Raw genomic sequence first — 72,089 nt, 5'->3', positions numbered from 1 at the left:
CAGATTGGCTTTTTCCTGGGTGTTTGTTGTCAGCTGTCCCAATTGATTTAGCAGGGGTCCAATGTTGCCCTTGTTTTTCTTCCAACTCCCCATGTATCTGAAGAAGGACTTTTTATTGTCCTTGATTCGTGTGGCCAGTTTGAGTTCAGTTGCAGCCTTGGATTTCCTAGTTCAATCCCTACAAGTAGAGACCAGTGCACAATATTCCTCCTTAGGTTTGTTTCCTATCTTCCATCCTTTAGAAGCCTCTTTTTAGACGTAGGAGGTCCATGAGTTCCCTATTGAACCAAGGGGGTTGCTGAGCCCTTTTACCACCTTTCCTATGGCTTGGGATGGATTTCCCTTGTGCATCTAGGATTGCTTAAGGAGCAGCCACTTGTCATGAACTCCCCTCCCTGTCAAATCATGGCCTCTCAAGGCCATGACAACAAGCCTCCTGAGCTTATGAAAGTTGGCTTTCCTAAAGTCAAGGCCTACTGCATTGCTGACTGACTTGCCAGCTTTGCGATGGATAGTGAAAGCAATCAACTCGTGGTCACTGTCACCCAGCTTCCCTTCAATTCTTTGGTCACTGATTAGATCATTCCCTTTGGCCAGTACCAGGGCCAGTGGTGCCTTACCTCTTGTTGGCCCATAAACTTCTTGAGACAGGTAGAGCTCATCCAAGCATGCGAGGAAGGTTTGAGACCACTTGGATTTGGCTGAGTGCTATTCCCATGAGATGTCTGGGTAGTTGAAGTCTCCCATGACAACCATGTAATGAGAGCATGCAGCCTTGGCCAGTTCCCTGATGAATTAATGGTCAAGCTCTAGTTCCTGATTTGGAGGTCTGTAGTAGACTCCTACCATTGTATCCCCATCACCAAGTTCCCCTCGTATTCTAACCCAGAGGGTCTCTAGTTGTCCTCCTTGAGCTACACCCCTGCCCCTTTTTTCAGCGCAATCTCTCCTGTACAGGGTATAGCCATTTATACCTGTAGCCCAGTCATAAGTGGAGTCCCACCAGGTCTCCATTATCCCTATGAGATCATAGTAATTTTTATTTAGCAGAAGGACCAGTTTCTCCTGTTTATTCCCCAAACTCCTGGCATTAGTTTACAGGCAAGTAAGTATGCTGTTGGAGGCTCTAGGCTTCCTTACACTCGTGGAGATGCTCCATTCTTCGGCTGGGGTAGAAGTGTCTTCCCTTGAGCATTCTGACCTTCTGATTTTGCAGTTGATGCTCGGTGAGCTAGCTCTGATGGTTGTCTGCCTATCCCTTGGCAAGCTTAGTTTAAAGCCCAGTCGAGCAGGTCAGCCACTCTGGCTGAGAAGAGCTTCTTCCTAAGTGGAGTGAAACAGAGGCCGTTTCTTCCCAACAGACCACTGCCTCTCTCTCCGAAGTGCAGACTGTGGTCATAGAAGCCAAAGCCTTCACAATGGCACCAGCGCTGCAGTCTTCTGTTCACTACCTCAATTTGTCTCTCCCTCCTCAGCCCATGACCCATAACTGGAAGGATTGAGGGAAAAAACACCTGTGCCCCCAACCTTCTGAGCCCCGCTCCCATAACCCTGTAGTCATTTATGACACGGTTGGGATTGCTCTGAGCTGTGTCATTTGGGCCCACATGAATAAGAAGTATGGGGTAGTGGTTGGAGGGCCAGATAAGTTTTGGGATCCTTGCACCTACATCCTGGATACGGGCCCCTGGGAGGCAGCAGACCTCCTGGGCTAAGGAATTGGGGCAGCAGGTTGCTCCCTCTGTTCCCTTCAGAAGGGAGTCTCCCACAACAACCACTCTGCGTTTCATCTTAGGAATGATCACGTTTCTTCCTCACTTGCAAGAGCTGGCAGCTCTGCAGGATCTACTGGTGGTGTGAGGGGTTTATACCTGTTGCAGAGATCCAGGGGGGTGATGACCCTGGTGCAGCAAGCCTTGGGGCTGGTGACAACCTTTGTTCAATGCCCAGGCTGGACAGTATGGGATTTCCTCTTGTCCTCCCTTGTCCTGGGAGGCGACCTAGCTCTTCCCTCTCCTTTCTTGGGGTGAAGGGCCTGGCAGTAGGAGTCAATCTCCTGTTTGCCATCCCTGATGGCACGCAGCCTCTGCACTATGGTCTGGAGCTCCACTATCTGACATTCCAGAGATTCCAATATGGAGCAAACCTCAGAAGGGTAGATTCATAGATGTTAGGGTCGGAAGGGACCTCAATAGATCATCGAGTCCGACCCCCTGCATAGGGCAGGAAAGAGTGCTGGGTCTAGATGACTCCAGCTAGATACCTATCTAACTTCCTCTTGAAGACCCCCAGGGTAGGGGAGAGCACCACCTCCCTTGGGAGCCCATTCCAGACCTTGGCCACTCGAACTGTGAAGAAGTTCTTCCTAATGTCTAGTCTAAATCTGCTCTCTGCTAGCTTGTGGCCATTATTTCTTGTAACCCCCGGGGGCGCCTTGGTGAATAAAACCTCACCAATTCCTTTCTGTGCCCCCGTGATGAACTTATAGGCAGCCACAAGGTCGCCTCTCAACCTTCTCTTGCGGAGGCTGAAGAGGTCCAGGTGCCCCAGTCTCTCCTCATAGGGCTTGGCCTGCAAGCCCTTAACCATACGAGTGGCCCTTCTCTGGACCCTCTCCAGGTTATCCACATCTCTCTTGAAGTGTGGCGCCCAAAATTGAACGCAGTATTCTAACTGCGGCCTGACCAGCACCTGATAGAGGGGAAGTATCACCTCCTTGGATCTGTTCGTCATGCATCTGCTGATGCACGATAAAGTGCCATTAGCTTTTCTGATGGCTTCGTCACTAGATGGCAGTGCTCCTGATCCCATGTGTCTGGAGTCATGCCAGGCAGCCCCCACAGCTGAGAGCCAGGGGCTCCATCTGAATGGAGGCCAGAACCATGGGTTCCATCTGGGTTGACGTATCAGAGGGGAAGGATCCAGCCTCAGGGGAGAAATTGTGGTGCGACGCATCCTGCCCATCATTGCACAGGTAGTAATCTGGGCTACTGCTGTGCCAACTGTTACCTTCAGGCTCACCGCCTAGAGCCTTGTTCCCTTCTTGCTCACCCTTTTGCACAAACTCCTATGATAACTCGCACACTGGGCCTAGAGCATGCCTGTTTGCACGTTCTGTTCGTGAGGCTCTGGTTGCATAGCTCCCTGGGGGGCTGAGCCAAGTAGGAGCTGGGTGGGGGCATGACCCTCCTTGGCTCCTCTCAGCTGCCCCACAGCTGAACTAACACCCACCCATCGCGGGCCCCACCTACCTCCCAGCTGTGCTGGGGGTCAGGATCAGGGTCTGCTGAGGTCCTTTTGAGGGTCCTGGGGGCTCAACGGGGTTCTGCCTGTGCATCTCACACAGGAGCTGGGTCCAAACTGCAGCTTCTGCCATTGGTGGGCTCTTTTAAACTCTGCACATGTGCAGTAGGGCCTGCAGCTAGCACAGTGCCACTCTCAGGGAGCTGGGGAGTCCCTCCCCCGCCAGAGAAGGGGGCAGGTGAATGCCCCCCACTTCCCATGTCTCACGTGCCAGAGCTTGTGCATGCTGCATGGAGGTGTGGACCTGACAAGAACTGAGCTGTCCAGCCAGACGCAGACCCAGAGCAGGGGCAAGGGAACTATTGGCATAGATGAGTCAATTAAATCCCAGGGTCCTCCCTAGGAATGTTGAATCAGGTCAATAAACTTGGGTGCCCAGAAGGGAGTGGTTTATACATGAGCCGGTTCAGGGATGAAATATTTAGGAACTGATTAATTAATAGGCCAATGGATGTATTAACTGATCAGTGACTGAGTTGAGGAAATGTAAGAAGATTGATTGACAAGGCACTGGGAAATATAAATAATGATACTACATCTCAGAAGGGATGGACTGTAAATATGAATTAATTAATGTACAATGCTTGCTAATAGAGGTTATGTCTGATAGTGGATTGACTATAAATAGGAATTAATTAACGTATAATGCTTGCTAACTAACAGATCTGGAATAAGCCCAGAGTTGAGGATGGCTGAACTCGTTAACAAGTGAGTGAGGGAAAACAAATTAATTGAACCCCTTACAGGACTCAGGGGAAAATCAGGGCCAATTGTGGAAGGACCCAGTGGCAGCAAACTTCCTGGTTAATGAAATAAAGACTAAGTGGGTGAACCCATAGAGAATGAGCCAATAGTGGTTGTTCCTTGCAAGCAAGAGACTAGAATAACTGACCAACAACCAGTCACAATATCACACTCATTGTAAGAGTGAGGCCAAAGAAGACCATGGATCTGTGCTTGCATAGGCCTGGTAAAGGCAGAATGCAAGGGAGGTGGAAACCTGTGAAGAAAACCCAAACTTCTGTCCCTAACACAAAGGATAACTGGAAGATTTCACCTCTCTTTTTTCTCCCTTTTTGCTTTTTCGAACACCAAGGCATTACAGGCGAGCATTAAGGGAAGCAACCCAAAGTGCAGGGGAATAGTGGCTGCTCAGTCACCAGCAATCTTGAAACTTTTACACAAACCATACCTGATGTCCAACTATTCTGTCTACAAATATGACTGGTAACAGATGCCTCAGGGGATGGTGTAAGGCAGGGGTGTCCAACCTTTTTGAACATGGGGCCAGATCATGAACTTTTAATCATCCAGTGGGCCGGCGAGCCATATTCAAAGACCTCACAGCAAGCGGAATCACATCAGGGAGTGATGTCACATGACCTTTGACACCAGTGAAGTTGCAGGAAGTAACAATGAAATGGGCCTGGAAATGTGGTTTAAAATCCAAAATAAAAACAATATAAAAGCAACAATGAAATAATACCAAACACTTGACTAAAATAAACAGTCCCATAATGAAAGAAGCATAATGCAAGTCAACAGATCAAATGTGGAAAAGATATCAGCCAGAGTGAAAACTAATCAAAGGTGGAGGGATGTCTCAGCGGGAGACACCTGCGCAGTGCTTTGCAGCCTCCGCCACTCACTGCCTTGCAAGGGGCAGGCGGGAAGGGAGGGAGGAGGGAGCAGGGGCTCCTCAGTGCATCCGAGAGGCTGTGAGAGAGACTTGTGGCTCAGCTGGGCATGGCCGCAGCTGCAGCCAGGCACAAAGCGAAGCGAGGTGGGGAGAGCTGCTGCCACCTGTGGGAGCCCAAGTCTGGGCTCCTCCTTGTCCTCCCAGCCACAGCCTCCCCGGGATGTGCAGGAAAGGCGCCCTCTGCTCCGCCACTGCCCACCTCGCTGCCCCGGTGGCTGCGTGTGCCCGCACTGCCTCCCGTCCTCAGCAGCACGAGAAGCGGCCCCCTGGGGACTCGGGGCCTTGTGCATGGGCGGCCAGGCCCAGAGAGCCGCAGTGCCCGGGGGGAGACTGGCCGTGGGAGCAGGCACCACCTTGCTGTGGGGCAGGGCAGGGCAGCGGGGCTGGCAAGGAGGCAGGCGCAGGCCGGCAGTGCCAGCAGCCGCTGCTTGGCTTCCCGCATGGGGCTGCTCCGACAGTGCAGGGCATGGGCTCGTGTCGGGGCGGGGAGGTGGGGGCAGGAGCATGGGCACTCCCTGACGCGCATCCTCCCCGCCAGCAACCGGCATGTCCCAGGCCTGTGAGCGGAGCCACTCCTCCACCACCCAGTGGCAAAGTTCTCAGGTGAAGGCTCCGTCCTGCGCCGGCCCTGAGCCCGCGGCCGCCTGGGCGGGCACCAGCTCCTCAGGGCAGGCGGGTGGGCAGGGCTGATCAGCAGCCACAGCAAGCACTGCCCCCATCCGGGGAAGGGTCCAACTACGCGAGGGACCCGGCCAGGCCGCACCACGCTAACACGGTGCATGTGGGAACCTTGTCCCTTCCCCAGCCCTTCAGCAGCCATTAGGAAGCTGCTGAGGGGCTGCAGGAGGGACAAGGGGTTTCCAGTCGCAGCACCGTGGGCCACAGAAAATGCCTTGGCAGGCCACATGGTGGCCCGTGGGCCGTATGTTGGATAAGCCTGGTGTAAGGGGACATACCTGGTGCAGCAGGCATTTTAGACCAAATACTGGTCTTTAGGAGGTAGAGGCAAGGTTAAATCTTATAGCATAAGCGTCAGTGTCCCTTCCAACATTTTCCCCATAAGGAGTTAGGACAATACTGGATTCTCTTTGCAATACAACAGTCCAATTTTATTTTGAGTATTGCTAAGGAGACAGATTGGAACAGAAAGGAGAGGAAAAAGGACTGCACATTCAAAAGTGCATGGAATCTAATGAGAATGTTTCTAAGCAGAAGGGGAGAATGCAAGAGACCCTGTCTGAGTAGAAATACCATCAATAAAAGGACAAGTAGTTTGGTGGTTACATAATCTCCAGGTCACACAAAATGAGGTCCCATCGGTGGATCCCAGGTCTCAGAAAGTGGGGCACAGGAGCAGTGGGGCTACACCCTGGCTCCCAGCCTCCCTACCCCCAATACATGGGCATATCGTGCTGCAGGAGCAGCAGTGGGAGACTTTTTTAAAAGTCCTTCAAGCAAATAAGAATCTTTCCACCCCCTTCCCTTCCCCCTTGTTGTGGGAGGTGGTGCCCTCAGAGGCACCTCCCCTCCCCACCCACTGCTGTCCCTGCCAGGCTAAAGGTGGAAACAGATTTGGCTAGAGACAGCACCAGGGGCAACAGATAGAGTCTCTTCCCCATTCTTGCCCCTGGGCTGGAAGGGAACACAGGGGACCCACCTGCTGCTGCTACTGTCCCTGAATGATCCTGGTGCCCCGAAGAGCTTGGCAGGAGTGGGCAGGAGCGGTTCTTGAGTTTCTCCACCCCAACCTCTGCCTCCTAGACAGAGCCAGGGGAAGGGAGAAGAGATGCCATTGAGCATGGAGGGGAAGGGAAGCGGGTCTAATTTTGCAGCAGAAACATGTGGCAGATCCTTAGTGCTAGAATCTGAATTCCAGGGATCTCCAGACACTTCTACTGGTAGAGAGAGAGGGAGGAGCATTTCATTCCCCATCAGATTTGCAAATCAGATTCTTACTTGCTTTGGAGACTTAAAAAAAAAAGTCCCCAGCAGATGCTTCCCCAGTATAGTCAACTAAAGGGGGGGTGCTGCTATGCCCCCCCTTCATCTGCCCTTATAAATCCCTTACCCAGTACTAAAGGAAAACAAACAGAAAACAAAATCAAAATAGCAATTTAATTACCTGCATATTAACTTGTCAAACAGGACATTGCTTCTCTAAACCTCTCACAGACTTTCAAAACCTTCAGTTAGCATTTCCCAAAGTATAGAACAGTAAGGACAGACCTTTAGCAATTAACCCAGAGTATTAAATCTTTTTTCCCCCTAAGGGTGCATCCAGACAAATGCGCACATGCCTCTTGCAGCATCTCAAACCAGTTTGATACCTGGAAATCCAGGTATCAAAAAAAAAAAAAAAAAAAAAAAAGGGCATGAGGGGAAAAAGCGGGGCAAAGTACGGTCCCAGATCATGCTCTGAAGTAACCCAGAAGCTGATCCTTCAGAGAGATGCACTGGTTTCTGGCTAGAGAGTCTCTATGGTGCTTCTGCTGCCCCAGCATGTGGGGCATGCACCCTTAGCATGCTGGGGCAAGCAGAAGAGTGGGGCAAGGCTATCGTGTGAGCGGAACCCAGGCACTGTCCCAGGTAAGTTGGGGACGTGGTGGGGGGGGAGGTTAGAGTCTTTGGGTAAGTTTGTGGAGACGTCTGAGTGGGGGCTGCCACATGATGGCCCCCCACCCATCCCCCATGGTGCTGGTGGCAGCAACCAGTGCAACCATTGCCCAGCTGCAGGCACAGCCCACAGTAGTGCAGCGCTGCCTGATGCCCGCATCTATACATGCTGAACAGACCTGACCCAGCCCAGAGCAGCCTGCTAGTGCACCACTTTGTACAGGACCAGGAGCTATGTACTAGCAGGCCGGGCTAGGCTGGTCAGGTCTGTTCAGCACGGAGCCTGCATCACACAGAGCCATGCCACTGCTATACCCACTGTGCCGGTAACACGGGCATTGGGTGTGGGGGCAGGCATGTGGTGGCCCCCACTCAAGCCCCTCCACAAATCCACCCACAAAGAGCACATCCCCCCACACCACACACACCTGGCACTAGCAGTCAGCTGGGCCATGTGGGGCGAAAGCACACAGTGGGACCCAATCTGACCCAGCCCAGCATGGTCCACTAATGTGCCTTTGCACAGGACCAGGAAGCATGGCTCTGGGATGCTTGGATCCTGTGCAAAGACATGCACTAGCTGTGCAGGCCAGGCTGGTTTGTGTTGGGCACATTCTCCATGAGGTTCACATGGCAAAGCGCGGTCACAGCACTGTGCTTACAATGGGCCATGGCACATCACCACGTAAGCCTCATGGAAAATGTGCCCAGCCAGCCCAACATGACCCAGCCCGGCCCACGCAGCAAGCATGTGCCATTGCACAGGAGCCACGCCTCCTGGAGCCACGCCTCCTGGTCTGTGCAAAGGTGTGCTAGCAGGCTGTGCCAGGCCAGGTCAGGTCAGGGCCCTTTGTGCACTTTCTTCCCACACAGACCTCCTGCAAACCCCACACCACTCTCACCCAGACCTCACACACCTCTTCTGCAAACCCCACCCCACCCACATATCCCCACACCCACCAACACCTCTTCCCACCCCCACTCCTGCAAACCTCACATCCCCCATCACACACCCAGCATATCCAGCTGCAAGACAGGATGAGACCCGCTAGCAGGAGCTGTGGCTGCGGAGGCAGCTGTCCCCACAAACTGGTTAGTGAAGGGGTTGGAGGAGCTCTAATTTTTCTAGGATAAGGAAGCCAAAAGCAAACATCAAAGCATATAAATATTTAGAATTTATTTTATTATGATGATAGAGACACTGGTAAGCTTCCAAATTGCTTTAAAATTGTAAATATATCAATAAAACGTTGCCCAACCGATCCATCTCTCTCTTACTATATATATATATATATATATATATATATATATAAATTGTGCAAGAATACGGATATTTTGGAGTATTGTAAAGAGTGAATATTTGAGATTTTTTTATCAGAGAATTTGCAGTTTTTAAATGGGGAACATCAGGATTCCTGCTACTGAGGCAAGTGGCAGGACCCAGGCAGAGGAGCCTGCTCAGGGCTAGTACCTGGGGCCAATCTGGAGGGCAAATGAGGTGGCTGACCTCCTGGCCATTTGGGTCCAGGAGGACATACTTTGACAGTTCAAAGCAGGCCACCATGCTGAGAACATCTTCTGGGTGATAGCTACCCAGATGGCAAAGCAGGAGCACACATGGCAGCAGTGCTGCACAAAGGCCAACTGTGCAGCCATAGCTCACTGGCAGCTTGCCCAGAGGTGCAGATGCCTCTGCAGAGGTTGTGTGGTCCCTGTCTGGGTCTGGCATGTGCTGTCCCAGGTGGCAGCAGGTCATATCCAGGCAGCAGCCCCCACTGTGAGACTGCTGCAGTGGGTAGATGATGCAGGGAACTCTAGGTTAGGGCTGCTTCAACAGTCCAGGTAGCACAAGGGGTAGTGTCCCCAGATACCAAATGGCTGGGCCCCAGAAGCTCCTGAGAGCAAGTAGCCCTGAGCTGCTTGCCAGGGCAGCTATTTATACCACTGGGGCCAGCACAGGGCAGGTTTTTATACTGCTGGGGCCAGCTGGCCCCAAGCTCTAGCTCGCCCTGGCTGCAGATCCAGGAGGAACTGGGCAGGGTCATTTTGCCCCACGTGGCACAACTTGCCCCACACCAAAGTGGGTGCCCAGGTACATGCACTGAGGCAAAAATGCCTGGTACAAATTTGTGCCACTCCTATTTGAGCTTCTGCAAGCACACATGCCTGAATGTGTCGACACACCCTAAGAGTTTCTTTTATAGTAGCACAAAGAACCTTCAAAACATGACATCACAGAAACCAGCACACTGGTCTCTACCTAAGTTTGCAGAGAGCCTGAAACAACAGCTCTGAAGTATGAACTTTTATCTCGACAGGATGCTAACTCAACAGGTGGTAGTGAGATACAAGTCAACTTTGTTAGGAATGTTATTGTTAACATACAAAAGAAAGGGGAGAAAATACAGTATCATGAAGATCCTAGAAGTATTTCTCAAGGTGTGTAGTAAGATTGGAAGAGGATGGAGAAAAGTTGCAGGTGGATGCAGTTATTTATTTTTCCTGAAAGGGAATTCCACTTGGAAGTTTGGCAACACCAGCCCAAAAGATTGCTTCCAGGAGGAATTGCCTCAGAGAACAACACAAGGTGAGACCCCATTACTTATCTAGCCCTAAAGTCTACTCAGAAATCAGTTTAAAAAGTCACTCTAATGAATACATCGAGTAATACCAACTACACTATAATTAGGGTCAACACCCTAGGGAAATAAATCATAAAAAGCCCACAAAGGGACGCTGCACTGTAGTAGGAGGGATTTAAAAAAAAAAAGAAGGAACAGGTTAAAGCATCCTTAAAAATGTTAATCTTAACAGGGAGGCTCCCATACAAGGTGATGGAAGGCCTGTGTACCTCTAAACAGGATGAAGGAGGAAGCAGTGTAGGGCAATGTTTTAGGTGGGGATCAACATATCAGAAACCATTGCTTACAGCCCTGGCAGCCACAACTGCAGAACTCTGATCCACCCTAGTAGAGTGGAAAATTAACTGCCACCTCACAGCTTACTGGAAGGATGCTATGGATCATCTTCTTCCATGTGGGTAAGTGTCCTTTTGCCAGCAGGAAAAAAGACAGAGGCATTCTAGCCCCATTTTATCCTGTGATTTCACAGTTAACTGTCTCATGTTACCTTCAGTGAAGGACACAACTTAAAATGGCCATATGGATTTTTTTTCCTCATTTGTTTAAAAAAAACCCAACTCCCTTAGCTGAGTCCTTTTATGCAATCATTTAGATTAGAACAAATGTTTACAGTCCTTGACAACAGAATTTTATAATGAAAAGACTTGACAGACCTTTTGCTATTCATGCTCACGTTAAAAAAAAATGGATAGAGGTTTCCAGTGGAATAATTGTAAGCATGCACATTCAGTGATTAATGAGCTTTTTGAGGAGAGCTAAAACCACTGAATCATAGCATGTGACTTTCCTATCAAGGGCAATAATCAGAGCTTCAGGAATTTGGAGCCCCACATAAAAATAAGGAGCCAAATTCTGCACTGGCGTGCAATTTGAGCGATGCTGCTGACTTCTCTGGAGTTGCAAGGGGCAGGAATCATTGCAAAGTCTGGTCCACAGGACACCATATAACTTTTATCCTCAGAGCCTCACTGCATTGTTAAACAACCCATTGGCCTTCTTACAACTTTTTGACTGAGCCTGCTTAGTTCAAACACTCATATCAACTTCTCTGCGTCTCTGTCACACGCTCTGTGGCAGAGAAAAATTTCTTATGGGATTAAAAAGATTACTTAAATGTTAGTGAGGAATTCTGATGTTGTTAAGGTTCAGATCCTTCTCTGCTTTACACCAGCCAAGTGAAAGGCACCTTTATTTACATCAGCTTTCACTATGGTCTTTTTTGTTTAAACGAGCCCACATTCTGCATTTGCTTAGCTTCACGCTGGACCAGAAAAAGAAATACTAAAACATCACAGGGGAAAGCTATTCTTTAGGTATTTCAAACACAGCTGGAACTATGATCCACTAGATATCATATGAGCAAGTTTGTTTTTATGAGACTCCAGCCCAATTTCCACACCAAAGAGGTTCAGATAAGCTCATACATCTGACTGAACCTCTGAACCTTTTGAAGTTTGTCATTACTATCATTTTGCCAGTATACTGCCGGTTTCTGTCACACTGAATTAACTCTTGCAAAACTACCCATCCCTGATAACCAGCAAGAAAATGATAGGGAATTTGAGTAAAAAATAGGAGCTGAAGTAGTGTTTTCAAAAATTACAGACTGGCAGACAGAGAAGTATGGCTACAGATTCAAGGGCAGTGCTCTCTGAAGTGGGACATTTGGTAAATATGACTGATTCCCCACTCAATCAGTTGAGCTGCAGTGCTGACCCACACACACTAATTATTCTGCAAGCCACCTCATGTGATATGCTATAGCACTTGATCCCTTTGCTTTATACAGTGCAACTAGAATTTCAGGCCTGGATTTTATTCAGGTGGGTTCTATATCTGACACTGTCATCAAGTGCTATTTTTTACCCTTGAGCAGATGTCTGTGCACCTCAGTTCCTCAAAATAATGCTCCCTCCCATCATAGGATTGCTACAAGCCTTTGTTTATTATTATTTATAAAACATTTTGAGGTTCTGTCTGCTAGAAGGGGTTATGCTAATGCAGAATATAATTACTAGTCAGCAATGGCAACATTATTTGAAGAATGAGAGAGTCAATCATTTATTAGTGCTTCCTATTGACATCATTTTCAACTTTCTAAAATTTGGAAAGTGGAGGATGAATAAAATTATCATTATCTCTTCTGTAGCTGCACCATGACTCAGTGGCATAACAGGGCAGCTGGACACCTGAGGCAGCGGCAACACATGGGTTAGCGGTAACTTCCAACAGCCAGCACAGCTATAAAGCTGCAGTAGCAACTGTTATTTTTTCCTCTCCCCTCTCAAGTTGGTGTGTGGGGCTGCTGCAATGACAGACTGAATAGATGCAGTAAAAGAACAGGCATTAGTGAAGACAACATGTTAATGCCATGGATACAGTAGAAGTGGATTTTGTCTGTGAACTGAAGACACTCTTTACACCTCCTTTTTGAAAAATTAAAGTTTGAGACCAGGAACACAACAGTTATTCTTTGCGGTTGATGGTGGTGGTCTACTGCAATTGCAGGTAATCCAGCCTGTCTCCCCACCAGGCATTAGTGATTCTTATGAACAGCCCAGCAATAATATAAGTTCAGTACAACACAGTGACAAATATGCAACCTGCGGAATTAATAAATTAATAAGCCTTGTAACAAGGGACAGCATGATGAAAATCAACTCCACTATAGAAAAACTGCAAGTAAATGCACATAATATATTAATGTATAGAAGTGATAGACAGAAAACTATCAAGTTGCCTTATATATAACAAAGTATGGTTTTTCTTCAAAGGAATATTGGATAGGTTGTTAGTCACAGAACGCTCTGTCAATGCTATCCACTTTGTCAATTAATGCTTGCTTGCTCCCTCTAACCTTCTTTCTGGGAGGTATTGCCGAGATGATTGTGACAAAGCAACTCTGATGTCATCTTGGAGCCTCTGATTCCCTTTGGACCTGCTTTAATTCTGAGTCAATGATCAATAAACACATGGTGATGCGAGCTGCCCAGAATTGGTTTTTATTAGCTTTGTCAGCAGGCTTTGATAGCAGTGACTAACATCCTGTTGACTTGCTTGTGAACCCTGAAAGGCCTGGATGGAGGTGTCTATCATTATCTCTCTTCCTTGTCTTTGAAAATGTCCCAAATAGTTCTGCTGGCAACTTCTTGTCTGAGCAGAGGGCTCTTTCTTAAGGTGCTGCAGTGTCCATGTACTCATTACTCTCATCAATATTCAGAGCAAGCCATCAGGGAAATTAGATGATTTGGTCTGCTGCATCACTAATCTGATCTGTTGACACTTATCTCTCTTGTTCATAATTAGAATTGTTACTATCATTTTGTGTTACGGTGATGTCCAAAATGTGCTAGGCACTGTACGAACAATATGCAGTGTCTGCATCAAGAGATGGCATTTCAGATAAGCCATGCAAAGGGCAGGTTAGGAAAGAGGAATGAAATACCTATGTAGGGCTTGGACAAACAAGCAAATTACAGAAAAGTAAAAGGGATCAGGGACTTGCCAGGTGTCATCCACTCCATGTGTTCTTCCCCTGTAGTACCTTAGCCCTAAATGAAAAGGGGTAAGTTGGGGGTTACAGCAGACCACAAGCTGAATATGAATCAACAGACTGTCACAAAAAAAAAGCCAACAGCATGTTGGGTTTTATTAATTCGAGTGTCACCTGCAAGTCAAAAGTGATTATTCTACTCTATTTAGCACTAGAGAGACTTCACCTGGAGTACTGTGTTCAGTTTTGGGGCACAATTAGAGGCTGGAAAATATGACAGACAGAAAAAGTGGAAAAGCTGGGATCATTTAGTTTGGAGAAGAAAAGACTGAGATGGGATCTGATAAGAGTTTTCGAATACATGAAGGATAGTTATAAAAAGGATAGTGATATACTATTTTCTGTGGCTGCAGGGGATAGGACAAAGGGCAACAGTCTTAAAATGTAATGAGAGAAATTTAGACTGGATAGCAAGAAGAAGTTTCTAGCTATGAGGGTGGTTAATCACTGGAATAGATTACCTAGCAAGAGCGTGCAATCTCCATCCTTGGAAGTTTTTAAGAGCAGGGGAGACAAACACTTGGACGGAAGGATGCTTTTGCCTTGGGCAGGGGGGTGTGAAGTAGAAGACTTCCAGAGACCCCTTTAAGCCCCATGATTAAAGGGCTATTCTATGATTTTAAGTGATCACAGTTCAGCTTCCACTTACTGAAGATTAAGTGTGGCCAAATGCACAATTATAATGGAGCTTCTGATATGTGGTAAGACCCTGTTCCCTTTTAACTTGCCATAATTTATTTGTTTTCCAATACCCTCAGAGTCCCAACTGTTCTGCTCCCTGGCTGTTATTTAACTGGCTAAGTAACTGTGCAAGTTAACGTAAAAGTGTGTATTACTGAGTGACCTGACCCCAGCTCTAAACCTGCCCCTGAAAGTTGGATCTGGATCCACGCTTTGTACCTACAGCCATTCTTGGTTAAAAGCGTGTCCTCACCACTCTGACTGAAGGAACCACAATAAATTGTAAAATTCATGACTTTTAATACATACAGATTTTTGTGAGATCTCTGAAGAGGCCATAGAGGCTGTAAGCCACTATTTCCATAACAAATGCTGTTGCAGGAACTCATTGGTGAGAGGATGATGAATGGTGACACTTCATTTCCTAAAAGCAGGACCGAAGTGCTATAGTGAGACACTGTGTTTACTGTTTACAGCAATTCAAAAATTAGATATGCTTATTTTACAAGCTAAAAAGCTGTGTTTTTTCCTCTTCCTATCAGCTCCACAAGCTCAGTGAATCCACCCAGTTTTGTCCTCTCACCTCATTATCACCATTAGGAGCCTAGCAAGGCAAATTTTGCCGTTGTGTATTCCTATGTAGCCAGCTCATAGATTTCATAGACATTAGGGCTGGAAGGGACCTTGCAAGATCATCAGGTCCAGCCCCCGGCCCAAGGGGCAGGAAATCAGCTGGGGGTCAAATGATCCCAGCAAGACAGGCCTCCAAGTGTTTTTTGAAAGTGTCAGGGGTAGGTGCATGCATCTCATCTGTTAATGCACAAGCCAGAAGAGAATCCAACTCAATTATACCACAGGTGTTCTGGATCTGCAGTCCTAACAAAAAGAAAAAGCAACAAATAGGGTGCTTGGATTACCAAAATCTGCAGAATCTAAGCACAGAGACTGATCCAAAGTCATGACTTTCATATGTTTTCTACCTATTAAATAATAATATATAGGGAATAGTGATTACTTAGTTGCTTTTCCACTAAACTCTGAATTGGCCCATTATGCATCATCACATAAGAACTCCCTCCTTCCTGGCACTGTCCATACAGGATATGCACCACCACTAGCCAATTTCTCCCACAGCTGCTCCTGGCTACTACTGTGCTGTTTTCATGGATGCTCAGCAGAGAAGTTGGACATTTTACAGGGAGAGAAATGAAACAGAATGGCTGCTAGGGAAATGAAGTCCCTTGATCACAAACCAATGCAGAGCTATAGAAATGTAAAATTAGGTTGGGCATCGTGTGTGGGAGCTATAAAAATGGAAATGGCCTTGAAGGGGCCACCTGACTGAAAATTGCTCATGAATCTTGAGGGAACACCTCCATCAGTGACACTGATGATTTCCTCACCTTGTAGAAGAGACCCATCCTCCCTGGAAAGTCAGTAAAAACCCATTTCTGTAAATTGCAACTGGATAGCCTGTCACCTGATGTGACGCGGGGAGCAACAATAGCATTACCTCCGTGCAATCTCAGTGTAGAAAAGTTAATAAAATATATGTCACTAAGAAACCAATTGTACCTGCAGGGTAAGAAAAGGTCACACATGAATGCATGAAAACTGGCCATGCTGTATAAACTGCTGATTGAACGCTACCTTGGCCTTATATATGACCACTTTGAGAGTAAACAGGGCCAAGTACTCAGGGAGTAAGTGTTGTTATTTTTCAAGTTAATAAACTTTGACTAAATTTTCTTTCATTCCTGTTTTCTTAGAACCTACCGACTGCCTGCCTAGCTTTTAAAGTAGGTCAGTTGGTCCCATCTCCTTTACTATGAATTGAAAATATTCAATTTGATAGTTTTTTTTTAAAGGAAGGAAATAATGGCGACTGCTGGGTTGCTTCCCCTTTTCTCTCTCTCTCTCTCCTTTTTGTTTTAAACCTGTGAAATCCCAAAGGAATTTGGCAATCTGTCTGCTGAATTTCAAAACAAATGTTATTCAGCACTGGCAAGGCGGTCAATCTGTTCTGTAAATGTTAGTAAACACAACTACAATGCAATTTGATTTCAGAAAGTGATTTCCTCCAAACCATATAAAATGTTTTACCATATTAAAAATGACAAGACTGTAAACAGTCACATTACAAGGTTGTATATCCCATACACAGAAGAAATATATGCGAATACAGCTTATAATGAAAAAAGATTAAATATTTGTAACACCAACAAGATGAAAAAAAATATTCCATCTATATTCTTACACCAGGGCTCATCAGTTAGTTCCCTTCCTAAGAGCTATTCTTAAAGGAGGAACAGAATAGAAACGCTCAGAGGAAATCCTTGGCAGCCAGCTCTGCCAGGGCACACAGTTCCATCAACATTAACATAATTTGTGAAAATGTCTCGATTTTGCCAGAATTTCTCAAGCATCCAGACATACAAGCCAGTTTCAACCACTTTAAATCTCTTGGACCATTTAAAAAGTATACCTGGATAATCCAGTATTATTTTGAACTAATTCCCTGTGAGGCAGTTCAGCGTTATGTGAGGGTACCAAGTTTTCCATAACTAATGTTTGGTTGATCCACCAGACATCCCAGACTGCACTGCTCGTCAGGTACCCCACTCCCCCAAACTCTCTCTCTCTCTTTAAACTCCCAACTGGCTGCTCTGGTATGCAGCCAGAACTCCACTACCCCGACCTCTATTGCCTGAATTTGACCGCAGTGTCCCTGGATGGGGTCTGAGGGCAGCTCTCTGCCACTTTTCAAGAATGATCTGCCCCACCAGCTGTCCACCACTCCAGCCCCAAATTAGCCTTGGATGCACCAAACCTGGATCAGTTTCCAGGAATTGAAGTCAATTGATGAGTGCCTTGGGTGAAAGGTGTGGCAGTTTTGGAGCACCCCACTCCTGGGGGTCCTAGCAGCCCCCCAGTCTAGACATACACCTAGGCACTTGGAACCAGGTACCACCACACAGATTTTAGTAATGTGTAGGAATGGGTTTACTGACCTCCATGTTAGTGAGAAGGGGGAACAGAACATTGCAATAGAGCTGAGTGCCCACTACCACTGCCTGGTTCAGCAACACTGCAATGCCTGCAGACAACCATTCTACATGGAGCCCTTAGCAATGTACATGAGGACACCTCTGACCTGGGAAAGTTGTGGACTAGTTCCCGATCAGCAACATTCTTGAAACAGTTCAAGTGTTATGTCTGTCCACACCCAGGATGTTCAGCCACAGGGGGTGCAGACAGAAGTGACAATTTTCACCTGATCCAGCCACAGAAAGCAGTCTATAGCCATAACCAAACACAAGTACACAGCTGCAGGCAGCTTAAAAATGGCTGATTGGGTGAAAATCTGAACCCTCATTGCATGAGGGGTCAGATGAAGATGTTTCAAAACAGCATCTTCTCTAACTTGTGTCTGCCTGCCTGCCAGGCTCCAAGCTGTTTAAAGAATGGGAGGTGGGAGAGGAGGGAGTTGGGTCTGGTCTTTTTTCAGCCCCTGCTGGAGGGTGGGGCAGGTGTATTGGAGAGGAGCTCCACTTCACCACTCCACCCTCCAGCACAGGCTCAGGAACCCCTAGAATGAGCTCCCTCTCCTCCCTTTTCCCCCCTCCCATTCTGAAAACAGCAGGGGCTGGCAGGGAGGAGGGGCTGTGGCTAAGGAAACTGGCTGCAGGCTCACAGCCAGCAGCTAGACGCCCCCCTCCCCACTGGAACCAACAGATGAACTTCTGTTTGGTCCGGGGGATCGTTGTAACACATTCCTGCCAAGCATTATCAGTTACAATGGGGAGCTGCACTTCTGTCTGTGCCCAGACTGAACACTCCCCAAGTCTGTGGCAGGTGCCAGCATGGAAACCAGAGTGTCATCCCAATGCTTGAACCACAAAATCATCCTCACTTTCTCCCTCTGAGCCTTTATATTTTTCTATTTGCATTCAAAGCTCTCTGTCTAGGTGGGCCCTACACTGTATATACATACCTTCAAACTATTCTTCTATTTTGCCAAATAGGAAAAAGTCACAAAAGCAATAATTCCTTATATATATTTTGCTCCAACATACAGAATCCTGGTAACTAAACCAATCTTCCTCCATCACCTTATTAAATAAAACATGCTGTTACTGCAGAACCAAACTGAAAGCGTTTTAAAGATCTGAACAGATCTGAGGAGGTAGAAACAGCTTTAATTCAGCAAAAAAAGTAATGCTTACAGATTAATACTGCTTTTAAAGTAAAATAGGTTAAAACAAATAGGCATTTATTCTGATTACTTTTTGTAACTTGAGCAATGAAAGGCAATCATCAACTGGATTTAACTTGAATGAGAAGCAACATGTTCTTGGCTACACCACACACACAGAGTAATATCTTTACAATGTAAGGTTTTTGGTTGTAGCCGTTTTGTTCTAAGGACATAGGCAGGCAAGCTTCTTTGGGTAGATGTGATATCTTTTATTAGACCAACTGAGTACTTGGAAAAAAGTTTTTTGCAAGCTTTCGGGCACAAGTGTAAGACAGTGCAATACCTTTACTGGATCTTGCAGATAGGAACTGTTCAGACATCAGTTGGTGCTACTTCTTTTAGTACGTGTAACGTGATTGGAAGGTCAACCCACTTTTAGCTAGTAGCAAAAAGTAATTTCTTTGATAAAGAAATTAATTTAGCTACCACTGAAAGTTGATTCTTCATTAATCATTCTGAAGCCATGCACTTTCCCGGAATACTCCAGTTGTCATGTGAAAAGGTCTGTTAGATATTTTAAAGTCAAAGTCACTTAAATGGCTTCCACAGAATTAAAAGGACCATTCAGAAAGTCTTCTTCACCAAGTGATACAATCATTTACCATTTAATGAATTGCCAGAAGTGCACATGGCATTTGAGAGACAAATGAAAAGGTGAAATGCTGACCCCATTGAAATCAATAGGAATACTTGCAGAGAGACTTCAGCATGATGGCAATTGCACTCCAGGTCTCTGCCCCAGGAAGGCTATTATATAACATAACACTTACCCACTATTAAATAGGCAGCTGTGTGAAGGTAACTTTCATATCTACTTGAGGTCTTAACTAGCGAGGCCCAGATTTCTGAGATTCTGCATATATATTTACCTGCACACAGCTCATTTGCATTTGGAAACACGTACAGCAAAAGAAAATTGTGATTTTTTATGTGCTATATTGTATGTGCTTAAATGACTTAATTTGTGCACACATTTATCCATGCAATAATGCTCTTGGCATTGGTCTGGCACTGTTCTTTTTACTAATTGGAACCTAGCTCAGAGCAAGAGGATCAGTTTTTTGGACAGTCTCCTCCAGAAGGGATCTTTTGCCAGAATTAAGAAGCCAATGGTTTGTAAAACACAGGGTTTTTTTGTTTTGTTTTGTTTTGTTTTTTTAGAATGGAAAGGATATGGGATACTTTATTTATGGAGGGTGAGGGAGATCTTAGGTATTCAGTTGGTAGAACAGGGTGGTAACCATTGGAACTGATGAAGAATAGATTATTTTTCACAAAGAACATGGCAATTTCCTTTGCCTGATATCAATTTATGCTAACAGTTTCAACTGTGCAGAATTATACATATAACAAAGCTTCATTTCTTAATGTTGTAAGAGGGGAAATAGGAAGAAAAACCAAGTTAAGTACTTGCATTTCCAAAAATGAAATGGGCTTTAAAACAACAACTAGATTCTTTCCTGCTTCAGAATTCAATGTAAGCAGTAGACTTTGGCCACATACAGACATTACATTTTCTCACTCCCCCAGTAGAAACTATGAGTGTTCAAACATTCATTTAATTTCTCCCAGAGGAAACCCAGAAATTCTCCCTTGCAAGAGAAACCCTCTTACAGGAGCAAACATTTGTGTGCTCCCCTCCTGCTCTGGTCTGGGAGGTGAGTGAAAAAGTGGGGCAATGCTCCCCACACTTTCCCAAACCAGACACTGCCCGGTCAAGAGAAGGGTCAGGGAACATTGCACTGTTTGCTCTAGACCCCCAACCTGGGCTGGTCCAGGAAGGGGCTGGAGCAACAGGGAAAAGCCTCCCTACCTTCCTCAAGCGGCTGATCCCTGCTTCCCCAATCTGGGTCCCTGGTCTGAGGAGTGGACAAGGGGTTTGCTGTGCTGCTCATTTATCTTAGCTCCTGGCCACTAGGAGCTGAGAAGAGAAGCAGGTAGGAACTTGGCCCTGCTGCTCTAGTCCCAACCCAGACAGGTCTACAGGAGGGGAGAGGAGGGGAGGGGAGTACCCATTCCCAAATCTGGGTGGTCCCAGTCTGGGGAAAACACAGGGAGTCTTTCCTTGCCACACTATTCTTCCCAAAAATGGGAAAACTGGATTAGCCACTGCTCCCCAAGACCAGGATCACCCAGTCTTTCTAGGAATGAGAGGACTAGATTAGCTGTTGCTTCCCAAGCCTACCCTGGACCAGGATCACCCAGTTTTGGGAAGGCATGAGGAACAGGAGAGAGGTGGTAGGTACAGGCTGACTACCTCCACTGCTCTCTCTCCTGATATCCTTTCTAGGAAATGAACACCTGTTTGTGGCCTTTGTAACCTAACTTCATACAACTGAACTTAGAAAAGTTCAGTTAAACCTTACTGTGTACTATACATGGTATCCTTTGTCATGTTCATCCATCAATTAAACACAACTGCGAAGTGCCAAAGCATGGGATTGCCTTTCCAAAACGTTAAGGACCTCATCTGGGAAGCTGAGTATCCCTGGCCATAATTCAGCCAAAGAATTTACACTAAATGTTAAGCATGAGCTTAAATCCATTCGTATTTGGTGGAGCACTTAAGCACTTGCTTAGCTTTCGTATATGGGATTGCAGTATTCCAGTGCTTCTGGTAAGATTTGACGCTACTCACAGGAGACATTTAGCAGGTGCACAGGTTTGGATGTAGATGTTTTGTTTTCTTCCTCTTGTCTTTGTTTTTGCCAGTAATCACTTTTCTTTTCAACTCACCAGCACCTGCACATCCTCAAGACAAAGCAGTCACTCCTGCAATTAGTCCAGGTTTCTTGGAGAACTCTGGAACACAGACAGCTACCGATGTAAGTCAATGCCTCTAAATAGGATCTCCACAGGTTCCTTCCTGAATAAAAGTTGAAGAGAAAGGAAAAGGAGACAAACAGTTTCAAATTTTAATTAGGTTTTTAATAAAGATTAAAGCAAAACATTAAGAACCTATATAGTCCTTTTGTGCGTGTGTGTACGGGTGTGTGCATGGGTGGGTGTGGGTGGGTGCGTGGGTTAATTGGAGGTTGAGCACAAGGCAGGAGAATTTCATGTTCCACAGGACACTTGGGAAACCAGAACCAATCCATTGTATTGAAAAAGAAATCTGAGAAATAACACAAAAAACCCTAAACATTAATGCTATATTCTATAAGCTCTTCTAATATGGCTCTGCCAGATGATAGATCTGAGATCTAGGGTTTGAGGGTTGTTTGTTTTTTGGTATATCTTTGCTGGGTTTCTAAGTTACATTTATACATCTCTGCAAGCTGTCAAAATCTGTCTCAGGATTTGCCACATACCACATGCAACCACATACCTGCAGTGGCTCATGTTAGAAGCTGAGGGCGCTAGAGCACACCTCCCTGCTTGGCTGGAGCAGACAGCTTGAGCCAAGGCTAGCCCGCCCACCCTGAAAGCAGGGGCTTGCAGGGAAGGTGCAAAGCATCCTGGGATGCTGGGGGACTGTGAATTAACTTGAATCTAGAGGGGATTTGGGACAGCAGTTCAATAAACCAATTTAACCTAAATCAGTTAAGTCTGATACTACATCCATCCAAGTTTATCTTAAACCTGCTTCAGCCATTTTGAAAGTGGTTTATGTGTACTGAATTTCTGTTGTGTTCAGATTTGAACTGGTTTCTGATCACTTATACTGGTTCATATGTAATTTCTGTCCCTAGCCTTAAGGACAGCCTGTTCCATCCCATTACTGGACACTTCAGTTTTTGCTCATTGAAGAAAAGTTCACTCTAGCCAAAGCAGCCCAACTTCACAGAGTATGTATCTTGAGCTAGCTGTCTTCCATGACAGTGTACCTGGGAGAAAGTTGAATCCCATATCAGGGTGATGGGAGGAGTGAGAGCACTTTCTAGATCCAAGAATCACTTCCAGACCAAGCCAAAGGCATCAAAGAGGAGAGGAAGACAGGTATGAAGGAAAAGGATATGAGAAAATATAGCATAAGAGTGCAGTGGGTATGATTATCCTGTGTAGTGACCTAGTGATGCAGTAAAAGACTCTGTTCTCCTCCACACCCCCTTCTTCAGGCAAGGAACTGCATGCAGCAGCATTTGACTTTGCAGCCATGTTTGACTGGTTCTTGAACTGGCCTGTGAAGCAGCTGGTTTGGGAATGGAGCTAGGAACCACTTGTAACTCTGAATGATTTGGATGGATGGTCATCACTGATGAACCTACCTGGGACTTCTGACTCTTTATGTATCAGCCTCTACTACTTGAGCTAAAATAATGGGTTCTGTTAGGTTAAAGATGTAACAGAATCCCTTTTCTACCATGTGAATAAGCTGCCACAAAAGAGGAGTGAAGTACCATGGTTTTTTGATTAGAAAAGAATAGGGTCTAAACCAATGTTGTTAGTGGAACAGCAGCAGAAGGAAGCTAAAGTCTTGCCTAAACCTGAGCCAGACTTAAAAGGAATAAACATCAACTCAGAGAGGTAGATGCAACAGCACAATAGATAGGGTAGAGATGGACCCAATACTGCTCACAACAAAGTCAGTTTAAATATAGAGGCTTCTCCATATTTAAATGGCTTCATCTGGAAGTGATTCTTGGATCTAGAAAGTGCTCTCACTCCTCCCATCATCCCCACATTGCATGTGGTTTCCTGCCTGCAGCTCCTTAACCTATACTGTTTTTCAAAAGAACGCCCTTATAAAATCATAGGAAAACAGGGCTGGATGGAATTTCACAAAGTTATTTAGTTCAGACCCTATTCAAGGAAGAGTCATCCCTAACTTAACCATCCCAGTCAAGTGTCTTACTAACCTGCTCTTGAAAAATTCCGTTGATGGAGATACCACCGCCTCTCTAGGCAACCTGTTCCACTGTTTGACTGCCCTCGTAGTCAGAAAGTTCCTCCTAATCTCCAACCTAAATTTCCTCTTGTGGGTTGAAGCAACTGCTCCTAGTTCTGCACCTTATGGCTACCAAGAATAGAATATTTCTATTTTCTATTATCAAATTCTCCCGCAGTCCTCTTTTCTCCAGACTAAATAAACCTAGTTCTTTCAGCCTTTCCCCCTAAGTCATGTTTTCCAGCCTGCTAATAATTTTTGTTACTTTTTGCTGGACTCTTTCCACTCTGTCGTCTTCCTTGAATTGTGGAACCCAAAACCAGATGCACTACTCCAGATGACACCTTATCAGTGCTGAACAAAGTAGAAGAATCACTCCCCTTGATTTGCAAATGACACTCTGTTGATATAACCCAGCATGTTGTTGGCTTTTTTTAATGTTTTTTGTTTTGGGCTCATATTCAGCTTATGGTCTATTGTGAGCTCCAGGCCCATCTCTGCAGTACTGCAGCCTAGCCACTTTTTCCCCAACCTGTATTTGTGAACACAATTATTATTAGCCTAAGTGCAGGACTTTGCTCTTGTCCTTGTTGAATTTAAACTGATCCACTGTGGACCATTTTTCAGTTTATTCTGGATCCTACCCCCTACTCTCCAGAGAGTATGCAACTCTACCCAACTTGATGTCTTCTTCAAATTTGCAAATCATTAGTGAAGCTGTAAAATAATGCCAAACACAGATCAGGCCCCCTGGGAACTCCAGGATATGGCTATTTGTTGGGCATGATGATCCTATCCATCTTTCATTTAGTCAGTATTTCCTTAGCTTATTAATGAAAATGTTGTGGGAGACAATGTCAAAATCCTTGTTAAAATCAAGGTATTTGACATCCACAGCTCTCCCTCCATCCACAGATCCTGTAATCCTATCATTGAAGAAAATCAGATTGATCAAACATTCATATCTAGTTTCTCTAGGTAAATCCTAATGTATTCTTCCTCTACTCTAGAGTGTTCACCACTTTCCTATCTTTGTTGTCAACTTCAATCTTGTGGCTGACATTATGCATGAAGACTAAACTAAAAAGGCATTAAAATCATAGAATCATAGAAAATTAGGGTTGGAAGAGACCTTTGGAGGTCATCTAGTCCAACCCCTTGCTCAAAGCAGGACCCTCCCCAACTAGATCATCCCAACTAAGGCTTTGTCAAGCTGGGTCTTAAAAACTTCCAAGGATAGAGAATCCACAAACTCTCTGGGTAACCTCTTCCAGTGTTTTACTACCCTCCTAGTGAGAAAGTTGTTCCTAGTATCTAACCTAAACTTCTGTTGCTGCAACTTGAGACCATTGCTCCTTGTTCTGTCATCTGTCACCACTGAGAACAGTCTAGCTCCATCATCTTTTGAACCCCCTTCAGGTAGTTGAAGGCTGATATTAAATCCCCTCTAAGTCTTCTCTTCTGAAAACTAAATAAGCCCAGTTCCCTCAGCCTTTCCTCACATGCCATGTGCCCCATCCCCCTCACCATTTTTGTTGTCCTCTCCTGGACTCTCTCCAATTTGCCCACATCCTTTCTGTAGTGAGGGGCCCAAAACTGAATACAGTACTCCAGATGTGGCATCACCAGTGTTGAATAGAGGAGAATAATCACTTCTCTTGACCTCCTGGCAAACTCCCACCAATGCAGCCCAGTATGCCATTAGTCTTCTTGGCAACAAAAGCACACTGTTGGTTCATATTCAGTTTATTGTCCACTATAACCCCCAGGTCCTTTTCTGCAGAGCTGTTGCCCAGCCAGTCAGCCTCCAGCCTGTACTGGTGCATGAACTGTCCCATCCTAAGTGCAGAACTTTGCATGTGTCCTCGTTGAACCTCCAATTTGTTGAGGTCACTCTGAATCCTAGCCCTACACTCAGCCTTGTCCATGTCACCTGAAACTAGACTGCTTCTATATTCAGTAAAGGACTTGAACTTTCTTTGGGCTTTGATGAATTACAGCAACTCAAATATATTTTCCAAAACTGACAGTGGAATAAATTGGAAGAAACAAAGCAAACCCTCTGTAAGTTTCACTTTCAGCCAATATGGTATAACAGATAGAAACATTCCCTGAACTACTCAACATTTTAAGTAACTTCTCTAAGAACACTGATGGAAAGAGGCAGGAATTTGCATTTATATCTGAGCAGCCACATCATAAATATGTCTGGAAGATTAAAATCATCCAGTCAGGAGACAGAAATGCACTATATATGACCTACGAGACTGAGTTCTGGGTATTAAACATATTTAATGAATTGTTCTGAACTTTTAGCTGAAAATCAAGAGCATCCTTAGAGTACATAACTTTAGTAAAATCTATTATTAAAATATAGGTATGAAAACAGGAACACGTATAGAATTCAATAACAGGTAATTTTCTTTCTTCCTAGAGATGTCCCTGAACCAATCTATAAAATTTTATGACGGGTATAATTCTCTTTGAATTCTAGATAATGATTTTTTTTAAATAAAGAAGTTATCACTTACTATTAAACTTACGGCATTTTTACTGATAAGATTATTCACTACAACTATTCAGAAAATTTAAAACAAAAAATTAATTAGTTACAATCTCTTAGCAGATAACAGGTAAACAAGAAATATGAGTGAACCTAATAAGATAAATTATTCTTTACAACTTGTTCACCCAGCCCTGATTAAATTGCCTGTTACTCTTTTGAGGTTGGATTGACTCTATATGCCAAGACCCACAAAAGAGCTGGTCAGAAAATTTCCGTTCTATGGCGAATTCTGACATCTGAAATCTGTTTCTTGTCTCCAGTCAGAACAAAACATCAAAATTTCCCAGGGAGGGAACATCCTGAAAAGATTTGATTAGGATCCACTGAAAGACTGTTTTGGTAGCATCAAATCAGTTTATTTTGATTAGATGAAAATAGGTTTGTTGCAGAAATGACAAAACATAACAATATAAAATAGTAGCATAACGTGATAGCTACATTTTATACCATGTAAAATACAAACAAAACAAGATGATACGGACTCTCTTCCATCGAGAATTTCATCAACATTGAAATGTTCTTGTGAAATCCTTGGAATTTGTCTACATTGTGTTTTCTGACAGAAAACCATTTTCCTCATATTTTTTCCCCTTTACCAACTCTTCATCATAGCATGAGGTGCAGTTCCCTAGAGGCAGCCACAATCCCTCTTGGGTTCTGAGGCAGCGCCGCACAGGGAATAGCTCCTTTGCTCTTCCTTTTACATGGTCAAATGCCATCTCCCCTTGATCAGGGACACTGGTTCAGTATAACGCATGACCCTCCTGTTTGAGCTCAGAGACTGCAGTGGTGACTAACCTGTGATACAGGCAGATGGGGCAGGACCGTGGTGCTTGTCTGTTCTCTTCCCTTTGCGCATTGTACCTACATGTTTAGGCCCAGACAGAGGCTAGTTCTTTAAAAGCTCAATTGTGCAATTCAGTTAATTATAATAGGTAGAGATAGTTTTTTTCACTGTCTCGACTTTTCCCTTTCAGGAGGAGCGGGGGGTTGACAGCTGATGTGAAATGCGCTCATGTAAATAAATGAGGGTTGCAGCAAACTGAGAAAGGATGTTCAATGGCAACAATAATTCTCAGTTAGGATATCAGGGAAAAATTGCAGTACATTAAGTAACCAATAACACTCAACAGGGTGTGCATTCATCAGTCAAGATGTGTGCAGAGGGAGCATGCAGAGGCATGACGAACAGCCTGCCATGTCAGCCTGTGTAACAATTATTCTAATGTGATGTACCATGCCATTGAGGGGTAACGTGATCTTGTAGAACGAACACTGAGCAAGAGGAAGGAACTTATGAGTTTTCATGCCAGATCTGCTACTGACTCACTTTGGGGCTCTGGGTAATTTGTTTAGCCTCCTTGAGGGGTGAGGGGGCAGACAGGATGAAACCTCGGTCTCCTTTCCCAGGATACAAATGGCACTGACTGGGAGTTAGCTGTACTGCATGGAGATCTAATGTGTGTCACTTCCCCTGTGTGAAATAAGGGTAAGGGATGCTCTGAGGACTTGGCAGCTGTGGGAGCAAAGGGGCATAGAGTGGACCCAATTTCAGAACAGAACTTCCCAAAGGTTTCATGGGGGTGAGCCTGGATGGATGGGACCCAGTGCTGGGGTTCAGACCAGTCTCTACCTTGAACCACCATCTCTCGCCCCAGCTTGTCTAGAAGCACCATGGCCCCATCTCATCACTGTACTCTTGTCAAGAGAGGTCCCCCATGCTGAGGCAGCGCACCCTGGGGGCCTATGTTTAGTCCTTGTGGTGCACAAAGTTTCTGCGCCTTCCCTCACCCCATAATCTGGTCAGAGTCAACAGAGATCAAATTCCTGGGCAGCCCTCACCTTGCTAAGAAGTTTTTTTAAAGAGCAGAAAAAGCAAGAGAAAATAAACAGTTTCAAAGATTTTTTTTTCCATCTCTCAAATTGCATATTTCAGCCCCACATATGTCCTTGTGCTGCTTTGATAAACCAGTGATTAGACTGTTTTATTTGTTTCTTCAGTAGCATTTCTTGGGCTTTTTTAAACAAAAAAATAATTGTTCTTCCTGGAAGGGGGTAAAAATAAGCAAGCAGGACCCCAGGGAATTATGCAAGCAATCTAGAAACAGTGTCTGCCATGTCACAGCTTTGAAACGCTCCAGTTGATTACTCCACAAACCAATAAAGTATATGCACACAATACCCATAACCCACTTGCCTAATGCAGTGAAAACAAAAAAGAAGGGAGCTCCTGGGCTGCTTTTCATTCCTTTGCTGTACACACGTTTCATTGCTGACTGTATGCATGCACAGCACATACACAAAGAATGGCAATTATTACTAACGGTGCCTGCAATCGTCAAAAGCCTACCAGTTCTCTCACTACAAACATGTTAGATTTTTATTTTATTTTATTTTTTTTTTGGGGGGGGGGGGGGCTGAGAAAGGAGAGGACAAACCTGGATTCACAAACCTCTCAGGCTTTTCCTTTCTTTCATTCCTTCTTTGGGGAGGTGATGGGTACTAGATTAGCTACTATTCTATTATACCCAGGAATTTGCCCCCACTGAAATTAGTAGTTATTCTGTACTCTCACAAGTGTCCCTGAGAGCAGAAATGGGCTCTGAGTTTCTAAATCTAATCTGCAGACTTGCTTTTTGCTCAATTCAAACCCCCTTCCCTCCCTAGATTAATTCAATATATTGCTTTTTTATATAATATGTGTTTTGAAGCCTGTGCCTTTCACTAGGGAGGGAAAACAGCAGTATAAATAATGAACTGACATAAGTGGGTCCCTGTCACCAATGACATAAACATAGATAAATATATACATGTGTATATACATACATAGGTTTTGCATACATATTGTAGGGTCAATCTTAAGTTTATGGTGCAAGCTTTACACATACACGTATACACACACACACACACACGCACGCTGTATTAGATCTTTTCTTTCTCCCTCAAGTCTCATGCAGGTCACAAATCCTATAAACACTTGAATGCAAGCTACATTTTCAGCTTCTCAGCAAGCATTTGAATGTGTTCAGGAATAGACACACAGGCCTCTCAGCCCTTAGCTATACTCATCTCCCCCTGGGCACAGCTGAAAGAACAGGCTGATTGGAGCTCCCTGAGATCTTGTGACTGGATGGGAAATGTTATGCTCCTGGCAGAGTCAGCACCTGCAGAGTTGGTACAACCCTCTACCACCTAGTCACTAGTACATAGCTGACATCAGCATCGCTCAAGCCACATCCACAGCAGCCTTATACCGCAGTCCTCTGCTTTCCACCTCTTTGATACCCACTTGGAGGTGTGAAGCACAATTATACTACAGTGGGGTTCAGCCCAGGTGAAAGCTGATTTCCTTCTCTCTATCCTCACACCAGGAAAATGATGCAAAAATGTGTAAAGTATAACGATAAGATAGGGATTCACTTAACATTTTTCAGTGAATTACAGCTGTTGCTCTTTTATTTCTTACAAGATGCCAGTGGCATAAAACAAGCCTCCACAAGTGTACATGTAGCAAAACCCCCGGTTTTTCTTTTTTTTAATTTATTTTAAAATACATTCCCTCTCCTTCCCCAACCATTTCTGACTTTTTTCTCTCCCTCTCTATTCCCTATAGATAAGTATAAGTAACCTAAGATATAGGATAAGCTTTAACATTTTATTTTAGGTAGTAAGTTTTATTTTTGTCTCCCCTCCTTGCAAATAAGTGCCCTGCTATTTTGATATAGATATCCACTGTTTTATAAGTGATAATTATTATGTTTTGTATTGATTTTTTTTACTGCTTTTATATTGTGTGATTACTGTTTTAGGCCTATATATGTAAGTTAGCATAAGTCATGCCAAGTTTCCATCTTGTAATGTCAAGCCTCCATCTTATTCCCATGCCCGGTCGTGTAACCTATGACTCGCACCTACTCCTCCTATGTAACTTGGTTCCTGAATGAATGGGGATGAATGCGGGTGCTTGAGAGACAATGGCAGTAGGTCTAAAAATAGCTCCCTCTGAATGACCGAACCATCAACACCAATACCTGGACCAATGACCCAGCCCTTGGAACCACCCTCAGCATTCAAGAACCAAAAGATGAGGCAACCCACCATTGTGCCAAGGCTGTACATGCTCAGTAAAAACACCTGGAGCCCTCTGGAACAGGACTAACCTTGCCTGGACAGGCCCTCCACACAGGAGATCAGAGGTAGTCTGCCCCATAAAAGGGGTAGTGAAGATTGACTCATAAGCTGATGGAGAATAGGTTTAGGTTGGAGATCAGAAGGCAATATTTTACAGTTAGGGTGCCAAAATCTGGAACCAACTTCCCAGGGAAGTGGTCCTCGCCCCTACCTTGGGCATATTCAAGAGGAGGTTGGACGATCATCTGTCTGGGGTCTTGTGAACCCAGCATTCATTCCTGCCTGTGGCAGGGGGTCAGGCTAGATGATCTGTTCAGGTCCCTCCTGACCTTAGCTACTATGAAACTATGACTCCTTGGGATGCCCTCTCCATCTGGACCAGCATCATGCCACACCACCTATCCACCCAGAGGCCCTGCCAGCGACCCCCACTCTGGACAACACCTGCTGGACAAGGACCCCTTTCCAGCCTGGATAGGTAGCTATCACCCCCCACCCCCTCTTCAACCAAGGACTTGGACTCTGCTTCTCTTCCCTACCTGGACTCCAATTGAGTCTCTTTCTCCTGCTGCCAGTGTGTGTGTGTGTGTGTGTGTGTGTGTGTGTGTGTGTGTGTGTGTGTGTGTGTGTGTGTGTGTGTGAGAGAGAGAGAGAGAGAGAGAGACACAGAGAGAGAGAGAGAGAGAGAGAGAGAGACAGAGAGAGAACCAATAACTTCATGGGGCTGTGTAGTGTGTTGTCTGTTTAATAAAACTGTTATTTGGACTCCTAAGTTGGATGTTGCTTTACTATGGTTTGGCCCTGGTCCAATCTCTGCTCCGCGCCCCTTTAACTTCTGCCTCATTTCTCCCTCTCCTGCTTCTGGCTCACCGCCACCTCTGGCAACTGTCCTGAGCTCCTCTCTGCCTCCAACCCCATTTTTTTGCAACTGTCTTATCCCCACTGCCTTTTCCTTTTCCCCTGAGCAACCAGGTTTCTGCCTCAGTTTCTTTCCTGGCTCTCTCCTCCTTGCCACCACTTATCTCCCCCCAGCTCCCCCAATATCTCAGCTGTCTGCCTCAGTTTCCAGGCCCAAGCTCCCAGGTTTTTGTCTCTCTCTCTTTCCTGGCTGTCTCCTCCTTGCCACCGGGCTTGTTTTTTTCTTTCTTTCCCTTGCACCAATGACCTTGAGTAACCCTGGGGCCACTTGATCTTAAGTAAACCTAAGCCTCAATTCCTAAGCCAGCTTCTCTGTAGTGCACCGGTTCTAATCCTGGTTCTGGCAACTTTCACTCCCTACACTTTAACTCTCTCTCTCTCTCACCTGAACCTTTCCCCAAGTATCCCAGGTACCCCAAGCACACACATACACACTGTACCATCCAAGTTAGGAACTTACCTATGTGTATGTGTAGGCAGGTTGTATGTGTGTGAGCTGGTGAGTGTGTGTGTGTATGTGTATATATCTATATATATATATCTCATTGTGTGCATGATATATGAATTAGTGATCTGTGTATATGTACTGAGTGTGCGGGTATTGACAATTGATTTTTGTCTAATTTTTAGTGTGTAGTGTATATGTGCTTGAATTGGTGATAAGTATGCATGTGCCTAGGTTGGTCTGGATGTGTATGTGCCTGAGCTGGTAGTGTGTGTGTGCATGCACCTAATTGATTTGTGTGTTTGTATATGTGCACTTGTGCCACACCCTCCTGTCTAACAGCGCAATATTAAGATCCTGAGAGTTGGCCTGACCCCACAAGGCAACATACAGAACCCATTCTTATTTGCAGAAGGCTACTCTTTCCAGAGTTAAAGTGAAAAATATACTGTCATTATAAGAGGTGGGGTTTGTTTTTTTGGGTTTTTGTTTTGTTTGCCAGGGGAGGAGTGTGGGTTTTTTGGGGGGGGTTGTTTTTTGGTGTGCTAAACCCAATATAAACAGCCTATAACAACTTTAGCTCTGCAAACACTAAACCAATCTGCCTGACATTTCACAGAGTGGAGCACTCTCAAAGACAGCTGAGAGGAAGAGCCTTTGACTTGGCCTAGCCCTGTCAGGGTCTGCACAGGGAAGGGAAATAGATCCTAGTATGCTTGCCTGAAAGCTACATAAGATCCAGGTATAATCTGACCCTAAACTACCATATTGAGGTCGCCTCTGTATACAGTGTGGGCTCTGCTGAGTCCATAACTGCCACTGGGCATCGTTTAGCTCTTATAAAGTACACATAGCCCAGCTAAAGATAGGTAACAAGGAACAGCTAACTGTGAATTGGACTGAGGTGGGGCTAGGGAGGGGGACACAGCAAGAGGTTTAACCCATTAAGTCAACATGACTGTAAATGCTCATTTAGACCCTCTGTGTACATCTCTGACTTCCTCTAGGCTGGGGTCCAGTTGCAAGCCACTTGCACTTGTGCCCCAGCACAAACCTTTGTGGAGTGAGTGGTAGACTAACATTTAGTTAAGGTGAGTAAATAAGCAATGAAGTCAAGCTACAAAGAGACCATACAAGGCTCTAAACTCTAGGCAAACCTTTAAAGAATGGAAGGGCTGGTTTGGGCTGAACAGAAGAAAGAAAATGATATGGTGGGAAGTGAACTTGTGTCCTAGTTTAGGAGATTCCCACCCTCCCCAAATAAATCCACTTTGCCTGCCTACATTGTAGCATGACCTTCTCTCAACTCCTTCAGCTCCAGATTGGATTGCATTAGCATCCAGATCCAGCCTTTGCAGCTCAGGCCCATCTTTTACTGAGTTTCACGTTTGGCTGGGCTCAGTGGAGGCATGTGATGTCATATAGTGTGATTCTTCACTAATCCTCTGGTATTTTACTTTTCTATGAATTCAAAAGCACTTTATGCCTGGGTTTCAATGCTTGATAGGTTTCTATTAAATATGGTTTTATACTAAATAACAGTACAGTACTTTTTCAAGTCCCTGGTAACTATTAATAAAATCTAAGTCCAGGCCTTAAATGCCACAGATCCATCTCTGATTTTGTAGAATGGTTTCAGAAAATCTCTAGTCTGTTCCCTCCCCAAGGGTTAAGCCAAGATGCAGGCAAAGGAGTGTAAATATAGTTATGCATAATTTCTCCTACTATCCCAGTAAATTCTGCCTGGTAAACTTCCACAACCATTGCATAAGACTGACCATATTCCTGGTGAGTGCAAGAGAGATGATTAAACCCCTTAGTTTCCCTAGAGCTAAATAATAAATTCCTTTCAGGGAAGAGAGGCAGCTTACAAAAATGGCTGCAGTTGAAAAAAAACCTAAATAGAGGTACCATACAGCAGTACGTGGTCTGTACTTCAATTTTCCTGGCAGTGCCACTTAGGAATAGGCTAACCAGTTCAATTAAATTAGAACTAGCCTAAGCCTTTCCCTGCATTGTTCTGGCTACAAAAGCTCTACGAAAGATGAAGCCGTATTAACCACAGCTGCTCCAGACAGTCTCTGGTCCATCTTTGAGCCAAGCTCCCATTGAAGTCAGCAGGAATTTGTACCAGTTGGGACTGCAGAATTTGGCTCTCTGGTGTTTGTTTCCCCAACAACGAGTGCTTGCTAATTGCAACTGTTGAATGTATGAATATTTATTACACCATGGAGTTGGGGAAGCTGCACAGTCTGCAGCTAATGTGCTGAATCAGACAGTAAATCAGACTGATTAAGATACAAGGTTTAGACTTAAGAAAAAGCTAATTGCATGGCCTTGCTTTTGGAGCTGACTCTTAAATCATAGCAATAGCTGTGACACCGCAGGACAGGTAGCAAAATGGCTAGGAAAAAGCAACCCATACCTCTCAGCAATAAAAAAGGGGGTTGAGGTTTTGCTGTGGGACCCTCAACCAACATGACCACTGAGAGCAGAAAGGCTTGGTGATAGGAAGCAGGATAATCTTATTCAAATCTAATTTTCTGAAATCTTGGACAGCTATTGCAATGCTCCAGTCGCTATTCATAGCTTCTCTCTGTGAACAGAAACTCCCCTGTAAAAGATGGGAGTGCTAACAGTTCTGCTTTGGACACATTGAACAAAAGCAAATCGCACCACCCAGTATGCAGCAAGAACAGGTCAAGCATAGGCTTCCAGCCACCAGGTTCTAGATCAGAAAATGGGTTTCCTGCCTTTGCTGTACCATAAGCTAGGAGAAAGCCTGTGGGGAAAGGCCTAATCCTGGATGGAAGGGAGAAATTACCTGCATTGCTCAGAGCTGAGTCTACTGAGTGAAGTAAGGACCTGGAGAGGTCATCAAGCAGCAATGCAAGAGGGTTCATGATAGCACTGACATGAACCTGGATAAGCACAAATATCCTGTAGCCTGATCCCCCTGCATTAGCCTTTGTTCTACAATACTATAATGCCATTGACCTGCACAAAGTTGCACCTGGTAGTGAAAGAGTACAATGAAGGCACAGGTTTATCATAAGAATCTCTGCCATATTCTGTTCTCAATTACACCGTGAAATTCAGTGTGTTATATGCACGTAACTGAGGCAACGTTTGACCCCAATTCTTGGCTTCCCTAATCCAGTAACTTTGGAATAATATATACACTTTAAAACTTCTCTTATCTTAAAGTCAAGAAGCAGCTTCCTTACAAGGATCTATTGGAATCCACTTACTGGAAGTCACATAGGAGAAGAACAGTAGCTTGCAAATGGTTTACTGTGTTTCTACCTCCAAGTATCTGACAACTGAGCTTCATGGTTTCTTGCCTAAATTGCATGACAGGTTTTTTTCCTGGTCTCATTTTCATAAACCACTTGAACATCCAGCCCAAACTCATTTTGCTTTGAAATTCAATTAATGTTTCAGCTACAGGCCTGAATTTCTGCCATTGTTTGCACAAACAAAACTTGGCTCTGACAAAAGGGAAGCTAAGAGATATACAAAGGGAGTGAAAACAAAAGTAGCAAACCCCAAAACACATTTACAACTGATTTCTCTGTGTTTACTCAGCACAGTCAGCTGTCACATTTGCAAAAATGAAAAAGGCAGGTGGCAATGTTTGTTTCTCATACTTTTCTATCACTACCAATACCAAGTGCTGTATAGAGCATCAACAACAGCAGTAGGGTAGATCTGAGACAGAGAGAGATATCTTCATTCTGCCCCCAAGTCCCATGCAAACCTTACATGGGGAAGTTGAGTTCCACCAGCCATGCCATTCTCTGACACATGAACATCAGGTAGCTGGGAAAACGAGCTGAAAATGCTGCAGCTCTGCAGAAAAGAGATAGTGAGCTGATGTGAATGCAGTGCCACAGCCCAAATCCAGTAACCACCACTCAAATAGCAGTATCAGATTAGACTAGACTAAACTAGGCTAGAGCAGATGGATGTGGACCAGACAACTTCTACATTTGAGAGTGTCATGTTCCAAATTAAGTCCATCTTTTCTTTTTTCCAGTTGGCTGAACCCAAACTGCAGATATGACCCTCCTCAACCTCTACAAGGGCTTGCATCACATCTAGTAAATACCACTGCTTCCCTGCTCCCAGTCATACAGCTTCCTCCACCCCCAATGACCCTAATAATCACTACTACCATGCCACTGACTTGCACTGAAGTCACCCTGCGTATCGGCCTAGGGACAGAGTAGAAATTCTGATCCCCAAAAATGAATGGAAGGGAGAATCTGTGACCTCCAGCACTGCTAAGGGCAGACTATTGTTCACAATGAATTTATCCTCATCCCTGAGGAAGGTGATGTGAAAATAGAGCATCAGCAGTTTTCATAACCATGAACATACCAACCTGGGAAGAAAAGCAGCTTAGCAGTCGTCAAAGGGCTGAGGATAGACCTTAATGTAACCAGATTTTCATCCCACATCCACAGAGGCATATGGGCAGTTGAAGCTAAAGCAAGAAAGACAAGGGCACCCAGAGAAAAAGAGTATTTTTCTTATTCTGAACTGTACCAAATAAAAGGCAATTTTGCACAACAATTCAACTCCTTTGCATAAAGGTCTTTCACACCAACTGTATCCCAAATTGCTTTGCAGAGTTAAATATAACAATTATGGAGACCAATAGGCGATTCTGTGAGAAAAAACCATTGTTTTCAAATGTAATTGCTAGCTGTGTCTAGACACTGCAACCAACGCTGTATATTAATCACTGCGATAACACCACCAGAGACACGGAAGACATTAATAAGGAAATGGGAAACATGCATGCAGCCGGGGTTTGAAGTGTTACAGACACAATGAAAGGGACGCAAGGAGGCGGGAACAGCAGGGCAATCACCAACCCCAATCAGACTATGGAAGGACACAGAGGAAGGGATGGATGAGGGGAAGGCGGAGGCAGAGGAGGTTGGAAAGTCAGACTGGGACAAGACCAGGCAGAGATTTAAAAATAAGATTGCAACTTTGATGAAGGGGCATGCAGAGGCATTGTTTAGCAACAGGGGAAGATGTGGCTTCATTTTAAGACTTCATTTTAGTAACCTGCCAATATATCTCCACTCCCTCTAAATCAACACACTTCACAACAAAGCCAGCAGAAGCCAGGAATCCCACACAGGCCTCTCACATCATGTGTTATACCTTATCCAATGCACCAAATGTCCTCATGGAAACAAATGTGGGTAAAACCAAGCCTCCATGACACCTGCAGCAGGAACTCCCACCAAGAAATGATAAGGGACAGAAATGTCCTATCACCAGGGAGAGAATACTTTTTACAGAATGGTCGCTTTGGCTCAGACTTCACTGCCCTTGTTCTATCAATGAGAATATCACAGCCTTTGACTCCACCTCATGGGTGTGGATGCCACATGCATGACCTTCGGCAGCAACGTGACGAGACACAAGATCTTCATAAACTCAAAGTGAAGCAAACTGCCATTGAATGCCAGCAAGGGCCGGATAACTCCCCCTCCTTTATGCCTTTGGAAACCTCTCCCACAGGAGTCCCAAATTGTCAACAGCCAACTGCAGAAGCATCTCAAGCCATAGGGAAATAAGTCTCTTCTGTTCTGGGGCAAAGGCTGGATTTTGAAAATCAGTCCTATACCCCAATTACCACTGGAGCTCAGTAGAGCACAGTTTGGAAACCCTTGTGTATAAACATACAGCCAACCCTTAAACATCTGCTGGTACAGATGTCTTTATGGAGTCCAATTCAGAATGACACAGAATCCCACTAAGAGCCACCTACTTTTAAACAGTGTCATAGCCACTCCAGTTATTCCCTTTCAATAACACAGCCTTATTTTACTGTCATTACCTGTGTTTATAGGCTGATAGAACTTATCTGCATTAATAAGAAGGTATCATCTTAAGCATACAGAAAGAGGAGCTTGCTGCACAGACAGCCCCCATGACAACAGCAGAGATTAACTAGCATCTGAATATTCTTCCTAATGGTCCAAATGGATGTTGGTCCACCAAGAGACACCCCAGTTATATGGAAATCAGCTTGCTGAATGCATGAAATGCCAAAGGACCCACAAAGTAAGTCAGAGCAGAATGAGCCATTAATCACTGTAGTCAGCTACATCCCTTGTACAAGGCTCACTTTGTGAACTTGAAAAATATTACTGTATTAAGAGAAAATATGCCCTTCAAAAGCCTCTTCAGGTGCCCTGCACAGTGACTGAAGCAACTCTTTGGGATGGATTGTTCTCTACCTGAAATTCTTAACAGAAAAATTCTTCAGCTGTGATTCCAGCTCTGGCTGACATTATTAACATGGCTTTCCTCCCTTCCTCATTCCCCCATTTTTGCTCCACTTACCCTTTTCACCCTCTCCATTAACTTCCCCTCTCCTCTCTTTAGAGAAGGCCTCAGGCCAAAAAAGCCAAATGTCCAATCCAAATGGCTTTGAATCAGAGGGAAGGGGAGTTCAGTGGCCCTCCAATCTAAACCTCCTAGCCCTTTCTTCTCTGGTGGATGTTATGTTGATGCTATCCAACTCTCCAACGTCCTTGAGGGTAGTTGAGCTCTGCCCTCTTTACTTCTCTCCCTTCCCCTCCAGACCCTGCCAAAGATAATGGCCCACAGGTGACAGAACCAAGAGTAAAACCCTACAATAGCAAAGAGTGCCACTGCCTCCAGTTAGACCTACATCTTGTCACCTGGAGTCTGGTCAGCTACAAAAGCATCTGCTGCTTAAAGAAAAGAAGGATGTGCTGCAAATGGTAATCACAGACCAAGAAAGCAACAGAGACTCAATTCCCAGCTGGCTGCGAGAGTTGCCATCACTCTCCCTAAGTCAGCAAATTGCTAAGTACACTCATTCCTTAAAACTCAGCATGACCTTGTAAAATTCCATCCTTCTGTCACCATGTGGGCTCCTAGGGCCCCCTCCTGCCTTAGATTTCTGCTTCATCTCTCTCTTCACTTATGTCTTTGTGTTTTGTATATTCCATTTCCTAAGATGCCATGCTTTAAAAAGTGAGTCCTGATGCATATATACAGAAAATTCTACTAAAAGAGTGTCCTGACTATATGGGAATATGCATTCTGAATAATCCAGATGGCTCCAGTGCCACTGCCTAGAACAAGCACTCAACTCCTAAAAATAAATTGCCATTGCTGCAAGATTGACTTCTAACTGAGAAAAGTCTAACAAAATCCCCCTGACTTTGATAAGGGAAGGTACTCTATGGATTCTTGGCATTATCAAGTCTACTGCAATGGTTATAACAGTAAAACGTATGGGACATCAGTGGGGGGGGAAAGAGGGGCAGATACCAAAATACCCGGTCTGGCCAGCACCCAGAATAGCCAAAACAGTACTAGATGATAGTGCTGTGTAAAATTTCAATTGGTGTGTTGTTTAGATGCTGTTTCAACTCGTAATCAGTTTGAAACAGTGAAATCAAAATGAAATGAAAGGCTTTGAAACAGCCTTGAAACAAAACAAGGGCACTCAAAACGTTTCGAAATTTTGAAATGTTTTGAGTTTCGAAGCTGGGCTTGCTTGCAGGAAACAGAAACTAAGGAGAGGGAGGGGGAAGAGGGAGGAAGGACTGCTTTCATATTGACATGTGTAGCTGGCCAGTGACTGTGATCCTTCCCTGAGGTCCCTTCCAATCCCAGTGCTCTGGGGGAGGGACAGAAAAAACAGCATAAAAAGCATTGTTTGAACTGAGCTTTCTCTGTGCCTTGGGGTCAGTTACTGAGCTGTGTCTCCCATCAGCTCAGCAGTGTCAGAGAAAGGCTATCACTTTCTATTTGCTAACCTATTAAGAGGAAGTGGGATCCAATACCTTTTACTTTCCTAATGCCCTTTTATTATTATATTCATTTCTTTCAATTTATTCCTCCCCCAAAATCCTCTTTTTGTTTTTGTTAGTCTATTATGATTCTTTTCCCTCAGAAAAGAAGTCTATGCTTTCTCTCAGTGTGCATTCCATTCACTGTGCAGGGAAGCACAGCATATATTGCATATTATAATATAGAATTTATTCAGGAACACACACATACATTTATATATTTTATTTATTACATAAATACATACATACATTACATACATACATACATACCATTATCTACATATATTACATAAATACAGATTACATTACAAAAGAACACAGATTTTCCAGCACACCAAACACTATGAAACACTACGAAGTGTGCTGGAAAGGCAGCTGGCAAGCCTTCAGGGAGGGGCAGAAGAGAAGGTAGAGGGAGATCTGTAACTCTCCCCCTCCCCCCTCCCAAACTGAGACACAGCCTCTTTCCTACAACTAGCAGGCATGAGGCTTCCAGTTCTACTGGCAGCAAGGAGAGGGGAGCAGTGCCATTACCTGAGTCTGCATCCCCTCCAAGAGCACCAGCCATAACCCTGCCTCCCACCACTACCACTAGCACCATGACAGCAAGCAGCACCAGCGTGACAATCTTCTCCACCCCCATTTCACTTCTCATCCTGAGCCTTCCAGGGCCAGAGGAAGAGCTGGAGCTGGATCCGAGTGCCATAGCAAAGGAAATTTTAGGGAAGGAGGGGGGATCATCTGAGTTCATGATCCACACCCATCAAGTTTCCCCTAGAGTCAGGTCTCCTTCTCCAGAAGGCACTTCAGAGGAGACTGAGGTAGAGGTTGTGGAGGCAAGTGGCTCAGCTGAGTCCACTCCTCCTGTTGCTGTGCCTCTGCCTGCTGAGGAGGGGAAAAAGGCAACATCCGCACATGCACCTGCACCCCAGAAGCAAGGGGATAATGTGGTCTGGGATCATTTTGAGCTGGCAGATGATTCCACATATGCTATCTGTCTGCACTGTCAAGCCAAAACCAGCCAGGGCAAGGGAACGAAACAAATGAGCACCACGGGGATGCTGATGCATCTCCGCAGGCACCATCCCCTTGTCCTTGCTCTTCCTCAGCCTGGCACCAGGGGAAGCATGCCCAAAAAGAAGTCCCCCTCTCCCTTCAAAGGCCCCATCCCCACAAAGCAGAGGCAGGCCACCATGGAGTAGTGGGGGAAAGGTGGACAGAAAGGGGGACTCATTGCAAAGGCAAGTGAGACCACCCAGAGCTTTGGAGAGATGCTTGCTGTGGATGGCCAGCCCTTCTCCTTTGTTCAGTGGCCAGGGTTCAGGTGGCTCATGGTGCTTGTAACCCCATCCTAGCAAGTACCCACACACAACACCTTCAGCAGGACGGTGGTGCCCTCCCTGTATGAGGCATGCAGGGAGTACTTGAGGGAGAAGCTGTGCAAAGCAGGTCTGCAGGTGGCCTTACACTTCACCTGGGACATCTGGAGCAGCTGGGGTGGAGACCATGCATGCCTCTCCTTCACAGGGCACGGGTGTGACCAGTCAAGCCATCGGCTCTCTTTCAAGCCAAGGTGATGGATGAGTCCCACACAGCAATTGAGATTATGGGGGCCATGAACTGCTTGGTGCGGGGGTGGCTCATTGGGCAGGGTGAGCTCACCCACAGGTTCATGGTCACCAACAATGGGGCCAATATGGTCGAGGCGGTCTGTGATGCCAACTTTTTGGCATCCACTGCTCGGCACACAAATTCCACCTTATTGTCAGGGACGCCTTGGAGGGGGACAAGGCTGCCGGTGATGGTGCCAGCACCACCAGCAAGCTCATTTCCAAATGCAGGAAGGTGGCAGGCTACTTCTGCTGGAGCATCAAGGGGAACAAGATGCTGTGGGACAAACAGGCAGAGCTGAACATCCCACAGCACAAAATCACGCAGGATGTGGAGACTCAGTGGAATTCCACATACCTGATGCTCAAAAGGGTGGTGGAGCAACAAAAGGCCATCCGTGAGGTGGCTTTGCTCAGGGAGATTGGGATCAGCAGCCCCCTTAACACAGCTGAGTGGGATACCATCTCCCAGATTTTGGTGGACCTCAAGCCCTTCCTCGAGGCCACTGAGAGCCTCAGCGCTAGCGATACCCTTCTTAGCCAGGTGATCCCTGTAGTGAGGGAACTTCAGAACCAAATGGAGAAGTTCCAGGCATGAACAACATGTGCCCCTGGTGGCTTGGGTGGCACAGTGGTTCTGATGACAGTGGGAGTGCGATGGCAGTAAGCAGGGAGGGGGGTGATCAGCCACCAGGTGATAGCTAACCACCTGCAGACACTGCCAGCAGTGTTGGCAGTGGTGGGGGGAAGGGGTGGCAAGCAGTGACCACCCACAGTCACCGCTGACAGTGTCAGTGGCACATTCTCATAGGGGGTGCACGTGCACCCGCGTGCACACCCTACGCATTACCAGTGGTTCCAGGGGATCAATGTTCCTGGTTTGTAAATTCCCTTTGAGGATCAGGCCTGAGAAATTGGAGACAGGAAACTGTGTGTTCTTGTCTTTGATAGATTTTTGGTGTGCACTCATTCTGGTGCACACTTGTTGCTTGGTGTCTTCTATTTGGTGCCATGATGGAGATATGAAGATATCTCCATACTAGAAATATTGTTGGCTGGTTTTGCATGTCTTGTCATGGCATAGTCTGGATCCATTCAGTGTGTTTTGGGCCGTAGGAAGTTGACTTCTGGTGATGAGGATAGTGAGGTTCAGTGCTTGTTTGAATTTACAAACCACTTTTCACGGACAAGCCTATGAACTGCACTTCATGAACCTACTAGGTACAGAAACTCATGGACTCAATATAGACATTGGAATTAAGACACACTACAACCTGCCAGACATCTGACTCCCCAGCTGCCCCTCCACTTTTCCCTACTACATCCCCCTTCCCTGCCCCCCACCCCAGCCTGTCCTTTACCCCTGACACCTCCATTTCCATTTTCACTGACTGCCTTTCTTGCCTGCCAGCCTCTGGCTTCTTTACTATTCCTTCCATCCAGGAACAGCACACCAACTGCAGGTACTCCCTCAGCCTGACAAAGGGTTTTCAACCCAAAACCTTGCTAAGAGATACTTCTCCAACTATTTAGTTGGCCTAATAAAACATATCAGATTGACCCAAAAAACCTTGCCTCCCATGTCCTTAGACCAACATGACTACAACCTACACCCCTAGCACCTGTCCCCGGTCAGCTGACCAGAAGGATGCAGGGCCCTAGGCTGGGGCTGGTAGTGAGAGATCTCTGGCAGGTGCTGAAGAAGCAGCCCCTGCAGGAAAGGAAAGAAAGGCTCTATGACAGTTTGGCTGCCTGAGATGCTGCTGATGCTACTGTGCTGCTCACATACCTGCTGTTAATTAAAGTGGTGGACTGGGATGAGGCTGTAGGGGAGGAGGCGGCCTCATTAGGGCACACTACCGTGTCATGTAGAGGCCCCAGCGTCAGTGAGGGTGTGCCTTAACACACACAACAAAGTCACACGTCATGAGTTTTGCTTGTCAGCAGCTTGAGGTGCGATTTCCCAGAAACCCCTGCACCTATCTCCTTGAAACTTGGCAGGCTTCATGGCCTCAACAGAGGCTACCATGCATGCTGTTTTCATCCCACTGCATCTTAACACACACACATGACATGAGTTTTGCTTGTCAGCACCTTGAGGTACAGTTTCCCAAAAACCCCTACACCTATCTCCTTGAAACTTGACAGACTTTGTGGCCCCAGCAGGGGCTACTCTCTCTCTGCTGTTTTCATTCAAATCAGGCAAGAAATGACAAAGTTATAGGCATTTTCTTGAGTCCCCCTTATAGTCTATGGGTAAAACGTCAAAACAGCTTTGAAATAGCGAAACAATTTGGACAAAACAAAATGAGACAGTGCTTCGAAACAGCTAAACGAAACACTGTCCCTTTGAAATGGCAAAATGGAAGTCAAAATGGAATGGTGCTGTTTTGCACAGCCCTACTAGAGAAGTAGCTTCAACACACAAAATGCTTAAGTAAGCACCCCCTGTTGGAAGATGTAGAAATTGTCACCACTTTACTCTGTTTCCTGTAAGGAATCTCTGGAACTTGTCTTTGTAAAACAATAGCACTGATCTTCAGTTGATGTAAATCACTCCCTTCGCTTTAAGGGAGCTTTTCTAGTCAATGTCTGCTGAGTAGTTAGAATTTCCCCCTTTTTCACCAAAGAAAAAAGAATCAGGTTGACAGCTTGCCACTTGGAAAAAATGGCAAAGTTCAGAACGCATCTCTGTCAGTATATATATTTATGTTTTTATGCCTTATGTCATGCCTCTCGGTCTATACATCAATTCTCGTTTGCCGTCTTCAGCAATCCTTGCAGTTCATTACTTTCCTAGCCAAATCTTATAAAAAGATTTTTCTCCATGTTTTCTACAGTTAAAAACAATTCTGTAACACATAAGTCTATACTTCCCCCAATAATGCACCAATATCAACAGAGCAATAGAGCTATTTTGGATTACACACACACACACGCACACACACACACACACACACACTCTACAGCAAGGCAAGGTATTCCAGCAATCGGGGAACTACATTCAATTATCTCTATCACTAACACTTCAGGTGACACTGACCAATTCTCTTCACTTCTTGGTGCTCTGAATTTCCCTCCCAACTTTTGCCTATTGAGACTATAAACTTTTCAGGGCCCAGGCTGTCTCATACTCAGTTTACACAGTGCCCAGCTGGTGCTAGTGCAATACGAACATTAACACACTAACATGACTAGCCCAGGACATGCCTACTGATATGATGGTGATTAAAACATATGAAACCCAGATAAATGTAGAAGCAGACTATGCAAGAATTCTCAATACTGTACTAGACTCATGTGTTTTATATTGAAAGACCATGTACATAGTTCCGCTTAAATTCTGCTAGAAACCTCAACAACATTACTGGGTCTATCTATTACAGCTCTTTCATATTTACTGAAAAACATCTATAAATCAAATAAGAATTTCTCAAATGTACATCCTGGTAGTAATTGTATCTTAGAAATATAGTTTAAATGTGCATCACTTATCATGTCCTTTGATTCCATTACTCACCTTCATCAACTGCAGGAGCTGCAGTAATAGCTTCAAGAAAAATACAGAATTGTCCTTCCCAGTAACAGTCATGGAAGGCACCATGTGTCACTGGCTAGGGCTTTCTCCCTGTAGAGAAGAAAAATGCATTTCTGAGTGTTGGTTCTTGAACTTTTCAAGACTGCAAATTTCCCTGTGTTGGTTGCAGGTTAGGCAAGAATGCCACCTGACTTCAGATAGTTATATACTAACAAATTTCACCTTCCTTACATATCCCTCCCTGTTCAGAAAAAAAGAACAGATGAAGGGGACAGAGACAATGCCATTAGATATTATGAGACAAATTCAGTGAACCCCTTACATAAAGCAGGTCCAAAAATGGCAAATAATTCCCATAATAAACATTTCCAAAGAAACAAATTATCACCAGAGTACTGAAAAGATAGCTGGGCCAATTTTATTCATTTTTTTAATGAAAAATTGAAATGGATTTCTACTTTTTCTATGAGGATATTTGGCTACTGAGAAATTTAATTTTTTTATTAAAAAACAGAACATTGCAGAAGAAAAGAAATGTCAAGGACGTTTTTGTTTTGAAATGAAACCATTTGTTGGCAAGAAAAAAACATTTTTCGACCCAAAAAATTTCAACTAGTTCATGTTTAAATCCTACTGCACCCTAACCATTTTAACTATAGATGGAATTAATAAGGTTGACTCTGAAACAGATGGAGGCTGCTGGAAATTTTCAGACTGTATTTTTCAACAATATTAGCCAGGTATAAAACTACCCAGGTTAAAATAAAATGTGATCAACATTCTGAAGTGTGTTGGAATGAAGGCTCCATTTCTCTGTACCTATGCACTTTGTTGGCTTTGGTGAGAAAATATGGCAAATTCCTTGTGAAAAAATGGCCAACTCAATTCTCAAAGGCATATCACTCCTTGAAATTAAAAACCCTTTCAAATAAGGCTGTCCCAATTCTAAGTTAACCTTATCTTTGATACCACCAGCTGCCTTCTTTTTCCAGTGACAACCTGTGTCCCTCTCCCTTAAAGCCAGAGTTTTAAGGTAGCAGACATGTCCCCAATTCAGTGTGAACATTCTACCAAATCTTATGTTTGCTGAGCGCCTGCAGTTCTGTTCACTCACCTGGACAGTGACAGAGTTAAGCAATAACCAGCCAGCTTTCACAAAGCACAGTACACTATACTGTAAAATAATCAAAGAGAAAACATGCAAAACAATGAACAGTCAACACATAGGCTGAATTTTCAGATATTAGCTAGCAACCACACAGGATTCAGATAGATAAAGACAAATTCATCAGTTGTTGGTTCCTTTACATCTCCCCCCAGTACCACATTAACTTCCAGCCCAGTATGCCATTAGTCTTTTCACAACAAAGTCTCATATTCACAACTGTTGGCTCATATTGAGCTTATTGTCCACTGTAACCACCAGGTCCTTTTTTGCAAAGATGCTGCTTAAGCAGTCAGTCCCCACTCTGTACCGGTACCTGAGATTGTTCAGTCCTCAGTGCAGGACTCTGCATTTGTGCTTATTGAATTTCATGACATTTCTTGAGATTTAATCCTCCAATTGGTCTAGGTCACTTTGAACGGTAGCCCTACCCTCCAGCATATTTATTACTCCACCCACCTTGGGGTCACCTGCAAATTTGCTGAAGGTGCAATCCATCTCATCTTCCAGATTGTTGATGCAGATAATGAAAACTGGCCCCAGGACCAATCCCTGGGGCACTGCACTTGGTACCAGCTGACAATTAAACATCGAGCCATTGATTACCACCCTTTGAGTCTGACAATCCAGACAGTTTTCTACCCTCCTTAAAGCCCATTCATCTAACCAGTACTTCTTTATCTGGCTTGCAAGAATGTTGTGAGAGACCATATCAAAAGCCTTGCTAAAAATCAAGGTATACCACATCCACTGGTCTCCCTGTATCTACAAAGTCAGTCATCTCATCCTTGAAGGCAATCAGGTTGGTCAGGCATGACTTCCCTTTGGTAAATCCATGCTGACTATTCCTGATCATTTTCTTCTCCTCCAAGTGATTAGAAATGGATTCCTTGAGGACCTGCTTCATGATCTCACCAGGCTGACCAATCCATAGTTCCCTGGATCCTTCTTCTTCCCTTTCTTAAAGATGGCCACTATATTTGACCTTTCTCTATCGTCTGGGACCTCTTCCAATCGCCACAGTTTTTCAAAGATAATGGTCAGTGGCTTTGCAATCACATCAGCCAACTCCTTCAGCACCCATGGGTGCATTGCATCCATCTCCATGCACTCATACACATTAGGCCTGTTTAAAGCGGCTAGTATTCGCTTCAGATTCGGCTGATTCAGGGGACAGCGATTTGATTTGGTGATTTGAATCACTGCCCTGAATCGATTTGGCCAAATCTGATTCAGAGATTTGGCTGCTGCCAAATCTGTTAATCACCCAGCTCCATCCCCCGCCCACCCTCCTAGCCTGGCAATGGCTGTCCCACCCACCCCAGCTCCCAGCTCTTTGGGGAAAAAAAAGCCCCCATTCACCAGGTGCTGCCAGGCGGGAGATGATCCCTGCTGCCCCCCACTGCCCCACACCACATGGGGGGCTCTGCACAAGCCCCTCCCCCCCACTATCCTCATGGCTGCCTCACCTGCCCCAGCTCCGGCCCCTTAAGAAAAAAATCCCCCAAAACCCTACATTCACCATTCCTGCCTGGCAGGGGGGTGATCCCCACAGTCCCCTGCTGCCCTGTGCTGCATGGGGGGCTCTGCATGAGCCCCCTGAAGCCCCAAGGCCAATGCAGGAGTGGTGAGTCTCAGGGTTTTTCTCATTTGTTTTCTTAAAGGGCTGGAGCTGGGGCAGGTGGGGCAGCCATGGGGGGGCTGGGGTAGTGAGGGGAGGTTGGGGGGCTCATGACAGAGACCCCCACATAGCATAGGGCAGTGGGGGCAGCAAGGATCGGCCCACCTGGCAACACCCAGTGAGTGGGGCTTTGTTTTAAAGCACTGGGAGCTAGGGTGGGCAGGGCAGCCATAGGGGGCTGGGGGAGTGGGTGGGGGTTAGGGGGGCTGGGGGATCAGGCAGGGTCTGGCAGGGGTCCCCCCCATGGTCCCCTCCCCCACCCCCTACTTACTAGCTCCAAGTCTGGCTCCAGCTCCCTGCTACAGGGGAGGGGACTGTCTGAATCGTTGAAGCTCTCCAAATTTTTTCCGAAGATCTGGAAAGCTTTCAATTGATTCAGATGTTTTAATTAGTCCCCTGATTCAGAAATTTGGCCACCAAATCAAGCCGAATCTCCTCCGAATTGAATCAGCACCCGAAGTTTCGCACAGCCCTAATACACATGTCCAGATTTTCTAAATATTCCCTAACCTCTTCTTTTGTTATTGTTTCGTCTCCTCCCCAAACTATGCTCCCAGGTGCAGTAGTTAAATCCCACTGTAATTTACAGACAAGTGAAAGCATAGGATGAGGATAGAAGTGCCTACAGTTTAAGCTACAGAAGCCCATGACTGGGGGAGAAAAAATCATTTCTGGGGCTGTCCACTCCTTTCTGTCTAGCATCCCATTCACCTTCCACTTCATGATTCCATCTTAATCTGCAATATTTGGTGAGAAATATGACTAAATGTCTAACAGCCTGGATACCTAATTATGCTACATTCACTCAATCATGAACGGCGTGTGCCCCCAGTGGCTGGGGAGGCATGGCTGCACTGGCGGTGGCAGGAGCCCAGTGGTGGTGAGTGGGGAGCTCCCGTAGACACTGCTGGCACTGTTGTGGGTGTGTGTGTGGGGGGCGGGGGGAAGAGGGGGGTGGCAAGTGCTGACCATGAGTCAGCGACCACCCAAAAGCACCACCAGCAGTGTTGGCAGTGCCTTTTTGCAGGGGGTGCACGTGCACCCCCTACACATCGTCCCTGCACTCAATGGGCCTTATCTACCAATAGGAAAGAAAGGAAAATGCTGCCTGTAGAAAAAAAGCATATAGATCTCAATCTCATTCCGACTGAAGTGAATGACAAAACTCCTGTTTATTTTAGAAGGAACAGAATAGGCCTCTAAGAGATGGATCAGAAATATACTTTAGAAATCAGCAGAGAAAGAAGTAGGCAAGAAGAAAGGAAAGACAGTCTGCAGATTTTCCTGTCAACCTCAATATCATCAATCATAGGCTGTATACAACATATGAGAGACAGACATTCTCTATATGGCAGTTTGCCCTATGGTTCACCATTCAGTCCAATATTGGCATGGGCTGCTTCAATGGCAGTTGTGTTTAATAAAATGAAATAAAATCAACCTACACAGCAGTTCTTATAGTGTCAGCATCTCACAGAGAAAGCACCGCAAGGAAACTGGCTGCTTTCAAAATTGGAAAGATGCAGATGACAAATAATCCTCTAAGGAGCAAACACTGCAGTGCAAACAAGCCTGAGCACTATGCTGTAAGTGTTTGCAAACAATTTTGCTAGGCAAAGAGTAGACATCTGTGGTGCTCAGTACTATCCACTCTCAAAGTAATATGCAGGACCTAGTCACTTCTGATTCATTCTCTCTCGTCTTTTGCTTTTGAAGCATCTGCTTAGAGTCCTATCAGTTTCAAAAAAGAAATATAATGGGTCAAATTCATTTCCAATGCAAAGCCACTAAAAACAGTGGTGTCATACAAAAGAGGCATGTGATCCAAACTGTGCTTGTTGCAGGAATGAAAGATAACCCAAATGGCATCACATACATAAATAAAAAGGGATATAAGAGGAACACAAAGAAAATGACATTTCCAATATCAGTTCATTTGTACTGAAGCAGAAAAGAATGACATAGCCTTGCTGAGCCTTTAGGAAAGCAAGCAATAGCTTTGACAGCCAACCTGAAAAAGAGTTCATAATGCTACATACGCTATCTAAAACATTCTGACATTTTCTCATGCTCCTGAAATGTCTCTATATTATAGGAAATAAACTACCTGTGAGCTAAAACAACTCATAAAAGTCTAGGAAAATATATTCATTGGGTCTTTTTCAACAAAGTTTGAAGGTCAAGCAACGCAAGCTATTCCCACAACTTTTGAAATTGAAAAAGTTGCCTACAGAGTACTGAAGACCGAAGGGAATGTTAAGCGAAGTACTTTTGACATTTCTAGAACTGCATTTGCTCCTCCAATATCATTTTGCACAGATCCAGTTTGTTTTGTTGATAGTTTTTTAATTTGTATTAAAGAGTTTTAATTAAAAGGAAAAAAAATGTTTGCAACATTGTCACCACAGCCTCCAGCAGGCTTCTTCGAAGAAAAACATCTGACAGAGAACACTTTGTAGAATACCTAATGTTCCCAGACTCAATACATGCCCTACATATGATCTCTGCTGGTTCCTAATATGTACCAAGCCCTGATCCTCAAAGCACAATGCACAGGAGGAATTTACATGTGAATCAAACACATTGAACCCAATGGGATTGATTACTCACCTGCTAAAAGACCAGAAGCATAATGATTGACAGTGAATGTTTAAATGTAAATATTTTTCTGAGTTACCAGTTGTTTTAGTCAAGCTCTGGGAAAGTGTAAGGAGATGCTCAGCCTGAAACTCAGCTGCAGGCAGTAGGAGTTAAGAGTCTGTCTGGCTGGAAGACTGGCAGCGGTGCACATGATGAATGAATTAGGGTAGAGCCACAAAGAAGCTTCCAAGCTCCATGAGCAGAGTGCAAAGGAGAGAGAGAGAGAGAGAGGGAAGGCTGTGGTGCGGAAGGAAAAGCATATAGCATGGTTTACCTTCTCAGGGTCTGAGAAAAGACCACAGGCTTTGGTTGATCTGTTTATCTATTTGTTGTTTTGCATAGTTGTTAGCTTTATTGGTTCTGTTGTTTCTTTGGAGACAAGTTTGCCCCATGGAAAATACACTGGCTAGAAATGCATAATACAAGTCAACTGGCATTGAGAAGGAAGCTGGGTGAGTGACCTATTTGCAGTATTCAATTCCATTGGAATAAACCTGGCACATGGACCTGATTACTACAATTACGGCAAATCCCTTTTTATTTTCTAACCTGTTCAAAAGGGGAAAAAAAGTTCAAGAAATTTGAGTTGATTTCCTCATCTGGCCCAGGCAGATGCATTTACACAGCTGTGGCAGGAGGTGGAAGAGAAATCAGGAAAACAACAATAGAAGGTTTCCTTCCTGCCATTGTTATTTTGTGTACAGCAGCCACTGATGATGGTAGCAGCAATTGCTCAATTTGAGGATGTTCTCTACCATGTCTCATTGATGGGTCTTGAGGTGACTTAAGAGTCCTATCCTTGAGCCACATACTCATCCGCAGAAGTTTCCAGTCTTTCCACAGGGAAGAGTAGGCCATAGGCCAGGGATTTCTCTCCTTTTCCTTCCTCTGCTCTCTCTTTTCTGCTTTGAGGGCAAGACACCTTACCTCAAAATGGGCTTCTACTTGTTTGAGGTTGCAGTGCCATTGGAGTTGGTTGACAGACAGCTCTTGATGTTGGCATCTGTTTTCCTTGTCACAGTGTGTCCTTGTAGCATTTCCTCTGGCCACTGTAAAATCTCAGGTCACAACTAAGCTGGGAGTAGAGCACTTGTTTGGGGAGTCAAGAGTCAGGCATTCCACACGCAGTGTCGTCCAATGAAGTTGGTGCTTGAAGATCAGTGATTCAATGCTGGTAACACTGGCTTCATTGAGTATGCTGGCATCTGCACAGCAATCTTCCCATTTGATGTGGAGGAATTTTCAGAGGCATGGTTGGTGATACTGGCCTGAAAGCTGCTTTGGCAAAATGCTTAGCACAAGCAATAGGAAGACAAGGTTCTTTGGGTGAATCTGATAGCTTTTATTAGACCAACTTAAATAGTTGGAAAAAAATTTTCTTAGCAAGCTTTCGGGTTTAAAAACCCTTTGTCAGGCTGAGGAAGCCTCTGCATTCAGTGTGTGCTCTTTCTGGATGGAATGAATAGTACAAAAGCCAGAGGCTGGGCTGGTATGCCTAGCACAAGCAACGGCATTTTGTGCCTTGACGTAAGTAACACCACTAACTTAAAGTAAAGCGAGTCACAGTTTAGGGTGACCTTTTTATAAACCATGACAGTGATAAAGTTAAAAGAAGATGTGGTTTAGCAGTCTGACACAGCCAGATGCAGACAGCAGCCTGACAGGAAAATGACCACTGTAAAAGATGATTAGTGGATTAGTACTTTACACAAGGCTTCACAACTGATGAAATCTATGGCCTTATGGAGGTCAATGAAGGTCATATACAGATCCTGATGTTTTTTGCCAACTAGGTTGTTCCTAGACCTGGTGGGCAACAAAGATCATTTCAGTGCTCCACAGCATGGTCTGAAACCACACTGAGATTTCAGCAGGACTTCCTGAGCAAGAGGTAGAAGATGGTTTTGGAGGATGCAGGCAAGGATTTTCCCTGCTGTGGAAAGGAGGGCAATGCCTTGATAGTTCCCACACAGAGACTTATCTTCTTTCTTGAAGATAGCCATGATGTTGGCATTCCTCAGGTCCTCAGGGATCTCTTTGTTGTTCTAAATTCATAGAATAAATTTATGGAGTCCCAGTACCAGTTCCTCCCTGCCAGCCTTGTAGAGAGGTATGTCATCCAGTCCAGTAGCCTTGTTGTTCTTCGTTTCCTTGATGGCATGCCAGACTTCTTCTAGGACAGGATGGTTAGTGAGGGATCCACTTTCAGGGTGTTTGGGGGTGGACTCAATTGTGGTATCCACAACCACAATTGACTACCACAGTTGACTCACAGTTCAGGAGTACTTCAAAGTACTCTTTCAATCTAGCTTGGATAGGAGCATCATCTTTGAGGAGTGTCAAGCCATGCTGTGACCACAAAAAAGTAGAAGAGTTGGAAGTTGGGCCATAGATTACTTTTATTACTTGGAAAAAGCTACACATGTCATGTTTGTCAGCATAAAGTTGGATCTCCTTGGCTTTATCTTGCCACCACTGATTTTTGATTTCCCAGATCCTCCTTTGAGCTTTGGCTTTGAGGAGTTGATGCGTGTCCTTTCTTTATGGAGATGAAGTGTCATCTTGCCAAACAGAATGAGCCCTTCTCTTCTGCTTGAGGAGGGCTTCAGCATCACTCTCAGCATCACTCTTATAGAACTGTTCTTGGTGCCAATGAGTGGTATAGGCCAATGGATTCAGTACAGATCACATGAATGGCAGCTTTAAACCCCTTCCAGAGTCCCTCAGTGTTGCCTTCATTTGTGGACAGGGCAGAGAGCTTTCCATGGAGGCACTGTTGGAGATTCTTACAGACCTTCAGATCTTGAGGAGATTCGGTGTTGAGAGTCCTTCACTTTGCTTTTATCTGTTTTCAGTGTTTTGGAGCAAGCCAGATGTTCATAATGGATCTGACAAGACAGTGTTCTATCCAGGAGTCATTGATTCCTTGTATGGCTTATGTGATATGGATATCCATTCGAACATGGGCTCTAGCAATAACATAATTGAGGATGTGCCAATGCTTAGAGTGAGGGTTTCTCCATGTGCTCTTGTATTTGTCACTCTGTCTGAAGGTGGTGTCCATGATGATAAGAACATGCTCTGCACATTTGCTCAGGAGAAGGATGCCATTGGAGTTGGCTTTCCCTACTCCTTTCTTCCCAAAGGCTACCACTCCAGGTCACATCTGATTCTGGCACTGAAGTCACGAAGGAAAAGGATCTTGTCCTCCTTGTGAATATTAGTCAGAACGTAGTCAAAATTGGAGTAGAACTGTTCTTTGACATTATCATCAGCATTAAGCAGTGGGGCATACTCGCTGATGATGGTGGCATACTGGTTGCTGCTGAGCTTAAGATGAAGGATCATAAGTCATTTGTTAATACCCACAGGGAGCTCCATAAGCTGATTGACAAGCTGATTCTTGATGGCGAAGACAATACTTTAAATACATTTGCCCTGGGCCAATTTCCCTTTCCAGAATAAGGTGTAGCCTCCATCCTCTTCCTACAGTTGACCAGTCCCCTCATCTCACTCAGAGCTGCAACGTTGATGTTTTATCTAACTAGTTCTCTGGAGATGATGGCAGTTCTTCTTTCTGGTTGCTGATTGTTTTGGTTATCCAACAAAGTACAAACATTACATGTTACAAAAATCATTTTCTTCTTTATGATGTTTTCAACTGCAGAAAGAGTGATCCCACTGGACACAGTTGTCCAGCCAGAAGCAGATAAGATGGCTAGAAAAGGTGCTCTAAATCTAGGCTCTTCCCCGTGTGAGGTGAGCAGATGGGATCCTGAGTAGGACTGCTCAGCCAAAGTAACAGTTGCCAAACTGCTGTCTTAACCCAAGTGCAAGACGGCCATCAGGCCACCACCGCCTGCATGCAGATTCATGGCTGGAGACTGCAAAAGTCACTAGTTCTACCACTATCATTACTGGTCCATTGCTGCATGGCTTTTGGAGGTTTGTACAAGACAGCATGTTGTTTCCTATGGTAGAAGGCTGAGATCTGAGCCCAGAGGCCAAGGAGAATCCTAGATGACAGGATACCTCCATCTTACTGCAACCTTCTTTGAACTTTACAGCCATTACAATCCTGACATCTTCTTCCGCCTGATCCACCACTGAGGATTTGGGATTGGACTGTGGGGCTTGTCTGGAACCTGCCCTCACACCTGTTCACCATGATTGACCCTGCCAGGAATGTAACACTCCAGAAAACATAGCTCTGAGGGTCATTGGGACACTCAAGCTTCCCCACCATTGATCTTGGTTCATGGAGAGGACAACAGCAGCCCTAAGATGCCAGTCAGCCAGACGTCCATTTGCCATACAAAAGAAGAATAAGAAACACGGGGCCTCCCCAGAAGCCTCAGCAGGGAAGACCCACATGGTTCTCAAGCCAGATTGGGACCACAAAGAGTAAATACTTCCACTTAATATCTCTGGAATTAATATATCACCAGACAAGGTGTGCTGATGGGGGTTGCTGTAGGATAGCACAACTGAGCCCCTTCTAGACACTCAGCAGTGAAATTCATGCATTTTTAACTTACCAAGGGACTTCTACCGTGTTGATGCTCTTGCGTGTGTTCTGTTGCCACCCTGGGGAGACATGAGCAGCCTCGGACTTCTTGTTTAAACAAAGAGGAATCCAAAAACTAACATCTCGCACACCCAGGGGAGGATCTGAGGCTGGTACCACTGAAGGTTGCTGCTGTAACACCTGAAGGAAACACTTGCCAGGTCATATTGCAATGAAGAGTACTTGTAATAAGCCTAGGGGTTACTATTAAAAGTTCACTTGATACCAAATCAGATGAGAAGCCATGTCAATGCTTGGTGGTCTCTGGTAAAAGAAATCCTAGGGGCAACAATTGGCAAGCCAGCCAAGCAGAGATGGATTGACAGTATCAAGTTGGGAACTACAGCTAGTGGGCAAAGGTAATCTCTAGGGGTTGAGGATCAAGGACTGCAACCTAGAACCCCAATTTCTCCTGTATGAGGGTGCTAGAGAGAGCTAATTCTTAAGCAGATTTGTTCTGGGCAAATTGTAAAAATTGAGCATGATGTTGCCTTTCCCTTGCAGCTGTCTGTGGGAACTGAAAGTTGATACAGAGAAACAGGTTAAGCAGTTGAAAAATCCTCACCGTCAGATGGCTGTTAAAGCCTTGCAGATGGCTGTTAAACAAAAGGTGACTGCAGAGGAGAGAAAGATGTGGAAAGCCTTTAGAAAGAAAGGCAGTGAAGAGATTAACAGAGCTCATTGAGATGCAAGAGTGGGCAGGAGGAGAGAGTAGGAATGAAACTTTAGGTAGGACTGCTTTGAGAAAAAGTTGTGTCCTGATCTCAAAGTGCCTAAGGTCATGCTGTGGTCTGTTTGGGTTAAGTACAACTTCTATCGCTGGTCCGATAAGAAGTCAGTAGCAGAGAAAACTAAATTTTGTGCTAGGAACTGTGTGAATGTTTGTAACAGAAGTAGAAGTAAGAAGTGGGATACATTACAGAAATTGTTGAAGTGCTTGTGCAAAACAGAAAACAAACCAGTGCTGTGTTTTTGCTCTGTGCCTGTATTGCAATGCAGAGAATGTTGGAAGTGCAAATGCCTGCAAAACTGTCTTTGCTACCTTCCCCTCCACACCCTCTGCTCTCCAGGATTAGTGTCAATATCCTAGAAAGAAAAAGTGTTAGCAGCTATTAAGGGTTTTGCTGTGATTGATAGGATTAACCAAGACAACTGAATGCTAAGGTCCAGGCAAAGAAAAAGTTAAGATGTGGCAATATACAGGCCTGTGTCTTGACTGAGGGACCAAACCCTCACCCACAAAGGCTGCTAGAATTTCAGCGCACTTTGCTATAGCTGTTACTGCGCTTAAAGCTCTGAAGTCTATTGTCAGTTTTCAGGGTTTCCACTTTGTCTTCAGAACAGACCAAACTCTAAATCAGGGAGTCTCACACACTAAGCATCTATATTATTATCACTTTCTGACTTAAACTATTTACTATGAGTTTTAATTGCATTTCAGCTTATGCATTTTGCTTTACCAAGAGACTTCTGCCCTGTTGATGCTCTTGTATCTTCTCCTAGAAAGAAAACAAAGTACTCCCTTCAAGTAAATGAATGTAGCACCACTCATTAATGTTATACCAATAGTGAAAGCCCCATTAATCAAATCAAAGATTACTCCAGGTTTGCTTCAACTGAAAGCAGAACACAGTTTCCTACACAATCAAACAAGTTCCTTCATTAAAAAAAAAAAAGGAATCAAGAAGTAATCTGGGAGCTCACAAAAGTGGCAAGGCTACTAATGCAATCCATACGTGTTAGAAACGAAGGTCTCCGTGGGGTCCAGACCAGGATTTAAGAGGATAGAAATGGCAACAAATCTAAAAGTTTCTTTAGAAGAGAAACGTCAGGGTGAGTGTGAAAGCCTAGTAGAACAGGTAATCTTATATTTAATTACCTTTTGGGGAAAATACATCTGACATTTTCAATTCATTCCCTGCTACCAAGCTAAGTGCTTCAAAAGCCACACTGCAGTCAGCCAAGTGTTTCCCAAATTCTCCCCCATCCCACAAGGTACTCTAGCAACCTCTTGCAACAGCATTTGCTTCTGCTGTCACTATTTTAATTGAATGTTCCAAGATGTATGGAAATGAATTAGCCACTTTTCTTTCTAGGATGCAAGGCTGTTGGTAGTTGACATTTAATGCATCAAATCCTCTGTGTACATTCTCTGTCTGGTAGGTGCACTCTCCACAAGTTCATCAACAAGTTATGGTTCACAGTACTGATATGATTATAACATTCATTTCTATTGTCAGTGAGTGTTTACTACCCCAGCTTCATGAAGGGGGCTCAAGGCCACTGAGCACAAAGAACTTCTGTTCTTGTTCTGCTGCAAGCTAACTTGGAAGAAAAAAGCCCTACCTTCTTTCTCTCAGGTGTCAGAGGAAAGTGGTGAATATTTCTCGATTGGCTGCACTTGGGAAGCTGCCTGTAGGGCCTTAAGGAGAGGGAATACTTGGCACTTCTATTGTGACTCACATGTACAGGTACTAAAGCATTGTACCAACATGAACTAATTAGCTGGGAGGAAGTCATATATCTCCTACCTTCTGCAGAGTGAGATTACCACATTCAAAAGTACCTCCTTGCATCCCTCTATGCCTCCACCTTCCCACTCCCCAAACTCCCTGTCACCCTGCTATTTTTCAGAGAATTTCTCCAACACTCTGACCCATGCCAAGGTCCCACCTTCTCACTCCTCATACCATGCGTTTTGCATACCATCTGACACTGTCCACTTCCCTCTCCCCTCATATCTCCCCATTTTCCCATCCCACCCTATTCCAGGTTCCTCTATTCACTTCCCATGCCAGGAATTCTATGTGCATATCATTGTCATATCATAGCAGAGCCACTGGCACAGCTGTTCAAGCATTCATGGTGCTCTGGTCAGGTCTCAGAGGATTGGAAAAGTGCCAGTGTGGTCCCTTTTTTCAAGAAGGGGAGGAGGGAACAACCGGGAAACTATAGGCCAGTTAGTCTCACCTCTATCCTTGGGAAAACTCTGAAAAAAATCATTAAGGATCACATCTGTGAGAAGGGAAATAATGCTGAAAGGAAATCAGCATGGATTCATTGCAGGTAGATCCTGCCTGACTAACCTCGTTTCTTTTTATGACCATGTCACAAAATGCTTTGATGCAGAAGTCAAGGTAGATGTCATCAACCTAGACTTTAAGAAGGCCTTTGATATGGTATCTGATTTTGTTCTTGTAAATAAACTGACAGGCTGTGATGCAGATGATTACATGGTCAGGTGGGTGACACATTGGGTTACCTGGAAAGATGTGGGCAGTGGAGTCCCACAAGGCTTGGGCCTTGGACCGGTGCTATTCAATGTCTTCATCAGTGACTTGGTTGAGGGCGTGGAGAGCAGCCTGTCCAAGTTTGCAGATGATACTAAATTATGGGGCAAAGTTAACAGACCAGAGGGTAGGGAACAGATCCAAGTGGATCTGGACAGGTTGGAAAAATGGGCAGAACAAAATAGGATGCAGCTCAACAAAATAAGTGCAAAGTGCTGCACCTGGGCAAAAAGAACCACCAACACACTTACAGGCTGGGGGGATGACCTTCTCAACAGCACAGCCGCGGAAAGGGGTCTTGGAGTCATAGTTGACTCCAAAATGAACATAAGTCGTCAATGTGACAAAGCGATCAACAAAGCTAACCGTGCTTTATCATGCATTAGCAGATACAGGACGAACACGTCCAGGGAGGTGATGCTCCCCCTCTATGCGGCACTGGCCAGGCCACAGTTGAAGTACTGCATCCAGTTTTGGGTACTGCACTTCAAGAGGGGTGCGGAGAATCTTGAGAGGGGTCAGAGGAAGGCCACTTGTATGGTCAGAGGCCTGCAGGTAAGGCCCTAAGAGGAGAGACCAAGGGACCTGTATCTCTTCAGCCTTCACAAGAAAAGGCTGAGAGATGATTTTGTGGCTGCCTATAAATTCATCAGGGGAGGGCAGCAGGGAATAGGAGATGCTCTGTTTACTAGGGCACCCCCTAGAATAACTACGAACCATGGCCACAAATTGAAAGAGAGCAGATTTAGGTTGGACATTAGAAAGAACTTCTTCACAGTAAGGGTTGCCAGAATCTAGAATGGGCTTCCAAGGTAAGTGGTCCTCTCCCCTACCTTGGGGGTCTTCAAGAAAAGACTGGACAAGCACCTAGCTGGGGTCGTCTGACCCCAGCGCTCTTTTCTGCCCAGGGCAGGGGTTCAGACTCGATGACCTACTGAGGTCCCTTCTAACCCTAATAGCTATGAATCTATGAATCTATTGTCTCACTGTCTTTTCCTCCTAACCAAGTAGCTGCCTTCTATCCCCAATTTAACGCCCCATGTTGCCTTTTCCCATGCCATGGCTTCTGTGTGCCCATCACACCAGGAGTTCTCAGTTTTCTCCACCTTCCTTCTTCTCCCCTTTCCATTTTCTCCACAAAACTTCCATTCACTCATCCTCCCCTGTACCACTATGCTTTTCTCTCCCTGCTCAGAAGTGTATACGCTCTCCTCAACATATGAAACTATTAGAAAATGGAGCAGAGATGAAATGGGATATATACTGAAAGTTACTTACCAGTTCTTTGACCTATAGGCAACTGCTGAGGGTTTATAATGTGCAACTATGCTAAATGGATGGCAGAAGTGTCCTGTGGGTATGCACAGATATTACATTTAAGACAACATAACTAGGGTTAGGTCAATATAAGCATCCAGTCATGCAGACAATTGGAGGATTTAATTTGGGGGGGAAAATCGTACGTCCAATCAAAGTTAGTGCACATCAGAAGGTGCACTAGTTTATTTCAAGAAAGGGTTAATCTGCTTTAGAAAAGGGTTAACTCAATCTAGCAAAGGCCTGCACACATTCGCAGTACAGCCCTGAGGCTGGGAAAGCCCAACGCTTGCCTCAGCCCTAGATTCCTACCCATTCCCCCCACAACCCTAAACAGGCCATTTTTAGTTCCCCTGCACACCACCCCAAACCAGACAACTCCCCACAGACCTGCCAGCCCTCCCCCCTGACCCACCAGGCCCTCTCCTCACTCCCAGAAGTGGCAAACGGCTATGTGCACTGTTCCTGAACTAGGTGTAGATGGCTTAAAGTAAGCCACCTAAACCTAGACCTGATGGCCCTCTTTTCCTATTCCCAGTTTCCCCACAAATCAAATGGATTCTCTATAGAATTATAGAAAATTAGGGTTGAAGGGGACTTCAGGAGGTCATCTAGTCAGGACCATCCCCAACTAGATCATCCCAGGCAAAGCTTTGTCTAGCAGGGTCTTAAAAACCTCCAAGGATGGAGATTCTACCACCTCTCTGGGTAGCCTATTCCAGTGCTTTACTACCCTTTTACCCAGAATTTTGGAATGGACCAGATGTGGCATTCAGAAGTTAACAGCCAAACTGAGAGGTGCCATTTAGTCAAGGATAAGCCCTTGCAAGCTTAGCCAGTTAAACTTGATGGGATCCCTCTGAGGCAGAGAAGTAGTATCATCGCTCAGCTTATATGGGAGAGAGGAATTGAGGTACAATGAAGATAAGCTAGCTGCTTAAAGGCCTTTGGAAGAGTTGGGAATAGAATCTAAGCCTTCTTACTCTTTGGCTTCTACGTAAGCACTTCCAGTCTGCTTCAACACTTTTCAAAGATCAGCTGTTTGCTGAGAGAACAGCTATAGACACTTTATGCACATTCCATATTTATCAGGATGTTGCTAGCAATGCAGAAATGGAAAGAACAGCAATTTGTAGCTTTGCTCCTATACTGCAACTCCCCCAATTTTGATTTACAATCTTTTTGTCCTTTTTCTCACTGATCTATCTTAATGACACTCACTTATTGAATAAAATCAGCTTTTTATAGCCTCTGAATTGTTTAGAGGTCAAAAGAATAATTCTTTTAATAATATAGTTTCTGCTGTCTCAGCAGTAGTATTTATGAAATCATCATTCTTTTGTTGAGGTAATTTCCCTGTTTTTTGAATAGCCTATTTCCTTTTTGCCCTGTTGGGCATATTTTAGTTAAAGGTGAATAGATTCTTTCCTTGTCTCACCTGGTAATTGTTTTTGACCTTATCTCTCAAAACAACAAATTAAAGAGGAAGTCACCTAGATGATACTCTTTACGAGCATCTGATATTCAGCTACTCTGAAAATGTTAAAAGGTAGGGTATTTGAGTTAAATACTCCATGACCCCTACAGAAAATGTAGTTTGAATGAATTATTTGTAAGGCACAAATGCTAAACAGTATGTCTCATATTCAGAAATAAGAAGCTGTAACTAAAGAAGAAATATATTTTTGCGTATGCATAAGTGCACAGAAAGAGAGGCAAATTCTGGCCCCATTGTGTTCTGTGAGAATTTTGAGATTGATTTCATAGAATTATGGAGAAGTAGGGTTGGAAGGGACCTCCGTCTACTCTAACCCCTGCCTGAGGTAGGATCATCCCTATCCAAACCATCCTATACAAATCCATTTTCAACCTCTTAGCAAAACTACAGAGTCAGCTCCACACAACACAACACATAACACCCTAACCTGCCATAGATAAAGCAGGTTTACCATGGAGGCCAATGTCCTGCTTCTATAAAGAATATTAATCTTTAGGTTCAAGAGATCCCAGGAAGAGGGCCACTCACCCCACTACAGAGGAAAACAAAAAAACCCCCACAGTCTATACGAATCTGACTGTTGGGTAAAATTCCCTCTTGACCCCAAATATGACTATCAGGCTGGCCTAAGCAGAGGGGCAAGACCCTCTAAGCAAGTGAAACAAGAATTTCAAAATCAAATGCTTTTTCAGAGTAAATACATATAGAATTTAATTGACTGAAAAAAAATCTTTTTTTTTAAATCTTTTGTTTTCCATTTTTGCCCAGTTTCAGAGCTAGTGTTGACTCCCTGAGTTAGTCTGGGAACCAAAACAAGGTTTGAAGAGCCAGTCGCATGAAAATTAGATATTCAAAAGCACACATGTAAAAAAATATATCAAATTTAATAATGAAATACAGATAAGATAAATGACCAAACAGTACAGGTTAGGCATCTTAAGCAGATGATTAAAAACTGTCAACTGTGCATTCATTAAAAGAAAACAATTTTATTAATTTTGGAAGAAAGATGTCTTAAATTCTCTGAGTCCACATATCTAAAAAACCCCTTTAACAGGTGGCCAGCTGGTTAGGGAAAAAACTTCTTATCTAGATTTAAAAATATGTTTCAAAAGAACCCTTATCTTAGTTTATCTGCAAAGAACTATAGTTCAAGGCTGAAGAGCAAAGATTCCAAGGTGAACCCAGATTTTTATAGTCCCAGTTTCAGAAGGTTACTAAGTAAGACTAAAACATAAAGAAACATCCCTAATAATTTCTACCTTAATTAACATTCACATGCCTATTTTATTCCATATTTTAAACTACATCCTGTCCAAAACCAGATCTCATTAGCATAAAACTACTATATGCAGTCTAAGAAAACTTTAGCTTGTCTTGTGCCCTGCCTTTCTTGAACTTTCTAAAACTGTTCTCATTTTTTACATACTCTCTCACCTGCTCATTTCCTTTGCCTGTTCTGCTCTTACCCAAACTTTGGTTAGTCCAAAAAAAAAATGGTACACACTAGGCATGTATAATACACATGCATTTGAGTGCAACTAAATTTAATGTGCATTAAGTGATTTTTGGCTGGTGTCTACAGGTACAGGGACTTGGCACTAAAGTTAGTGCTGAGTCCCTGCAGCCCTGCCACGTGCTCCTAGTGCTGGGTTGCATCTACATGTGCATTAATGCACTTTAACTAATTGTGCCTAAACTGGATACCTGCAAATGCTGAAATGCAGGTATCCAGTTTAGGTGCAATTAGCAAATGCAGGTATCCAGTTTTGGCGCAATTAGCCTAATTTTGCCATTTTAAATGTGCATTAAGGGCATGCACATGTAGACATGCACCTGTAATGCACATTAAATTAGGCTAATGCACATTAACGCGTCTCATGTAGATGTGCCCTATATTGTCCATTAAGCAGCTTGGGGTCTGCTATGGTCTCCTCTAAGTTTTAAAGCAATTTTAAAACAGAACAGAAGAAACTAAAAGAAATGCTGATTGAGGTTGGTAGAAAGTAATAATCTCTCTGGTTGTGTATGCTACTTGATTTTTGTGCATATCTTTCTTTGCTCTTTGTTTAACCAAGGAAAGTAATATTTTATCATGTTCTAGTTTATTAACATGATTAATAATTTTCCCATGCTGCTTTGGTTGCAAAAAATGGGGAAATTATTAATAATATGAAGACTATAGGCCTTAATTTCACATACATATTTTCAAGGGGATTTAAAATTTAGGACATGTGACCAGAGCAGCAGATAAGAGTGACATGGCTAGTATAACACAAAGGTTGTATCTGAGCAAGACCATCATATCCCATTAGAATGCAATTGAATATGTTCATGCAAACTAATCCATCACAAAACTGAGGCCAAGAACACAGCACTAGGATTATAATGAAGATGAGTTATGATGACACTATTTCCAATTTTTATTGACCTCTTTGCCTTGAGGATTAGGAGGTATCAGAATGCATATCACATGTAGAGTCAGAGAAAGGGTGATGATATACCATACTGCATCTCAGTTGTATTTAACAGCTTGCTAAGGATACTGTACAGGTAAAAATGAGAAAAGCCAAGGACTGAAATGTCAGAACAATGACAGGGGTCTAGGTTGTAGCCATGTTAAAAATTGTTCTCCAACTATTTAAGTTACTCTAGTAAACGATATCAGATTCACCCAAAGAACCTTGTCAGAACAATGATAGGACACACAGGGTAGAAAATCTGGACTAAGTTAAAAAGCCAATTAGTCAATATATTATAGTAATGCCTAGAAACCCTGCCCCATTGCATGAGGTCAACAGTTTTCAACCTTTTCTGGTCTCAAAGCACCCCTCATTAAGCTAGAGGCACCTCTCTATAACTTTTGTGAATCAAGTGGCAACCCATTTAATAAATTTACTTACTTATTATAGTACATACCGCCTTGCACTGGGGCAGTGAGGGCAGGGAGCAGCCAGGCAGGGAGAACCTGAACCTGCACTTATCTACTATTTCCTCGTACCTGGAGACTAAGCCTGCCCTTATCTGCTTATCTCCCCACATCTTGTTCATCCCCTCACACTTCCTATAGCACCCTTCAAAGGACCTCATGTTACCCCAGGGATCCCCATCCCCCTAGTTGAGCATCACTAAGTACTGTACAAGCATATGACATAGAAGCAGCCCCTGCCCCAAAAAGCTTCAAGTCTTTTAGACTTAGACAAAAGACAAGTGGAAACAACAAAGCGGGGTAAAGTGGCCAAAGTAACTAGTAGACAATAATGGTCAACAGACCTTTTCTATAACGACCTCTCTCCCACACACACATACATACACCGCTTGCTGGGACTCTCCGATTAGTATTTCATGATAACAATTACTCCCAACTGTGGGACTTCCAGGTAGGGGACAACTACAAAGAGCTGTATCATTTAAATAATATTATTAACATCTACATGGAAACGTTCAAGAGAGTGGCTTTGTATTGAGGTTCTCATTGTTGAGAAGGCTTGAGTAATATGGTTCATTAGTATTTGTCATCCTAGAATTGATGGATGCTTCCTTCTCTTGACAAAATTGTAATGAGTAGGGAAAATGGAACAACATAAATCTACTACAATGACAGTGATTGTGGTCAGAATAAGGAATCGCTGACATTAAACCCACTTTGCTACAGTCTTAGGGTACAGACAGAATTGACAATTTTTGCCTGATCTGGCCACAGGAAGCAGTTTATAGCTGTGGCCAAACACAAGTGCACAGCTGCAAACAGCTTAAAAATGGCCAATTGGGTGAAAATCTGACCTTTCATTGCATGAGGTATCAGATAAAGATGTTTCAAAATGTAGTGTCTGTTGTACCTTGTGTCTGCTGGAGCTCCTAGCCTGTCACTGTTTTCAGAATGGAAGTGGGGAAAGAGAGCAGAGGGAATTCAATCTGGGGGGGTTTCATTGGAGGGTGGGGCAGCTGTATTGCAGCCGCTGCCCCCGAGATGGAGGGACTCCAATTCACCAATCCCACTCTTCAGCACCAGCAGGGGAGCGGCAAGAATGAGCTCCCTCCGCTGCCTTTCCCCTCTCCCATTCTGAAAACAGCCAGTACTGGCAGAGAGCCTGGCCATTGCTATGGGAACCTGGCTGCAGGCTCCCAGCCTACAGACAGATTCCCCTCCGCCCTGGAACCAACAGTGAACTTCTGTTTGGTCTGGGTTAAGGTTGTAACTCAGAACGCTTTGCAAAAATCCTTGTGAATTACAGCTGAGAGCTGCACTTCTGTCTGAACCCTGCATGCCCTGCCCTAGAAGCCACAGACCAATGACAGTAGAACCTTGCACTATCTCCTCTAGTCTTCAACTTGTTCACTTACATATAAAACACCTTATAGACTCTGGATCTAAATATATCTTTGAGTAATAGTAAAGGACATTGTTTTAATTTTAAGGCAGTTCTAAATGATCCAGATGGGCCATAAACAAACATTGTCACTGTCAATTTTATGAGGAAATTTGAATTAATGGCTTTAGCCTCAATTCCTGTGGGCCTGGTATCCCATTTCATCAAGACTGGCATTGCTGTGGCTTGGAAAAAACCTGACTTATTGCATGATCCTAAAAGATATCTCTTTCAGACACAATGATGTAGAAGCTTCTGCTGTACCTGGTTTAGTGAATTGGAGGACTCATTCTTTAGGCTACATCTTCCCCAAGCATCAATTTCCATTTAAAAGCAGGACATCCTGTGATGCAGATAGACAACTCAGATATAAAACAGACCCAATGCAGTTTCTGCACAGTATAGCAGCCTGAATGGAATTTAGAGGGAATAACAGGTAGCTAGAGGGAACACTCGAGGGGAAGAGAGGAAGAAGCCAGTCTGCATACACACGGCTCATTGCCAACATCTTGTGGCAATGAGCTCCACAAGTTAATTATGCACTATATGAAAAAGAGCTTCCGTCATCAAAATTAAAACATTAGGTGGCAGGTTTAAAACTATGTCCCCCAGTTGTAGTATTTTGAAAGATCATAAATAATTAATCCATATTTACTATCTCTATACCATTTGATATTTTGCAGCCCCCTATCATGTCCTCCTCAAGTAGCTCTTTTCTAAACTGAAAAGTCCTAGCTTCATATGGAAGTCCCTCCATAAGCCTGCTCTTCCTTGTTGCCCGTCCTTTTTCTTTTCTAGTTTTTCTATATCCTTTTTGAGGCGTGAGGACCCAAACTGAACTCACTATTCAAGGTGTAGACACACAAAACATTTTAAAAAGGGACATTAATGATATTTTCTGTTTTGTTTACATTTTCATTCCTAATAATTCCTTACATTTTGTTTGCCCTTTTTGACTGCTACTGAACACTGAGCTGGTGTTTTTAGTGAACTGCCCACAATGACTCCAAGATTCCTTTTCTGTGGTCTTGAGATCTCCGTGCAAGATCCTGAAAATAAAGTGGGAAGACAGAATACCAAACACAGAGGCACTAGAGCACACAAAACTAACCCACTTAGAAACCACTATCAAAAAGAGGAGGTTGCGATGGATTGGCCATGTCAGAAGAATGGGAGGAGACCATATCCCCAATAATATTTTGTATAGCGAGATTTGAGATGGCTCTAGAAAGTGGGGTCGCACTCTATGGCAGTACCACAATGTGTGCAAAAAAGATATGAAGTCGTTCAACATCCATGTAGAAGGCTGGGAGGAGCATGCAGAATCCTATCCAATCTGGAGGGAACACTAGGCACTGGGTCCATCACAACATGAAGCTGCTTTGATACAGAGGATGGAAGCAAAGTGAGAAAGAAGAAAGCAGCATGCTGGAAACTTAGACTCCAACTCAGACAACATACGGATTTGTGAAACTTGTAATGTACTATGTTGCTCTCAAATTGGGCTTGTCAGCCACGAGTGGATTCATCAGATACCTGACTAGACCTTCTTATGCATATATCATGATCCAGAGGATCAGTGGTTGCCTATATACTACATTATTTATGTAACCCGGGTACACCCAAGGGTGTGCCCCATCCTCAATTGGATGGGATAGGTAGACAGACAATAGTGCCGTGAGAGGGCAGCTGTCACTTGGGTTCAGATCCCTCTATCTTCTATAAAGCCAGGCCAGGCAATTGTTAAGTAACTATATACAATTTATTGATTCATAATATAACTATAAAAATACACCTGAAATATAAGAATAAATATTTACAAGGGATAGACAATAAAAATACTCCAAAATAATTGATGGTCTATGAACTGACCCTCCACTGGGGTGTCACACCCAGCACCAACACCCAATAGGAGAACCCTATAAACAACAAGCAAGGTGAGTCCTCTAGTCATCTCAGGCACAGAGGGGTGATGGATCCTGAAATGGGTAAGCACAGGTAAATCAACACAACAGGTGAATAATCAGGAACCCAATAGGACAATAAACAGAATATGGCAGTGGAAGGTTAAGTTCACACACAGGAAAGCTAGTAACTAAACAAGAATATATATATATGGTAAGACATAGCAATAAACAATGCAGTTAGGAATGGTATACAAAATATACATAGCAATCTCCAAAATATTAGGCACACACCCACCCTTTGCTTCTGGAAGCACAGATGCACTGGAAGCTAGGGCCCCTCCCCTCAGAGATCACAGGCCCTAACAAAACTCTTGATACCAACAATAGGGGCCCAGTGCCCTCCCTCCTAGGCCAGTGATGGGACTGGGGCCTTTACTCACTGGTTCCCCAATGGGGTCCCCTTCCCTGAGGAATCATCTTCCCTGTGGGACCCGCTTTCCCCAGTAACTCATGTTCCCTTCTCCAGGGTGGTTGGGCCTCATCCCCTGGTCATTGGCTCCACCACGGCCTCCCTCCAGCAGTGCCTCTGGTTCCTCTCATGGCCTGGTGCCCTGTCCTAGGCATCCAGGCCATCCTCCACTTCCCAGCCTCATGCTGGGGTTTCCCCATGGCCCTGTGCCCCGCTCTGGGCACCAAGGCCCCTTTCAGCTGTGCTGAGCCACGCTCCCGGCTCTGCTTGCCTTGTACCTGGGGCTTTCCCTCCAGCCCCATGCTCCATTCTGGGCACAAAGGTGGGGGGCTCTTTTAGCTCTGCCGATCCATGCTACCGGCTTCAGCTACCCGGCCTCACACCGGGATCACAAGCCCAAACCCCATGAGCAGTTCCCAGGGCCGAAGGTCCATGCACTGGGTTGTTCACTGCTGGAGCCTCCTACCACTTGAATCCCCGAGCGGCGTCTTCAGGGGTTCTTCTGGGAGATCACCCACTGGCCAACTCTCCCCAGGTCTTCTGGACCCCGCTCTTCTTGAGTCCCTCAATGTGTCTGCCTTGTGTGTCGAGCACGCTGCCCTTTTATTCTTTCCAGAGGCTCTGTCCCTGAAATCTGCCGGACCTGCAAGATGCAGCTCTCAATCAGGTCCAGGACTCCTCGCCCCCCTCCGGGCAGAGGCAGGGCAAGCCTCTCCCTGCTACCACGTGATTGGTGAACATACTCCACCAATCAGAATTGCCCCCCTCCAAGCCTGGCATGCTGGGCAGAGCAGTGAGCCCACCAAGTTTGTTACCTCATAGGAAAGAGGTCTTGGACACATTGTAGACAGATTGCTAAAAACATCAGCTAAGTGATCAACAGCAGTCAAAGAGCAAACAGAATGTTAGAAGTCATTAGAAATGGAAGTGTAAACAAAAGAAAAAGTATCATTATACCCCTTCATAGATGTTTGATTCATCCATCTATGACCTAGAAGGCTAAGGGTGGGCACTTGACTAATAAACAGATCAATTGATGGGTCAAGTATTGTCATATGACTTCAAAAAAGCAAATATTTTAAAGCAGTTATTTATTAGAACAGATATTTAACTGAGCTGCATTTAATTCATGAAAATGTGAAACATTATGAAATGGAATTATATTTATAACTCTTTCAGCAATGTTAGGTTTGAATTTGAATGTGAACATTATTGAACACTACAAAAGAAAAGCAATGAAATGAAAGAGAAATAAAACTTATAGTAACTATAAAAGAAAAGAGTCATAGATTCATAGATGTTAGATTCATAGATGTTAGGGTCAGAAGGGACCTCAATAGATCATTGAGTCCGACCCCCTGCATAAGCAGGAAAGAGTGCTGGGTCTAGATGACCCCAGCTAGATACTCATCTAACCTCCTCTTGAAGACCCCCAGGGTAGGGGAGAGCACCACCTCCCTTGGGAGCCCGTTCCAGACCTTGGCCACTCGAACTGTGAAGAAGTTCTTCCTAATGTCCAATCTAAATCTGTTCTCTGCTAGCTTGTGCCCATTGTTTCTTGTAACCCCCGGGGGCGCCTTGGTGAATAAATACTCACCAATTCCCTTCTGTGCCCCTGTGATGAACTTAAAGGCAGCCACAAGGTCGCCTCTCAACCTTCTCTTGCAGAGGCTGAAAAGGTCCAGTTTCTCTAGTCTCTCCTCGTAGGGCTTGATCTGCAGGCCCTTGACCATATGAGTTGCCCTTCTCTGGACCCTCTCCAGGTTATCTGCATCCTTCTTGAAGTGTGGCGCCCAGAATTGCACGCAGTACTCCAACTGCGGTCTGACCAGCGCCCGATAGAGGGGAAGTATCACCTCCCTGGATCTATTCGTCATGCATCTGCTGATGCACGATAAAGTGCCATTGGCTTTTTTGATGGCTTCGTCACACTGCCGACTCATGTTCATCTTGGAGTCCACTAGGACTCCAAGATCCCTTTCCACCTTTGTGCCACCCAGCAGGTCATTCCCTAGGCTGTAGATGTGCTGGACATTTTTCCTCCCTAGGTGCAGCACTTTGCATTTCTCCTTGTTGAACTGTATCCTGTTGTTTTCTGCCCACTTGTCCAACCTATCCAGGTCCGCCTGCAGCTGTTCCCTGCCCTCCGGCGTGTCCACTTCTCCCCATAGCTTTGTGTCATCTGCAAACTTGGACAGAGTACATTTGACTCCCTAGTCCAAGTCACTGATGAAGACATTAAAGAGTATTGGTCCAAGGACCGAGCCCTGCGGGACCCTACTGCCCACACCCTTCCAGGTCGAGACCAACCCATCCACCACGACTCTCTGGGTACGACCCTCTAGCCAATTCACCACCCACCGGACTGTGTAGTCATCCACATCACAGCCTCTTAACTTGTTCACCAGTATGGGGTGGGATACCATATCAAAGGCCTTCCTGAAGTCTAAGTATAAAACATCCACCCCTCCTCCTGTGTCCAGGTGTTTCGTAACCTGGTCATAGAAAGAGACTAGATTGGTCAGGCACGATCTGCCCGCCACAAACCCGTGCTGGTTTCCCCTCAGCATAATTTGCCCTGCCGGGCTCTCACAAATGTGAGCCTTGATAATTTTTTCAAAGACTTTACCAAGGATGGAGGTGAGACTGACTGGCCTATAGTTGCCCGGGTCCTCCTTCCTCCCCTTTTTGAAAATGGGGACCATATTAGCCCTTTTCCAGTCCTCCAGGACTTGGCCCGTGCGCCACGAGCATTCGAATATTCCCGCCAGTGGCTCTGCAATGATGTCGGCCAGTGCCTTCAGCACCCTCGGATGAAGCTCATCCGGGCCTGCCGACTTAAAGGCATCCAGTTCTTCCAAGTGACTCTGCACCACCTCAGGATCTACGTATTGAAGTCTGGCGCCTTGCTGCTGCCTCTCTACAACCCCAGTGAGAGACTTGTCGTGTCCCTCACTTAGGAACACTGAGGCAAAGAACTCATTGAGGAGTTCAGCCTTGTCCCCCCTGTCTGTCACCAATTGTTTCTGACCATTTAGCAGAGGTCCTATTCCTCCCTGGGCCTTCCTTTTACTCCCAATATATCTAAAAAACAATTTCTTGTTGTCCTTTACTTGGGTTGCCATCCTCAGCTCCATGGTAGCTTTGGCCCGCCTAACTGCCTCCCTACAAGCACGAGCAGAGGAGGTATATTCATCTTTAGTGATCTCACCTTGTTTCCACTTTTTACGTGCTCCCCTTTTGGCCCTTAGGCTGCCCTGGATTTCTCTGGTCAGCCATGGAAGCCTCCTGGCCCTTTTCCCTCTTTTGCCTCGCTTGGGGATCGTCTTGCTTTGTGCCCGAAGGATCGTTTCCTTAAGGCACAGCCACCCTTCTTGGGCTCCCATCCCTTCAAAACTCCTACTCTGCAGTGCATCCTTGACTAATCGCCTGAGTGCATTGAGATCAGCTTTCCTAAAGTCTAGCACTTTCACCCTACTAGTTACCTTACCCACTCGACGTCTTATGTTGAATTCTATTATTATGTGATCGCTGTCTCCCAAATGGCTACCAATCTGGAGGTCCCCTATCATGTCATCCCCTGTTGCCAATACCAGATCCAGTATGGCATTCCCCCTAGTGGAACCGTGTACCTCCTGTGTCAGGTGGAGGTCCTGTACACAGGTTAGAAACCTGCGTGAGCGATGGGACCTTGCTGTCTGCGTCTCCCAGCAGATGTCCAGGTAGTTTAGGTCCCCCATGACTACCGCCTCTTTAGCTTTTATGATCTCTGAGAGTTGCCTCAGGAGCCCCGCATCTATTTCTTCCCCTTGGTGTGGGGGTCTGTAGCAGACCCCTACCACCAAATCCCTTTCTCCTTGCCCCCCATGTAGCCTAACCCACAATCCTTCTACTTCCTCAACCTTGGATTCTGTCTTGATGAGGGTTGATGTATATTGCTCACTGACAAAGTGCAACCCCCCCCCCCGTTTCTTCCCTGACCTGTCCTTTCTGTACAAGCTATAGCCCTCAATATGTACCGCCCAGTCGTGGGATGAATCCCACCAGGTTTCTGTTAGCCCCACTAAGTCATAGGTGTTTAGTGCAAGCAGGAGCGCTAGTTCATCCTGCTTGTTCCCCATGCTCCTAGCATTAGTATATAGGCACCTGAGCCCTGCGACTGGTGCCTTTGCTGCCCCCCCGCTCCGAGTCCCAAGGGGCCCATTGTTTCTTACCTTCTTGTTTCTTACCTGTCCTGTAGTGCTGGTCTTCCCATAGCTTTCAGGTTTTAAATGCTCTCTTTCTTCAGGCTGGTCTGTCCTTGTGCGTGCCACATGGTTTGGTGGTCCACAGCTTCCCCTGCCCTCGTACTCCCCTCCCCACGACGAGCCTAGTTTAAAGCCCGCCAGAGGAGATCCGCCAACCTAGAAGAAAACACACGCTTACCTTTGGGGGACAGGTGAAGCCCATCCCAGCTGAGCATGTCCCTCGTCGTGATGTGCGGGTCATTGTCCAGGAAGCCGAAGCCTGCCTCGAGACACCACTGCCGAAGCCGCCAGCTGGTT

At 44.8% G+C, this 72,089-nt stretch overlaps 1 long non-coding RNA gene across 2 annotated transcripts; it reads right to left on the bottom strand.

Annotated features, from left to right (window-relative positions):
- Positions 1-18,670: 18,670 nt before the first annotated feature.
- On the bottom strand, positions 18,671-57,562 carry LOC109281059 (uncharacterized). 2 transcript variants are annotated; one of them, XR_009462489.1, is made up of 4 exons: positions 54,666-57,562; positions 45,756-45,815; positions 44,624-44,731; positions 18,671-21,615 (listed from the first exon to the last, which is right to left on the bottom strand). It is a non-coding gene; the product is annotated as an uncharacterized LOC109281059 (long non-coding RNA). The 2 variants fall into 2 exon arrangements; XR_009462490.1 differs by lacking the exon at positions 18,671-21,615 and adding an exon at positions 36,031-36,126.
- Positions 57,563-72,089: the final 14,527 nt, after the last annotated feature.

This window comes from Alligator mississippiensis, chromosome 5 (genome assembly GCF_030867095.1).
Source record: "Alligator mississippiensis isolate rAllMis1 chromosome 5, rAllMis1, whole genome shotgun sequence".
Classification (NCBI taxonomy): domain Eukaryota; kingdom Metazoa; phylum Chordata; order Crocodylia; family Alligatoridae; genus Alligator; species Alligator mississippiensis.
The sequence above is the reverse complement of the archived record's forward strand: the minus strand, read 5'-3'. Positions and strand labels throughout refer to the sequence as shown.